Source organism: Palaemon carinicauda, chromosome 39 (assembly GCF_036898095.1).
Source record: "Palaemon carinicauda isolate YSFRI2023 chromosome 39, ASM3689809v2, whole genome shotgun sequence".
Taxonomy (NCBI): Eukaryota; Metazoa; Arthropoda; class Malacostraca; order Decapoda; family Palaemonidae; genus Palaemon; species Palaemon carinicauda.
In genome coordinates this window covers 53,081,675-53,153,763 of record NC_090763.1, presented here as the reverse complement: position 1 = coordinate 53,153,763, position 72,089 = coordinate 53,081,675, and the positions used below count along the sequence as shown (strand labels likewise).

The 72,089-nt window shown below is 39.5% G+C and overlaps 1 long non-coding RNA gene across 1 annotated transcript; it reads left to right on the top strand.

The window, feature by feature from the left end:
- Nucleotides 1-19,876: 19,876 nt before the first annotated feature.
- On the top strand, nt 19,877-35,652 carry LOC137630876 (uncharacterized). Its single transcript, XR_011041788.1, has 3 exons — nt 19,877-19,953; nt 29,133-29,269; nt 35,177-35,652. It is a non-coding gene; the product is annotated as an uncharacterized lncRNA (long non-coding RNA).
- The last annotated feature ends 36,437 nt before the right edge of the window (nt 35,653-72,089 follow it).

The following is a 72,089-nucleotide window of genomic DNA, read 5'->3' as shown; positions in this document are numbered from 1 at the left end:
ACCCGACATTTTTGTGCGTTCGTTTTTATTGTATTCGGGCTTTATTTACCCGACATTTTTGTGCGTTCGTTTTTATTGTATTCGGGCTTTATTTACCCGACATTTTTGTGCGTTCGTTTTTATTGTATTCGGGCTTTATTTACCCGACATTTTTGTGCGTTCGTTTTTATTGTATTCGGGCTTTATTTACCCGACATTTTTGTGCGTTCGTTTTTATTGTATTCGGGCTTTATTTACCCGACATTTTTGTGCGTTCGTTTTTATTGTATTCGGGCTTTATTCACCCGACATTTTTGTGCGTTCGTTTTTATTGTATTCGGGCTTTATTCACCCGACATTTTTGTGCGTTCGTTTTTATTGTATTCGGGCTTTATTCACCCGACATTTTTGTGCGTTCGTTTTTATTGTATTCGGGCTTTATTCACCCGACATTTTTGTGCGTTCGTTTTTATTGTATTCGGGATTTATTTACCCGACATTTTTGTGCGTTCGTTTTTATTGTATTCGGGATTTATTTACCCGACATTTTTGTGCGTTCGTTTTTATTGTATTCGGGATTTATTTACCCGACATTTTTGTGCGTTCGTTTTTATTGTATTCGGGATTTATTTACCCGACATTTTTGTGCGTTCGTTTTTATTGTATTCGGGATTTATTTACCCGACATTTTTGTGCGTTCGTTTTTATTGTATTCGGGATTTATTTACCCGACATTTTTGTGCGTTCGTTTTTATTGTATTCGGGATTTATTTACCCGACATTTTTGTGCGTTCGTTTTTATTGTATTCGGGATTTATTTACCCGACATTTTTGTGCGTTCGTTTTTATTGTATTCGGGATTTATTTACCCGACATTTTTGTGCGTTCGTTTTTATTGTATTCGGGATTTATTTACCCGACATTTTTGTGCGTTCGTTTTTATTGTATTCGGGATTTATTTACCCGACATTTTTTGCGTTCGTTTTTATTATATTCGGGATTTATTTACACAACAAAAAATATTTTCTAAAGGTTTGAACTTTTGAAGTTCTACCGATTCAACTATCCGATTAGGAAGATCATTCCTCAACTTGGTCACAGCTGTCTCTTCTGCTGCGTGTGCTGTCTCTTCTGCTGTCCATGACGTCTCTTCTGCTACCCATGACGTCTCTTGTGCTGCCCGTGATGTCTCTCCTGCTGCAAGTTTTTAATCTTTCACTTTTTTCTTTTATTTAACATTAGTTTTTTATCGGAACAAAAGACAAGTAATTTATGGTCATTCTATGTTCTTAGACAGTTTGTGATGTAGGCAGGCAAACTTTCATTGATTGATAATAGAACTTTATTCAGCAGTCTTCAATATTGGCAAAGTTTTTTCAACTTTATAGGGTATTTTGATTTCAGTCTTTAATTAATGAAAAGAAAACAGGTGACTGTACTGTCCAGAGTAGCCCTTCATGGAAGAAAAGTTAAATATATTGACAGAGTAGCCTAGTCCTCTGAGGAAGAAAATAGGCATAAGGACCCAAAGTAGACGGCGATATATGTAAAGAAAGTATTGATAGTGATAGTCAAAAATTAGTCCTCTATATAGAAAGGAAGCAACAGCCAAAGCAACGAATTAGATATACTGAGTTAGGTATCATTGCTAGATTATGAAGGTATGCTAATGATCAATTGCAGGAGACTTTAACCAAATCCTTTACTAACATTCTCTAAGAGTCTATATCACTTATTACTTTACTTCCCACTTTTTATCTCCTAAGGTCCGGGACAGTTAGGCTTAAAGGAAAGACTTGCAAAAGTATGCCGATTCCTAGCTGACCTCTGTGACCTAATGTGCTGATTCCTGGCTGAGCCTGTCTGGGCTCAGTGAGGTGTAAAGGCACATCATAGCGCTCATGCGCGATTCACGCTGATTCCTGGCTTACTTCTGTGACTCTGTCACGGGTTGGTTACAGTGTTAAAGGCGTGATGGTGTCCGGGTCAGTTAGGCTGAAAGGAAAGACTTGCAAAAGTATGCCGATTTCTAGCTGACCTGTGACCTAATGTGCTGATTCCTGGCTGAGCCTGTCTGGGCTCAGTGAGGTGTAAAGGCACATCATAGCGCTCATGCGCGATTCACGCTGATTCCTGGCTTACTTCTGTGACTCTGTCACGGGTTGGTTACAGTGTTAAAGGCGTGATGGTGTCCGGGTCAATTAGGCTGAAAGGAAAGACTTGCAAAAGTATGCCGATTCCTAGCTGACCTGTGACCTAATGTGCTGATTCCTGGCTGAGCCTGTCTGGGCTCAGTGAGGTGTAAAGGCACATCATAGCGCTTATGCGCGATTCACGCTGATTCCTGGCTTACTTCTGTGACTCTGTCACGGGTTGGTTACAGTGTTAAAGGCGTATTGGAACATCCGGTTTCTGGCGAAAGTCAGAAACCGGCTAGTAAACGGTTCCGTTACCTTATGGCGAGGGACTTAGAACCCCCCTCAAAATAAGGTTTCAGGATGTCGGGGTAGTCTCAATGTTGGGGTGATCACAAGCCTCTTGATTGTTACTACTTTGATCCGCTCTGGTTTGGGGTTCCAGAGACGCTCAAGTGTTGGTGACATGTGCTCCCAAAATGTGCTCGCAACACATGGAGGTGGGTGCATGGTACCGATCTTGTACAGTGGACGTCCCCCCTGTCTCGAAGGTCATGACCTCATCGTGGTGGGACAGTGGCAACATGCTTCATACATGGTGTGCTTCAATACACTACAAAATTTTATAAGCATGGCTAACTATGACCATAACACCATTGGTTTAAAGTCTCCTGCTTGTACTGAAAGGGAAAAGCACCTTTAGAACTTAATGATAATATTTCCTGCGGTTGAAATAGTTTCAACATATTACATTAGTATCAATAGCTCTAAAAAACGCAAAGGGGGATAATACAGGAATAGTGATACAGTAGATTAAGTGGTACTTTTTTTGTTGGTTATCTTTAGATGAAATACATTTTGCAATCTTAAGTCAAATCACTTTATAGAACTTTGGACTTGATGGTCTTTAGGTAGGTCTTATTGTGTCAGGTATTTTGGGGGTAAAAAACTTGATTGCATAGAAGTATATCTTAAGGTACAAATTGCTGTATAGTGGTTAGGTTCATAGCACATTTCTGTAAGGTAATTCTGAAAGCCTGGTTAAGGTAAGTTGTGAAATATCAAAGTTTTTATATAATTATCGAATGTGTAGTAGGTTTTAGGCGCGTATAAAAAAATAGGTTTGTTGTAAAGTGTTTGTGAATGTCTCCTGCCACCTATGTTTTTATAAAATAGTTTATTATTTTTCAGGTTTTTATAAAATTGTTTATTATTTTTCAGGTTTTTATAAAATAGTTTATTATTTTTCAGGTTTTTGTAAGTTTGTACCTATATAATAATCCAATTATGATCATTATTCTATTTTTAAATGCTATATAATCTATAAACTTCATACTATCTACCATAATATTTCTATGCAAATCTTCTAACAATTTATTCACCCGACATTTTTGTGCGTTCGTTTTTATTGTATTCGGGATTAATTACCCGACATTTTTGTGCGTTCGTTTTTATTGTATTCGGGATTTATTTACCCGACATTTTTGTGCGTTCGTTTTTATTGTATTCGGGATTTATTTACCCGACATTTTTGTGCGTTCGTTTTTATTGTATTCGGGATTTATTTACCCGACATTTTTGTGCGTTCGTTTTTATTGTATTCGGGATTTATTTACCCGACATTTTTGTGCGTTCGTTTTTATTGTATTCGGGCGTTATTTACCCGACATTTTTGTGCGTTCGTTTTTATTGTATTCGGGATTTATTTACCCGACATTTTTGTGCGTTCGTTTTTATTGTATTCGGGATTTATTTACCCGACATTTTTGTGCGTTCGTTTTTATTGTATTTGGGATTTATTTACCCGACATTTTTGTGCGTTCGTTTTTATTGTATTCGGGCTTTATTTACCCGACATTTTTGTGCGTTCGTTTTTATTGTATTCGGGCTTTATTTACCCGACATTTTTGTGCGTTCGTTTTTATTGTATTCGGGCTTTATTTACCCGACATTTTTGTGCGTTCGTTTTTATTGTATTCGGGCTTTATTTACCCGACATTTTTGTGCGTTCGTTTTTATTGTATTCGGGCTTTATTTACCCGACATTTTTGTGCGTTCGTTTTTATTATATTCGGGCTTTATTTACCCGACATTTTTGTGCGTTCGTTTTTATTGTATTCGGGCTTTATTTACCCGACATTTTTGTGCGGTCGTTTTTATTGTATTCGGGCTTTATTTACCCGACATTTTTGTGCGTTCGTTTTTATTGTATTCGGGATTTATTTACCCGACATTTTTGTGCGTTCGTTTTTATTGTATTTGGGATTTATTTACCCGACATTTTTGTGCGTTCGTTTTTATTGTATTCGGGATTTATTTACCCGACATTTTTGTGCGTTCGTTTTTATTGTATTCGGGATTTATTTACCCGACATTTTTGTGCGTTCGTTTTTATTGTATCCGGGATTTATTTACCCGACATTTTTGTGCGTTCGTTTTTATTGTATTTGGGATTTATTTACCCGACATTTTTGTGCGTTCGTTTTTATTGTATTCGGGATTTATTTACCCGACATTTTTGTGCGTTCGTTTTTATTGTATTCGGGATTTATTTACCCGACATTTTTTGCGTTCGTTTTTATTATATTCGGGATTTATTTACACAACAAAAAATATTTTCTAAAGGTTTGAACTTTTGAAGTTCTACCGATTCAACTATCCGATTTGGAAGATCATTCCTCAACTTGGTCACAGCTGTCTCTTCTGCTGCGTGTGCTGTCTCTTCTGCTGTCCATGACGTCTCTTCTGCTACCCATGACGTCTCTTGTGCTGCCCGTGATGTCTCTCCTGCTGCAAGTTTTTAATCTTTCACTTTTTTTTTTTATTTAACATTAGTTTTTTATCGGAACAAAAGACTAGTAATTTATGGTCATTCTATGTTCTTAGACAGTTTGTGATGTAGGCAGGCAAACTTTCATTGATTGATAATAGAACTTTATTCAGCAGTCTTCAATATTGGCAAAGTTTTTTCAACTTTATAGGGTATTTTGATTTCAGTCTTTAATTAATGAAAAGAAAACAGGTGACTGTACTGTCCAGAGTAGCCCTTCATGGAAGAAAAGTTAAATATATTGACAGAGTAGCCTAGTCCTCTGAGGAAGAAAATAGGCATAAGGACCCAAAGTAGACGGCGATATATGTAAAGAAAGTATTGATAGTGATAGTCAAAAATTAGTCCTCTATATAGAAAGGAAGCAACAGCCAAAGCAACGAATTAGATATACTGAGTTAGGTATCATTGCTAGATTATGAAGGTATGCTAATGATCAATTGCAGGAGACTTTAACCAAATCCTTTACTAACATTCTCTAAGAGTCTATATCACTTATTACTTTACTTCCCACTTTTTATCTCCAAGGTCCGGGTCAGTTAGGCTTAAAGGAAAGACTTGCAAAAGTATGCCGATTCCTAGCTGACCTCTGTGACCTAATGTGCTGATTCCTGGCTGAGCCTGTCTGGGCTCAGTGAGGTGTAAAGGCACATCATAGCGCTCATGCGCGATTCACGCTGATTCCTGGCTTACTTCTGTGACTCTGTCACGGGTTGGTTACAGTGTTAAAGGCGTGATGGTGTCCGGGTCAGTTAGGCTGAAAGGAAAGACTTGCAAAAGTATGCCGATTCCTAGCTGACCTGTGACCTAATGTGCTGATTCCTGGCTGAGCCTGTCTGGGCTCAGTGAGGTGTAAAGGCACATCATAGCGCTTATGCGCGATTCACGCTGATTCCTGGCTTACTTCTGTGACTCTGTCACGGGTTGGTTACAGTGTTAAAGGCGTATTGGAACATCCGGTTTCTGGCGAAAGTCAGAAACCGGCTAGTAAACGGTTCCGTTACCTTATGGCGAGGGACTTAGAACCCCCCTCAAAATAAGGTTTCAGGATGTCGGGGTAGTCTCAATGTTGGGGTGATCACAAGCCTCTTGATTGTTACTACTTTGATCCGCTCTGGTTTGGGGTTCCAGAGACGCTCAAGTGTTGGTGACATGTGCTCCCAAAATGTGCTCGCAACACATGGAGGTGGGTGCATGGTACCGATCTTGTACAGTGGACGTCCCCCCTGTCTCGAAGGTCATGACCTCATCGTGGTGAGACAGTGGCAACATGCTTCATACATGGTGTGCTTCAATACACTACAAAATTTTATAAGCATGGCTAACTATGACCATAACACCATTGGTTTAAAGTCTCCTGCTTGTACTGAAAGGGAAAAGCACCTTTAAAACTTAATGATAATATTTCCTGCGGTTGAAATAGTTTCAACATATTACATTAGTATCAATAGCTCTAAAAAAGGCAAAGGGGGATAATACAGGAATAGTGATACAGTAGATTAAGTGGTACTTTTTTTGTTGGTTATCTTTAGATGAAATACATTTTGCAATCTTAAGTCAAATCACTTTATAGAACTTTGGACTTGATGGTCTTTAGGTAGGTCTTATTGTGTCAGGTATTTTGGGGGTAAAAAACTTGATTGCATAGAAGTATATCTTAAGGTACAAATTGCTGTATAGTGGTTAGGTTCATAGCACATTTCTGTAAGGTAATTCTGAAAGCCTGGTTAAGGTAAGTTGTGAAATATCAAAGTTTTTATATAATTATCGAATGTGTAGTAGGTTTTAGGCGCGTATAAAAAAATAGGTTTGTTGTAAAGTGTTTGTGAATGTCTTCTGCCCCCTATGTTTTTATAAAATAGTTTATTATTTTTCAGGTTTTTATAAAATAGTTTATTATTTTTCAGGTTTTTGTAAGTTTGTACCTATATAATAATTCAATTATGATCATTATTCTATTTTTAAATGCTATATAATCTATAAACTTCATACTATCTACCATAATATTTCTATGCAAATCTTCTAACAATTTATTCACCCGACATTTTTGTGCGTTCGTTTTTATTGTATTCGGGATTTATTTACCCGACATTTTTGTGCGTTCGTTTTTATTGTATTCAGGATTTATTTACCCGACATTTTTGTGCGTTCGTTTTTATTGTATTCGGGATTTATTTACCCGACATTTTTGTGCGTTCGTTTTTATTGTATTCGGGATTTATTTACCCGACATTTTTGTGCGTTCGTTTTTATTGTATTCGGGCTTTATTTACCCGACATTTTTGTGCGTTCGTTTTTATTGTATTCGGGCTTTATTTACCCGACATTTTTGTGCGTTCATTTTTATTGTATTCGGGCTTTATTTACCCGACATTTTTGTGCGTTCGTTTTTATTGTATTCGGGCTTTATTTACCCGACATTTTTGTGCGTTCGTTTTTATTGTATTCGGGATTTATTTACCCGACATTTTTGTGCGTTCGTTTTTATTGTATTCGGGATTTATTTACCCGACTTTTTTGTGCGTTCGTTTTTATTATATTCGGGATTTATTTACCCGACATTTTTGTGCTTTCGTTTTTATTGTATTCGGGCTTTATTTACCCGACTTTTTTGTGCGTTCGTTTTTATTATATTCGGGATTTATTTACCCGACATTTTTGTGCGTTCGTTTTTATTGTATTCGGGATTTATTTACCCGACTTTTTTGTGCGTTCGTTTTTATTATATTCGGGATTTATTTACACAACAAAAAATATTTTCTAAAGGTTTGAACTTTTGAAGTTCTACCGATTCAACTATCCGATTAGGAAGATCATTCCTCAACTTGGTCACAGCTGTCTCTTCTGCTGCGTGTGCTGTCTCTTCTGCTGCCCATGACGTCTCTTCTGCTGCCCATGACGTCTCTTGTGCTGCCCGTGATGTCTCTCCTGCTGCAAGTTTTTAATCTTTCACTTTTCTTTTTTATTTAACATTAGTTTTTTATCGGAACAAAAGACTAGTAATTTATGGTCATTCTATGTTCTTAGACAGTTTGTGATGTAGGCAGGCAAACTTTCATTGATTGATAATAGAACTTTATTCAGCAGTCTTCAATATTGGCAAAGTTTTTTCAACTTTATAGGGTATTTTGATTTCAGTCTTTAATTAATGAAAAGAAAACAGGTGACTGTACTGTCCAGAGTAGCCCTTCATGGAAGAAAAGTTAAATATATTGACAGAGTAGCCTAGTCCTCTGAGGAAGAAAATAGGCATAAGGACCCAAAGTAGACGGCGATATATGTAAAGAAAGTATTGATAGTGATAGTCAAAAATTAGTCCTCTATATAGAAAGGAAGCAACAGCCAAAGCAACGAATTAGATATACTGAGTTAGGTATCATTGCTAGATTATGAAGGTATGCTAATGATCAATTGCAGGAGACTTTAACCAAATCCTTTACTAACATTCTCTAAGAGTCTATATCACTTATTACTTTACTTCCCACTTTTTATCTCCAAGGTCCGGGTCAGTTAGGCTTAAAGGAAAGACTTGCAAAAGTATGCCGATTCCTAGCTGACCTCTGTGACCTAATGTGCTGATTCCTGGCTGAGCCTGTCTGGGCTCAGTGAGGTGTAAAGGCACATCATAGCGCTCATGCGCGATTCACGCTGATTCCTGGCTTACTTCTGTGACTCTGTCACGGGTTGGTTACAGTGTTAAAGGCGTGATGGTGTCCGGGTCAGTTAGGCTGAAAGGAAAGACTTGCAAAAGTATGCCGATTCCTAGCTGACCTGTGACCTAATGTGCTGATTCCTGGCTGAGCCTGTCTGGGCTCAGTGAGGTGTAAAGGCACATCATAGCGCTTATGCGCGATTCACGCTGATTCCTGGCTTACTTCTGTGACTCTGTCACGGGTTGGTTACAGTGTTAAAGGCGTATTGGAACATCCGGTTTCTGGCGAAAGTCAGAAACCGGCTAGTAAACGGTTCCGTTACCTTATGGCGAGGGACTTAGAACCCCCCTCAAAATAAGGTTTCAGGATGTCGGGGTAGTCTCAATGTTGGGGTGATCACAAGCCTCTTGATTGTTACTACTTTGATCCGCTCTGGTTTGGGGTTCCAGAGACGCTCAAGTGTTGGTGACATGTGCTCCCAAAATGTGCTCGCAACACATGGAGGTGGGTGCATGGTACCGATCTTGTACAGTGGACGTCCCCCCTGTCTCGAAGGTCATGACCTCATCGTGGTGGGACAGTGGCAACATGCTTCATACATGGTGTGCTTCAATACACTACAAAATTTTATAAGCATGGCTAACTATGACCATAACACCATTGGTTTAAAGTCTCCTGCTTGTACTGAAAGGGAAAAGCACCTTTAGAACTTAATGATAATATTTCCTGCGGTTGAAATAGTTTCAACATATTACATTAGTATCAATAGCTCTAAAAAAGGCAAAGGGGGATAATACAGGAATAGTGATACAGTAGATTAAGTGGTACTTTTTTTGTTGGTTATCTTTAGATGAAATACATTTTGCAATCTTAAGTCAAATCACTTTATAGAACTTTGGACTTGATGGTCTTTAGGTAGGTCTTATTGTGTCAGGTATTTTGGGGGTAAAAAACTTGATTGCATAGAAGTATATCTTAAGGTACAAATTGCTGTATAGTGGTTAGGTTCATAGCACATTTCTGTAAGGTAATTCTGAAAGCCTGGTTAAGGTAAGTTGTGAAATATCAAAGTTTTTATATAATTATCGAATGTGTAGTAGGTTTTAGGCGCGTATAAAAAAATAGGTTTGTTGTAAAGTGTTTGTGAATGTCTCCTGCCACCTATGTTTTTATAAAATAGTTTATTATTTTTCAGGTTTTTATAAAATTGTTTATTATTTTTCAGGTTTTTATAAAATAGTTTATTATATTTCAGGTTTTTGTAAGTTTGTACCTATATAATAATTCAATTATGATCATTATTCTATTTTTAAATGCTATATAATCTATAAACTTCATACTATCTACCATAATATTTCTATGCAAATCTTCTAACAATTTATTCACCCGACATTTTTGTGCGTTCGTTTTTATTGTATTCGGGATTAATTACCCGACATTTTTGTGCGTTCGTTTTTATTGTATTCGGGATTTATTTACCCGACATTTTTGTGCGTTCGTTTTTATTGTATTCGGGATTTATTTACCCGACATTTTTGTGCGTTCGTTTTTATTGTATTCGGGATTTATTTACCCGACATTTTTGTGCGTTCGTTTTTATTGTATTCGGGATTTATTTACCCGACATTTTTGTGCGTTCGTTTTTATTGTATTCGGGATTTATTTACCCGACATTTTTGTGCGTTCGTTTTTATTGTATTCGGGCTTTATTTACCCGACATTTTTGTGCGTTCGTTTTTATTGTATTCGGGATTTATTTACCCGACATTTTTGTTCGTTCGTTTTTATTGTATTCGGGATTTATTTACCCGACATTTTTGTGCGTTCGTTTTTATTGTATTCGGGATTTATTTACCCGACATTTTTGTGCGTTCGTTTTTATTGTATTCGGGCGTTATTTACCCGACATTTTTGTGCGTTCGTTTTTATTGTATTCGGGATTTATTTACCCGACATTTTTGTGCGTTCGTTTTTATTGTATTCGGGATTTATTTACCCGACATTTTTGTGCGTTCGTTTTTATTGTATTCGGGCTTTATTTACCCGACATTTTTGTGCGTTCGTTTTTATTGTATTCGGGCTTTATTTACCCGACATTTTTGTGCGTTCGTTTTTATTGTATTATGGCTTTATTTACCCGACATTTTTGTGCGTTCGTTTTTATTGTATTCGGGCTTTATTTACCCGACATTTTTGTGCGTTCGTTTTTATTGTATTCGGGCTTTATTTACCCGACATTTTTGTGCGTTCGTTTTTATTGTATTCGGGCTTTATTTACCCGACATTTTTGTGCGTTCGTTTTTATTGTATTCGGGCTTTATTTACCCGACATTTTTGTGCGTTCGTTTTTATTGTATTCGGGATTTATTTACCCGACATTTTTGTGCGTTCGTTTTTATTGTATTCGGGATTTATTTACCCGACATTTTTGTGCGTTCGTTTTTATTGTATTCGGGATTTATTTACCCGACATTTTTGTGCGTTCGTTTTTATTGTATTCGGGCTTTATTTACCCGACATTTTTGTGCGTTCGTTTTTATTGTATTCGGGATTTATTTACCCGACATTTTTGTGCGTTCGTTTTTATTGTATTCGGGATTTATTTACCCGACATTTTTGTGCGTTCGTTTTTATTGTATTCGGGATTTATTTACCCAACATTTTTGTGCGTTCGTTTTTATTGTATTCGGGATTTATTTACCCGACATTTTTGTGCGTTCGTTTTTATTATATTCGGGATTTATTTACCCGACATTTTTGTGCGTTCGTTTTTATTGTATTCGGGATTTATTTACCCGACATTTTTTGCGTTCGTTTTTATTATATTCGGGATTTATTTACACAACAAAAAATATTTTCTAAAGGTTTGAACTTTTGAAGTTCTACCGATTCAACTAACCGATTAGGAAGATCATTCCTCAACTTGGTCACAGCTGTCTCTTCTGCTGCGTGTGCTGTCTCTTCTGCTGCCCATGACGTCTCTTCTGCTGCCCATGACGTCTCTTGTGCTGCCCGTGATGTCTCTCCTGCTGCAAGTTTTTAATCTTTCACTTTTTTTTTTTATTTAACATTAGTTTTTTATCGGAACAAAAGACTAGTAATTTATGGTCATTCTATGTTCTTAGACAGTTTGTGATGTAGGCAGGCAAACTTTCATTGATTGATAATAGAACTTTATTCAGCAGTCTTCAATATTGGCAAAGTTTTTTCAACTTTATAGGGTATTTTGATTTCAGTCTTTAATTAATGAAAAGAAAACAGGTGACTGTACTGTCCAGAGTAGCCCTTCATGGAAGAAAAGTTAAATATATTGACAGAGTAGCCTAGTCCTCTGAGGAAGAAAATAGGCATAAGGACCCAAAGTAGACGGCGATATATGTAAAGAAAGTATTGATAGTGATAGTCAAAAATTAGTCCTCTATATAGAAAGGAAGCAACAGCCAAAACAACGAATTAGATATACTGAGTTAGGTATCATTGCTAGATTATGAAGGTATGCTAATGATCAATTGCAGGAGACTTTAACCAAATCCTTTACTAACATTCTCTAAGAGTCTATATCACTTATTACTTTACTTCCCACTTTTTATCTCCAAGGTCCGGGTCAGTTAGGCTTAAAGGAAAGACTTGCAAAAGTATGCCGATTCCTAGCTGACCTCTGTGACCTAATGTGCTGATTCCTGGCTGAGCCTGTCTGGGCTCAGTGAGGTGTAAAGGCACATCATAGCGCTCATGCGCGATTCACGCTGATTCCTGGCTTACTTCTGTGACTCTGTCACGGGTTGGTTACAGTGTTAAAGGCGTGATGGTGTCCGGGTCAGTTAGGCTGAAAGGAAAGACTTGCAAAAGTATGCCGATTCCTAGCTGACCTGTGACCTAATGTGCTGATTCCTGGCTGAGCCTGTCTGGGCTCAGTGAGGTGTAAAGGCACATCATAGCGCTCATGCGCGATTCACGCTGATTCCTGGCTTACTTCTGTGACTCTGTCACGGGTTGGTTACAGTGTTAAAGGCGTGATGGTGTCCGGGTCAGTTAGGCTGAAAGGAAAGACTTGCAAAAGTATGCCGATTCCTAGCTGACCTGTGACCTAATGTGCTGATTCCTGGCTGAGCCTGTCTGGGCTCAGTGAGGTGTAAAGGCACATCATAGCGCTTATGCGCGATTCACGCTGATTCCTGGCTTACTTCTGTGACTCTGTCACGGGTTGGTTACAGTGTTAAAGGCGTATTGGAACATCCGGTTTCTGGCGAAAGTCAGAAACCGGCTAGTAAACGGTTCCGTTACCTTATGGCGAGGGACTTAGAACCCCCCTCAAAATAAGGTTTCAGGATGTCGGGGTAGTCTCAATGTTGGGGTGATCACAAGCCTCTTGATTGTTACTACTTTGATCCGCTCTGGTTTGGGGTTCCAGAGACGCTCAAGTGTTGGTGACATGTGCTCCCAAAATGTGCTCGCAACACATGGAGGTGGGTGCATGGTACCGATCTTGTACAGTGGACGTCCCCCCTGTCTCGAAGGTCATGACCTCATCGTGGTGAGACAGTGGCAACATGCTTCATACATGGTGTGCTTCAATACACTACAAAATTTTATAAGCATGGCTAACTATGACCATAACACCATTGGTTTAAAGTCTCCTGCTTGTACTGAAAGGGAAAAGCACCTTTAGAACTTAATGATAATATTTCCTGCGGTTGAAATAGTTTCAACATATTACATTAGTATCAATAGCTCTAAAAAATGCAAAGGGGGATAATACAGGAATAGTGATACAGTAGATTAAGTGGTACTTTTTTTGTTGGTTATCTTTAGATGAAATACATTTTGCAATCTTAAGTCAAATCACTTTATAGAACTTTGGACTTGATGGTCTTTAGGTAGGTCTTATTGTGTCAGGTATTTTGGGGGTAAAAAACTTGATTGCATAGAAGTATATCTTAAGGTACAAATTGCTGTATAGTGGTTAGGTTCATAGCACATTTCTGTAAGGTAATTCTGAAAGCCTGGTTAAGGTAAGTTGTGAAATATCAAAGTTTTTATATAATTATCGAATGTGTAGTAGGTTTTAGGCGCGTATAAAAAAATAGGTTTGTTGTAAAGTGTTTGTGAATGTCTTCTGCCCCCTATGTTTTTATAAAATAGTTTATTATTTTTCAGGTTTTTATAAAATAGTTTATTATTTTTCAGGTTTTTGTAAGTTTGTACCTATATAATAATTCAATTATGATCATTATTCTATTTTTAAATGCTATATAATCTATAAACTTCATACTATCTACCATAATATTTCTATGCAAATCTTCTAACAATTTATTCACCCGACATTTTTGTGCGTTCGTTTTTATTGTATTCGGGATTTATTTACCCGACATTTTTGTGCGTTCGTTTTTATTGTATTCAGGATTTATTTACCCGACATTTTTGTGCGTTCGTTTTTATTGTATTCGGGATTTATTTACCCGACATTTTTGTGCGTTCGTTTTTATTGTATTCGGGATTTATTTACCCGACATTTTTGTGCGTTCGTTTTTATTGTATTCGGGATTTATTTACCCGACTTTTTTGTGCGTTCGTTTTTATTATATTCGGGATTTATTTACCCGACATTTTTGTGCGTTCGTTTTTATTGTATTCGGGATTTATTTACCCGACTTTTTTGTGCGTTCGTTTTTATTATATTCGGGATTTATTTACCCGACATTTTTGTGCGTTCGTTTTTATTGTATTCGGGATTTATTTACCCGACTTTTTTGTGCGTTCGTTTTTATTATATTAGGGATTTATTTACACAACAAAAAATATTTTCTAAAGGTTTGAACTTTTGAAGTTCTACCGATTCAACTATCCGATTAGGAAGATCATTCCTCAACTTGGTCACAGCTGTCTCTTCTGCTGCGTGTGCTGTCTCTTCTGCTGCCCATGACGTCTCTTCTGCTGCCCATGACGTCTCTTGTGCTGCCCGTGATGTCTCTCCTGCTGCAAGTTTTTAATCTTTCACTTTTTTTTTTTATTTAACATTAGTTTTTTATCGGAACAAAAGACTAGTAATTTATGGTCATTCTATGTTCTTAGACAGTTTGTGATGTAGGCAGGCAAACTTTCATTGATTGATAATAGAACTTTATTCAGCAGTCTTCAATATTGGCAAAGTTTTTTCAACTTTATAGGGTATTTTGATTTCAGTCTTTAATTAATGAAAAGAAAACAGGTGACTGTACTGTCCAGAGTAGCCCTTCATGGAAGAAAAGTTAAATATATTGACAGAGTAGCCTAGTCCTCTGAGGAAGAAAATAGGCATAAGGACCCAAAGTAGACGGCGATATATGTAAAGAAAGTATTGATAGTGATAGTCAAAAATTAGTCCTCTATATAGAAAGGAAGCAACAGCCAAAACAACGAATTAGATATACTGAGTTAGGTATCATTGCTAGATTATGAAGGTATGCTAATGATCAATTGCAGGAGACTTTAACCAAATCCTTTACTAACATTCTCTAAGAGTCTATATCACTTATTACTTTACTTCCCACTTTTTATCTCCAAGGTCCGGGTCAGTTAGGCTTAAAGGAAAGACTTGCAAAAGTATGCCGATTCCTAGCTGACCTCTGTGACCTAATGTGCTGATTCCTGGCTGAGCCTGTCTGGGCTCAGTGAGGTGTAAAGGCACATCATAGCGCTCATGCGCGATTCACGCTGATTCCTGGCTTACTTCTGTGACTCTGTCACGGGTTGGTTACAGTGTTAAAGGCGTGATGGTGTCCGGGTCAGTTAGGCTGAAAGGAAAGACTTGCAAAAGTATGCCGATTCCTAGCTGACCTGTGACCTAATGTGCTGATTCCTGGCTGAGCCTGTCTGGGCTCAGTGAGGTGTAAAGGCACATCATAGCGCTCATGCGCGATTCACGCTGATTCCTGGCTTACTTCTGTGACTCTGTCACGGGTTGGTTACAGTGTTAAAGGCGTGATGGTGTCCGGGTCAGTTAGGCTGAAAGGAAAGACTTGCAAAAGTATGCCGATTCCTAGCTGACCTGTGACCTAATGTGCTGATTCCTGGCTGAGCCTGTCTGGGCTCAGTGAGGTGTAAAGGCACATCATAGCGCTTATGCGCGATTCACGCTGATTCCTGGCTTACTTCTGTGACTCTGTCACGGGTTGGTTACAGTGTTAAAGGCGTGTTTTGGAATATCCGGTTTCTGGCAAAAGTCGGAACCCGGCTAGTAAACGGTTCCGTTACCTTATGGCGAGGGACTTAGAACCCCCCTCAAAATAAGGTTTCAGGATGTCGGGGTAGTCTCAATGTTGGGGTGATCACAAGCCTCTTGATTGTTACTACTTTGATCCGCTCTGGTTTGGGGTTCCAGAGACGCTCAAGTGTTGGTGACATGTGCTCCCAAAATGTGCTCGCAACACATGGAGGTGGGTGCATGGTACCGATCTTGTACAGTGGACGTCCCCCCTGTCTCGAAGATCATGACCTCATCGTGGTGAGACAGTGGCAACATGCTTCATACATGGTGTGCTTCAATTCACTACAAAATTTTATAAGCATGGCTAACTATGACCATAACACCATTGGTTTAAAGTCTCCTGCTTGTACTGAAAGGGAAAAGCACCTTTAGAACTTAATGATAATATTTCCTGCGGTTGAAATAGTTTCAACATATTACATTAGTATCAATAGCTCTAAAAAATGCAAAGGGGGATAATACAGGAATAGTGATACAGTAGATTAAGTGGTACTTTTTTTGTTGGTTATCTTTAGATGAAATACATTTTGCAATCTTAAGTCAAATCACTTTATAGAACTTTGGACTTGATGGTCTTTAGGTAGGTCTTATTGTGTCAGGTATTTTGGGGGTAAAAAACTTGATTGCATAGAAGTATATCTTAAGGTACATATATATATATATATATATATATATATATATATATATATATATATATATATATATATATATATATATGTGTGTGTGTGTATGTGTGTGTGTGTGTGTATAATAGAGAATGAAAGTAAATACTTAAGCATTTGGACAATTTATTTGTTACCCATCATCGGAGTTAAAAAATTAACATAAAACATAAATCAATAGACATAATTACGATAAACCAATGAAATTCAGTTAAACAGGTCTGTTAAACAGAATTTCATAGATTTGACGTAATAATAATAATAATTCGATTCCAACTCTCCAAAATAGCATAAACCTTAAAAATCAAAGGTTTTGGGAGATTTCCATTATTCAAAGGTATATAATCAGAAAGATTTCATTTATTCTGATGCAATCTAAGTTTGAACCATTGCATATTTCCATTTCCTTAAGTGGTAACTTGGTTTTGTTAGCAAGGTCTAGATTTTTAGGCTGGGAATTCGTCTATTTTTTCTTTTTTTTTATTTACCAAACGAAATGAACAAAATTCCTTTTTAAGATTTTTAATTTTAGTCATTTTGAGCAATAATGACAGACAGTCTCAATTTTTATCATATTCAAAATAACCTTATAGTAACCTTCGTAAAAGATATGTTTCATATGAAATAATTTGCAAATTAAACAATAGGTTTGAATTTCTTAAGAGTAGGCCTACAAGCCAAAAATGATGAAATGAATACTGAGAAATGACTGAATAGAATCAACAGCCAATATTGAAAATAAATTTAGCGGAAGGCTATATATATATATATATATATATATATATATATATATATATATATATATATATATATATATATATATATATATATATATATATATATAAAAAAATATAATATAGTACAATGGGTTTTTATCTTATATTATTGTATTAATTGAGTTTTGTTTCCCTATTGGAAAATCGTGTGCCAGCTGGAACTATAAATTATATTACGTTTTAGGTCAAATATAGATATTTCCAGTACTGAATCTTCATTGTTGATTAATTATTTTCAATTTGAAAAGAAAACATTGTCTTTAAAACGACGTTTTAATGTTATATAAGTTTTAAAGAAGTGTTTTTTTTTTCAGTTATGTCTCTTGCTTTGTGTTCATATGTAATAATGAACACATAAAAGCATATGATCTTTAGGTAGTAGTTTGTTCAACCAAATTTTTATTCCATTGCAAATTTAAGATTTATTTATTTGGTACATTATAATTTCATTTTATGCCACGTGGCAGTTATGGAAACTGGTCTGCCACTTGTTTTACCAAACAAGAAAACAAAATACCTTTAAATTATCTAAGTTTGAAGGACAATATGGCATTAAAAGTATATAAACTGGATTTCAACTTTATATATCTAGTGATTTATTAGAGAATCTAAATTTAATACGACAATATTTTTAACATTAAACAATAGAGATATTTATGACTATCTAGAAAAGAGAAAAGTTGCCAGAAGTTTTTATAATTTTAGATTTTTACCAATTTCTATTTCAAGAATTCAATATATTAAGGTTGGGAATTAAAGAAAATATAATAATTATGATATACGTTTTAAATTTAATTGATTATAAGGAGCACATATTGCACAAAAATACCTTTGCATAATTCATAAAGCTATCTCGAATAGTTACTTTTACTGTCAGTAGGGGTCCTTACCATCGCAGTGCCCATGAATTTCTTGGGATTACAACCCTAATAGAATATATAAATACTGAAAAATCATTGAATAGAATAGACAGCCAATATCTTAAGAATTCAGTTTTAATGTTACAATAGGCAGTCAGATGATTTTGTAGTATTTTAATACTTTAGTTTGGTTTCCCTGTTAGAAAATCGCCTGCCAACAGAAAATCTAGATTTTATTATGTTTTGGGTTAAATATAGTTCTTTCCAGTGTTGAACATTCATTATTGGTTAATTTTATTCAATTTGAAAAGAATACATTGTCTGTAAAACGATGTGTTAATGTTAAATAAACTTATAAAGGAGGTCTTTCAGTTATGTCTCTTGCTTTGTGTTCATATGTAACAATGGACACGTAAAAACACACAATCTTTAGATAGTATTTTGTTCAACTAAATTTTCATTCCATTGCATCTTTAAGATTGATTTATTGTGTACATTATAATTTCCTTTTATGCCACGTGGCAGTTATGGAAACTGGTCTGCCACTTGTTTTACCAAACAAGAAAACAAAATATCTTTAAAACATCTGATTTTGAAGAAAATAAGGTATTAAAATGTATAAGGAATACATTTAAACTTCATTCATCTACTGATTTTTATGGAATATATATTTAATACGAAATTATTCAAATCATTAAACAATAGATATTTTCATGACTAATCTAGAAAAGGCAGAAGTTGCTAGCAGTTTTTTAAAAAATATATTTTTTTTCCAGTTTCTATCCCAGAAATCCAGTATATTACGAATGCCAATGAAAGTAGACACAATTTCTATGATATACGTCGCAAATTTCATTCATCATATTGAGCACGTCTTGCACAAAATACCTTTGCATAATTCACTAATTTGATCTTTATTATTAGCATAATTAGTTATGTTTTCTGTCAGTAGGTGTCCATACCATCGCAGTGTCCATGAATTTCTTAAATCAAAAGCCTTAAATGGAAAATAAACATCTATAAGTCATAAAAGGAAATAAACAGCTCATATTTCAAAATATTTAAAATTAGCGTTATATAAAACAAATGGATGAACTCTAGTTTTGTTTCCTTATTAGAAAATCGTATGCCAGCAGAAATCTAGATTTATTTAATGTTTTAAGTTATATGTATAACTTTTTAGTGTTGAATATTCATTATTTATTAATTATAATAAATTATAAGATAATGTAGTCCATTTATAGGACTAGAAAATCAGTCCTTAAACAGAATAAGGAAACGTTTGTCAGTCAACTTTCTTGTTACTATTCATAATTAAGTTATAAAATATAATTCCACGTTTACTGTACTGTCCATGGTTTATAAAAAAAAAAAGTAGTATTATTTTATAATTTACAGGAGCAAATCGTAGATACGAAACTATATCATATTTTTTCTCGAGATTCTCGAAGTCACCAAGTCAGTGTTGCCAGATACGGGAATTTATCCCTAGATTTGGGGATTTTCGATGTCTGGTGGAGATATTCTGTACCAATTTCTACGAAGAAACAAACATTTATATTGTTGCAATTGGTTATCTTGCACTTATATGCAGTATATTACTAAACCCTACGTGACCAGAAGAAAATATATTTGTGAAAATGGGGATTTTTTTTATCATGGGTTTTAGGAATTTTTACACTAACCCTACTGGCAAGTGGCAACACTGCACCAAGTGAGTTCCAATACGTCATTTGTTTCTCCATGTCAACAAGGAACGGCGATATATATTGAACTGTGCTGTGAATTTCTTCTGTTTCATTTACTGTGAAGGTAATGCTCAATAATTTCATGATATTCAATTTTACAGTTAATGTTTGTCTTTTATTCTTGGTGTGAGATTAGCCTGATAGAAGTGTATCTTAGCGTAGGCCTATATTTCTTTCAAGACCAAGCAACTTCATGCTAGATTAGGCCTACCCTTAGAGTATACTTAACGGTACAGATTTGCGTAGGGCGTATCTTTGGGTGTTTTTGAAATAGGATTTAATAAGGCAATAAAGCAAACCAAATTATCTTAATGCTCTGGAAACCATAGGATGCATAGTTCCTTGGTGAATTCAAGTCTTATGTCTCTTTCCTGTACCATCTCTCAGTTCAACCCAATTCTCATATCTTTACTTAACTTTTACTGGTTTATTTCTCGCCCTCCATCAAACACTAAAGGTCTGTTCAGGCGGGCCTTGGTGTGTGAAAAAAATAATTTCTTTCCAGTTAATATTTTGCTCTGTATCGTTATCAGTTATTTCGCTAGCATTTGTATTCAGGCTTAATAGTTTTCAGGTCACTATTATAACACTTTCTAAAAAGATAAGTCTTCAGGTTTTTCTTGAAAGCTGCCACATTATTGCTATTCTTGATATCGAGTGGAAGGTCGTTAAAGAGCTGCTGCCTTTATTATTGCTGCTGCCATTGATTCCCAAAATCCTTCTCAATGCTGTATTTTCAAAGGCAAGAAATTTTACATCAGTTGTTACAGTGCTGTACCACGACTGGTGCCCACAAGTTGATATCGATCTTACAAGTGAAATGTATATTAGGATTTTGATGCAATTTGTTATTCCATTTGACCTTCAAACTGTTTTAGCCTGGCCATTGCTTGCTCTGCCCTCTTTAATGTCTCCTTGAATTCTGTAACTAGTGATCCATTGCTGGTAATGATGGTTCCTTGGTAAAGTTGTATTGTATTACAGGGTGTGATTTCGAACAGAAAATATATGTATTCCTATAGTAAATAACGTGATTTAACCGAATTTGACCTTCATTTCAACTGCAAACAAACACATCAACCAATTCGACTAACTTTTAAGTTGCCGAATTGGTTGCTGTTATTACGGATGAAATGAGGGTGAAAAACGGTTAAATCACGTCATTTTCTACAGGAAAACATATATTTTCTGTTAAAATGGCTAAATATAACCTCTGTTGTCATGTGTGTTGTGTTAAAATATTTAAATATAAACACTTGTTCAACGGTGTTACTTCACTCACGAATGTACTGCGAACGATAACATTAGCAGCTTTACCAATGATACACAGTGTTATCAACGATGCCTGGGACTGTTACGGTAATATTACCAGTTACACAATATATAAAAATTACAAAAAGGGTACAGAACATAACAAACCCACCTAACCTAACCTAGGGGTTCCCAGGTCACAAAACTCTCGTATATACTAGGAATGTTAAAATAAGGAACGTTACCAATTATACACTGTTAACAACGTTACAAAGGCATTGCTAACAGTAGCAATGCTACGGTAATATTATCATGTGTATTTTAATGAATTGTTCCTATACACTTTACACTATATAAAAAGGTATAAAAAGGGTACAGAACCTAACCCACCCACCTAACCTAACCTAGAAGTTAACAGGTCACAAAACACATATAATGACTTTCGTTAAATGACTTACCTTTATGAAGGGGACGTCGAGACTTGCAGGACACGGGAGGGTGAGACTGACGGCTTAACTTTAAATAATATCTCCCATGGGGGTAGGCGACTTTTTCCTAAAAATGTACCTTTATAAGAAGTAACGGTATAATGACACCGACGTTTCTTTTTGGTTTTAGGTATCTTGGTTTCGGTATTACAATAAAACACGTAAGATAAGAGGAAACGGCACTTGGGACACTGTAAACGGTGAGGAATTACATCGTGTACTTCAAGGAAATTATCAACATTGGATGAAGAATCATAAAAATCACCATGGAATTTAGCAAATGCTTTTAGGTATGGAATACTGCAGCCGTTACAAGTTTATATAACTTCCTCCATGGCAAAATACGGAAAAATAAATCTCACTTGAAATGACGTACACCTTACAAGGACAAAGGTTTCCAGCGAAAAGGATTTGGTGGAAGGGGTATGAATAGACCATTTAAAGAGATAAAGGAAGGGGGTAGGGAAATATTAACTGACAACCCCCTTGTGTAAACTTTGAATACGTATAGGATCGTGATTGGTTAACGGGAAAACAACGGAGTCTAGTGGGTAAACATGAATGAACTGGATAGGGAAACTTGTATAGAGCAAGTATTTATGTGAAATCTGGGTTGTGACAAAGAAATAACAAAAGGAATAAAACCAATATAGGAAGATAATGTGCGATGTATGATAAATACAGTGAACCCTCGCTACTTCGCGGTTCGACAATCGCGGATTCACCACTTCGCGGGGTTTTCCCATAACCCATATATATATACATATCGCGGATTTTCCGGAAAATTCGAAAATACCGCGAAATCTGAAGACAACCAAATACGATATTTTGTTACCTGTAATTCCATTAATACTGTAATTAGTAATATCTGCTCTTACTGATTGTTCATTGCATTACATATGATATATAATTCAGCACAGAAAGAAATAAAACACGAAAAGAGAATGTGATCATACGATAATTCAGTACGTAGTAAAATTAAATCGAACATGAAACGCAAATCAGATGCAGTCATACCATATTAGAATGGTGTGTACTGTAATGGATGTGCTTCTTTTCCATGAATCTTTTGTATGTATACGTACGTAGTACAGTACTGCATCCAATAATATTCTTTGTTGCAAAAATCACATTTCGAATACTGTAAGCGTACGAGAGAGAGAGAGAGAGAGAGAGAGAGAGAGAGAGAGAGGCGTAAAATAGCGTACGTAAATTTTTATTATTATTGTTATTATTATTATTATTGTTGTTGTTGTTAATAAAATTATTATTGTTATTATTATTAATCATTATTATTATTATTATTACTGTACAGTATTATTATCATTATTTATTATTATTACGGTATTGTACTTAATCTACGTACGTTCAGTATGCGCGGGGGCATCTTCTATGAGTAACCAACGCGCCATAGTACTGTAAGACGGGTTGTGATTGGTTCAAGCGCTGATAGATGACGAATCAAAACTCAAGTTTTGTTATCTAGCCTGTGATTGGTGTTTTGCCCGCATCTTCTACCCGCAGCATCAAAGTTCTCGCGGGGCTGCATCGTTCACTTTCTCTTTCCGCGTATTGCTGAGTAGACGTTCTTAAGTTTGTGAAGTTTAATCTGTGCTGTGTGCGACTGTTTTAAGTTGAACTTTTTGTTGAACTTTCTGTTACAATGCCTCCCAAGCGTTCTGCTTCTAGTAAGGCTGGTAGTGAGCCTAAACGCCACCGAAGGATGATGACGATAGCTGAGAAGGTTACGCTTCTCGACATGTTAAAAGATGGTAGAAGTTACGCGGCCGCCGGCCGCCATTTTGGCATCAACGAATCCACCGTTCGCTACATCAAGAAGGACGAGGCGAACATTAGAAAGACTGCTGCAATCACCTTTAGCAGATCAGCGAAGCGAGTCGTTACAACGCGTAATAAAACGATCGTACGCATGGAAGGTGCTTTAGCTGTGTGGATTGCCGACTGCCGGAAGAAGAACATAGCGTTGGATACGAACACCATCCAAACAAAGGCTTTGAGCTTATATGAGAATTTTGCTGCAAAGGAACCTAAAGACGACGACGGCAACCATGCTGAAGATGATGATGATGCAGATGATCCTCAACCAGGGACATCCACTGATTCCCAGCCTCAGAAACGTTTTTCCGCAAGCAAAGGATGGTTCGTGAAGTTTCAGAAACGCTTCGCCCTGAAAAGCGTTTCCCTGCATGGGGAGTCTGCTTCCGCTGACACTGCCGCTGCTGAAACTTACGTGAACCAGACTTTCAAGAACATTATCGCTGAAGGTGGATACAAGCCGGAACAAGTCTTTAATATGGATGAAACCGGCTTGTTTTGGAAGAGAGTGCCGTCGCGAACTTTCCTGTTCAAAGAGGAAGCCAAAGCCTCTGGCTTTAAGGCATTCAAGGATCGCGTTACCCTCGTGATGTGTGGCAATGCTGCTGGATTTTTGTTAAAGCCGGGGCTTATTTATAAGTCGAAAAATCCTCGCGCTTTGAAAAATAAAAATAAGAATCTCCTTCCCGTGTACTGGATGCATAATCAAAAAGCATGGATTACGAAGATGCTGACCTCCAACTGGTTCCACCAGTGTTTCATCCCGCAAGTCCATGAATATCTCTTAGAGAAGGGCTTGCCATTCAAGATCCTTCTCCTTATGGATAACGCTGGTGGACACGCAACTGACCTGTCGCGTGAGGGCGTTCAGGTTGAGTTCCTGCCACCCAACACCACGTCATTAATTCAACCAATGGACCAGGGGGTTATCAGGGCGTTCAAGGCCCTCTACACGAAGAATACCTTGGCGGACCTCGTTGCGTGTGTGGATGCTGCCCAAGATGACGAGGATGAAGACTTCAACTTGAAGGCGTACTGGCGGCAGTACACCATAGCCACGTGCCTGCAGAATATTCAAAAGGCACTTCAAGAGATGAAACCTGCAACCGTAAATGCGAGCTGGAAGAAGCTGTGGCCCGATATTATTTACGACGACAAGGGATTTACTCCGTCGGAAATCCAACACTCTGCAATACGGAAATCTGTGCAGTTGGCTGCCATAATTGGAGGTGACGGGTTTGGCGACATGACGACTGAAGACGTCGACGAGTTGTTGGACTGCCATTCCCAGCCCCTAACTGACGCAGACCTCGAAGACCTGACGAAATCGGCAAGTGAGGAAGAGAGTGAGGGTACCCAGGAAGAGACCCAAGAAAATGTCGAAGAAACGGGCTTAACATTAGAACGGCTTGCCAAGTTCTGCAACCATATGAAGGAGGTGAAAGAAATGTTACAAGAGTCGGACGAGGATATGGTTCGCTCGATGCAATTCTCAAATAAGGTCGATGACATCACGACTCCCTACAGGATGCTCTTGGATCGAAAAAAGAAGCAGCGGCAACAACTTCCGATCACAATGTTCTTCCAGCCTCGCAAAAAAGAGCCAGTTCCTCCTGCTAGTACGCCTTCGGAAGAAATTGAAGAAGTTGAAGAGGTGTCCCAGGAAAAGACACCTCCGTCTGAAGAGACGTAAAATACTATCATTGACTGCACAGTAGAACACATCATCAGCTTCATCATCATCATTTCTACTGTGCAGCAAATTCATCGCCATCGTCATTCAAGTTTTTCTTGAACTTCTTTCGTGGTGAGTACAGTAACAATCTTTATTTTTTACTTTAACCTGTTTTATAGTTTAGTAATGTACGTATTGTATGCATTAAGTTAAAGGGAAGGTTTTAAAAGTCTACATGTTGTAACCTATCATATTTTTTTTGTTTAAAATTTACATTTACGTACGTAAAACAATCTCTCTCTCTCTCTCTCTCTCTCTCTCTCTCTCTCTCTCTCTCTCTCTCTCTCTCTCTCTCTCTCTCTCTCTCTCTCTCTCTCTCTCTCTCAAATTGTTTTCCTGCTTTGCTACGTACAAGTACTGTATAATTTATATTTGTAAGGTAACATATTTTGTAAATGCTTTTACTGTAAATACTGTATGTACTGTATCATTATTTATCACTATCATCATGCGCGTTAAATGCCTTGTTTGTTCTGAGCGTGGTTGTTTACTGAGCGTACACGCCGTCGTTTCAGGCGGCGTCATAAAGAAAAAGATTTCATTTGGAAGTCCTAAGAAAAATACGTAAACTAAAACGTTGGTAATAAAAAAATCAACATACAGTACTGTATAATCAATATAATCGATGCAAAAACTAACCTATACGTACATATATGTGTACACTAAATGAGTTTGTTTCTTCATTATGATCAGAGATGAACGTAAACAAAACATTGGTTGCCATTTTTTATCGTGCTTTTTAGGTGTTTAGGAAACACATGATATAAAATCGCCTTTAATATTTGTGCCTGTTTTAGTTTAGGGTGCTGTAGTACATGCATTAAGTGTTCTGTACATTAAAGGGTGGTTTGTTAACAGTACTACGTACAAGGGAAGGTTTTAAAAGTCCGAATATACATGTTAAATAAATAGGTAAATATGCTGTCACTACTTCGCGGATTTTCACCTATCGCGCCCGCGTCTGGAACCTATCTACCGCGATAAACGAGGGTTCACTGTAATATTGAATGGGAATACAAAATGAGTTGATTTTATAAGGTATAGGATAATAAAACGAGTAATTCTAGGGTCAAAAGTAATATGTATACGGGGGTATTACATAAGTAATCATGTAATAGACTTGAACAGAGCTGGTAGAGAGACGGAGAGTTACATTTCACGGTTAGGGAAGAAGAAATCCTATTAGTGGGGGAAAAGTTTCTACGTAGGGAGGCGGGGTTTTTGCGCAGAAGATCGAAAACTGGTATGTACGAACGTACGTACGTGAGTGTGCTAATGTTAGCATGGAATGCTAACATTTGTTCTACATCAGGCATTGGCAGCACTGGTTACTGTATTTTTTCATGAGGAATAGTCTTTGCAACGACGCCCCAAAGTTTATACGGTTATACTGTTTTGTCTTTTCCTCCGGTTATTATAAATCCAAGAAGGTAATGTATAGAGAAGAAAATGCTTGTTTTACAGCTATACATCATTTCCCCAGTATGTTTTCCCCACCCAAAACCCCGAGTTCCCACTGGGGGTCCCCCATTACTGTAGGATATAGATATATATATATATTTCTGAAACTATTCATTTGCGACGAGAACGAGTGTCATTTTCGAAGAGAGCGTAATATTTTCTATAAGAAAAAGTAGTTTTGTTACTGTTACATTGCCCTGTAATATGCATGATCTCTCTCTCTCTCGAGTTGATCACCAATCCAATCTTTCTCCCCTCCATTACTAACCTATCAATCATTTCCTGTATTTCAACCATTGTAGAAACAATTAGAACTATATCATCTGCGTATTCAAGATCACATAATCTCTGATCCCCTTTCCAGTGAATGCCATTATTCATTCCTTACATTACCTTGTTCATAACATAATCAATCACTATGATAAACAACAGATGGGATAGTATTCCACCCTGTAGTACTCCAGTCTTGACCTCAAATGTATCTGTAAGACTACCATTAAGTTCCACTTATGCATAACCATTATCAGGTTTACACTTTTCTGGTATCCCATAGTGCCTCATATATTTTTTAGCATACTACGTGAAATGCTATCAAATGCTTTCTCAAAATCCACTGAGCATAATTACGAAAATAAAATTACAAAATACTCTCTCTTGTTTATGTTGTAGTTACCTAACCTCACTTTGCCTGCCCCTATCATACCCATTCTTACCTTACATACCCTTTTCTTAACTACCTTACCTTGCTTAACCTCACTTTACCTAACCTTACTTTACTTAACCTCACTTTACCTACCCTTACTTTATCTAACCTCACTTTATCTAACCTCACTTTACCTTACCTATCCTTACCTTATCTTATCCTACCTTACCTCATCCTACCTTACCTCATCTAACCTTAATGACTCTCACATTACCTACCCTTACCTTTCATACCTATAATTTATCTAATCTTACCTTTCCTAACCATACTTTACCTACACATAATTTACATATACAGTACATACTTTGCCTGTCCTGACCTTACCTACTCTTACCTTGCCTGCCTTCACCTTACCTACTCTCTTACCTACTCATACTTTACCTGCTCTTAGCTTACCCTTACCCTACCAAACTTAACCTTACCCTACCCTTGCTTACCCTACCCTTGCTTACCCTACCCTTACCTTACCCTACCCTTACCTTACCCTACCTTACACCCTTACCTTAGCTATCCTATCCTTACCGTACCTCACCTAACCTTAACTTAGCTAACCCACCCTTACCCTACCCTAGCCTACCTTACCCTACCCTAGCCTACCTTACCCTACCCTTCACTAACCTTACCCTACCCTTCACTAACCTTACCCTACCCTACCCTACCCTTACATTACCTTACCCTACCCTTACATTACCTTACCCTACCCTACCCTACCCCACCGTACCCTACCCTACCCCACCGTACCCTACCCTACCCCACCGTACCCTACCCTACCTTACCTTACCTTACCTTTACTTAATTAACTCTTACTATACCTCATACCTGTGCTTACCTACTCTTACCATACCTATCCTTACTATACCTACCTTTAGTTACCCTTATCTATGCTACCCTACCCTACCCTTCCCTACCCTTCCCTACCCTACCCTACCCTACCCTAACAACATAACATAAACCTTACCTTAGCTTACCTTGCCTACCCTACCCTACCCTACCCTACATTGTCATATTTGAGCTTTTACTTAGTGCAGTAAATATAGAATAGAAGGGTAAATATATGATACTTTAATTTATAGCCAAATACATGAACCAAATATTTTTCCTACTTGCTATCTAAGCGCCTTTTCTTGTGGCTGCCATTAGCATTTCAGTGAATAAATCAAAGGTTGGGAGTAAAAATATAATTGAGGAAGACCCTTGTCTGGTGTGTAGATGTATGGTGGCATTGAGCAGGAGACCAAATACTTCTTAATGATCCCACATGGGGATTTAATTTATTCATTTTATTAAGCTGGAGTGGGTAATTGGTTATGATTAGATATGGTGGGAGATATGTTCTCTGTTTAGGAGTAAAAGAGTCATGTTTTAATCCCCTCTATATATGTTTATTCACCAGGTAAAAAGTATCTTTAATGTCAATTTTATACCATTTTTTTTTTTATATTTGACTGTTACATTTATACAAATATATTAACCCTTTTTGGAAATTTCCAACCCTTAACCCCCAGGGGGTTATTTTTTCCCCAGCACATTTTGCAGTATATTTTTTTTAAATTGCTCTAACAGCCTTAATTTTTGTCATAGAGAGGTCAGGTTGGTCTCATTCTCTTGGAAAATGCCTGAATTTTCTCAATAAATTATCAAAAATATGAAAAAAAAAATTTTATAGCATTTTTTTGCAAGGACGTACCGGTACGTCCATGGGGGTGAAGGGATGAGTTTTGTGAAACATACCAGTACGTCCTTTGGGGGTAAAAGGGTTAATTCAACAGAACAAGAAGCACGGGCAGCTCCGCAACTTCATGCTGGAACCAACTGCATTATACCTTCACCTAATAGTAGAAAATGGACTCCAATAAATAGTCCCGTAGCTACTGAAAGACATCAGGCTTCGACCTGTTAATTTTTGGTAAGGAGAAATTGCTATTTGTTACATGGGCCAATGTTTTTATTATAAGTTTGCATGTGAAACAGTTTTAGGATCAGACAGGCTATTCCAGGCATTTGAAACCCATTGGTAAGTAAAGAGAAAGACTTGAGTCATAGCATAGGTAATGTGTGTGTGTGGTTATGTTTGCTAAAGTCCCTGTGTTCCACCTAATACACTCTTTTGATCTTTACTATGGATATAATACTTTGGGCAAAGCTGAAACTAGTATAAGTCTGCCGCTAATTAGCAGGATGTAGCGGGTTATATGATGTCACTTTTACTTTTGGCTCTGTAGAGTGAAGACGTGCTGCATGTCTCTCCCCTTGTCAGCTCTTTACATAAAATTGTCTGTTTACATCAATGGTTATTTACTTTTTCAGGGTGTAGTCAGTCATCCTTCCAGTGAGAGCAGTTCAGTAGATGACGGGAGAAGTACTCCCAACTTCTTACTTCGGTGTCTCATTCCCTCCGCGTTTTCTCTGCTTGTTAGTTCTCTTCCGATGGACGAATGGGTAAGAGTGGTGATCGACTGAACCCTGGACAACTCTTAGGTGCAGAAACTGTCACTTCCCCTATACTGGGGAACTCTCTCTCGTTGCCGCATGCGCAACTCTCCTTCTTTATGGCTTTTGGGTCTCCCCTTTAAGGAACAGCCTTTGGAGATGCTACAAGGGAACAGTCGGAGGGCACAGCTGCCTTCCCAGGGGTTATTCATGGTCTTCCCATCCAAGATTCTGGGTGACCCTCCAGAGCTTCTTGTGAACTTAGTTTCAGCACCCTTCATATCTGCTCTTCCATTCGTTCATGCAGATCCAATGCATAAACATGAGCAGTTGCAGACTACCAGTCACTACCAGTCAGGTGATCCTTTCGATATGACCCAGAAGCTGACCACTGTCAGACTTCTATGCTTGCTGATTACGTGGCGCACCCTCAACCTGAGTTCACTCAATGCGTTGAGGTCTTGCAGCATAAGAAGCATCAGCTTCTCCACCCAGTGTTGTGCACCTTTCTTGTTCACGAGCAAGGCCCTCCTCACCTGTGTGGTCAGCCCTCATCGGGGTTTTGGAAACAAATGCTTGATTCATCAATGTCTCTTTCCAGCTCTTATTGAGGTTCTGACAAACGCTACTTCGGTTTATGTATATGTGCTCACCTTTATGAGCCAGATCTCGCTACAACAAGGCTCATGAGACATAATCCTTCGAGGTTATTGCCACAGATGGAGATACCTTCAGATTTCTTGTGGCTGCCGCCTCTCACCATCAACTCACCAGTGCACAACAAGTCTCATGAGACATAACCTTGCTGGGTTATTGTCACAGATCTCCACTCCTTACTGGATATTGAGCTCTTTGAAGCACCCTCATGTTAATGCCTGCGGACTGGTTACATTAACTGCCTCTCACCATCATTCTCCTGGTTTACGACCATTCTTGAGACATAATTCTTGGGATTTATTGCCTCAGACATCATCTCCCTATGGGATAGAGAGCTCTTTGGAGCACACACATGGTCTTGGCGTCTGACCCCTTTCTGCCTCAGCCCACCATGCCTCAGGGTACAACGAGTCTCATGAAATATAACCGTTTGTGGTTATTGGCCCAAGTCTCTACTCTTAACGGGATAGAATCAGCTTGCTCTTACGTTCACAAGCAATGGCAGATGAGTGTTTGCTTACAGGTGAGCTTCAACACACTCTCTTTCCCAGCTGCATGAGCTTCTCGTGGGTGCATGCATGCTTGCGAACATGTTCATGATGCTACTGCTCGTGAACGATCAACTCCTTTTGAGCAATTATGTTGCACATTGACAAACACAAATGCGTTCACGATGCTCAAGCTAATGTACGATCACTTACCCTAAGGCAGGGCATTTGTGATTTGACACATTCACATGTGAGCTGGTGAGCTACTACTGCCAACGAAGGCTGTTCGTTTCACCAGTTGCATGTGCTAGCCATGTGGGCACATGGATGTACGCTCGTGAAGAGTAGCAAGGGCAAGTTACCATCATGCAGAACCTGCTGACATTCCTTTGTATGTAAAGGACAATCTTGGGTTAAGCCAATTGATGCCTGGATCCAGACAAATTAGAATCTTGTTCCAATGCATCATTAGCTCTCTCTATCAGCCAATGTTGTATCTCCTAAGAAAAGTCAGGTTCTACAAGAACCACTGCCTTTCCATGAACCCCAGACATAGGAAGTCTGCTCTCAAATGGGCTCCTCCTCCATCCCAGTCAAGCCCTCCCTAATATCTATGGATCATACATGTAAGTATCAAAAGTACTTAGACTTCAAAACTATACAAAGCGAGTCTGTTCCCTTGAGAGGGAACAATCGGAGCTTATTCCAGTTAATTCAATCGGGAAGCATCTACCTCTTTTCTTAGCTATACCTATCACCAGGAAGGAGGAGGTCTCATTTACAATTATTTATCGATGTCAACTGATGGAGTTCGGGTGCAACAAACCATCCAGGTTGCTCCCCAGTTTTTGGCCTGCCCGAGGGTACCTAAAACATGGGATTCCTGCCATAAGATTGAGGGGAACATATACCTTCTATAGAGAAAATTTTTCTGTGTGTTTATTGGTCAGTAACCTGACTTATGCACACAGTCTCAATCTTGTCTTTTGGAAATAGTGGCTTGCAACCGATCGTTTGCTTGACAGCTATCAGCCTGGAATGTTTTCTGTAATGCTTTTATCCTCTAGAGATCGCTGGTTACTCTAGTGTTTACCGGTCCAAGGACAGACATGTACGACCAACTCCCATCCTAGCTAGGGCAGTTAGAGGGCAAGGTTTCATCCTGATTTTACAGAAGCAGTTGCTTGCAACCAATCTTATGACGACAGTGATCCTCTTGAAATGTTCCATTGTTAAGCGACCTCTTGGGCACTCGCACTCGCATGGGAGTTGCCCTTTTGCTTGATAGTCAAATGATCCTTGTTCCTCTCAATTGAACCAACCATAGTGGTAGGAATATAAGTCTACAAGGATAGGTAAGATCAACTAGCCCTTATTTTTCTTCCCTTTGCTTGTAGTGACGAAGACACTCCTTCATTTGATGGATCTGACACAAGACGGCGGAAGCCACATGATCGAGAAACTTTTCTTAACAAATAAATTTTGTTTATTAGTACCTCCTCCATTCTCCCAGACAAAGGGAAGGAATTCACTGCCCACATGTAAGCAAACCCATTTCTCATAAATGAACACACATTCAGACAACATATCTTCCAAGCAGATACAGGTTCTTTCTTGTCTGCCTACCATTCCCTGGTAGTGACCAAGCTTAAAGGACAAAGGTTTATTAAATTCTTGTAAGAACAAATCATAAATTTTTAGGGTAATTTTTATTTTTTTCTAACTACCTGTTTACAAACGAGTTCTTTAAGCTACATTTCCTACCTCAAAAACCCCGCAAGGCCTAAATTTAGGGTCAAAGTGGGAGCTCAGTGGTCTATTGGGTGGGCGGGCCTTACACGCCACCCTCAACTGCCACCGCCTCATTAAGTTTTATTCAGCCGTATCCAGCTTTGCTGAAAGCATAAACCTATAAAGGACCCAAGTTTTTATAGTTAAGAAAAATACAAATTACTTTTGAACTATGGGATACAGTTTTAATGCTGCAATTTCCCATAAAGAAAAATACAAATTACTTTTGAATTATGGTATACAGTTTTAATGGCGCAATTTCCCATAAAGCTACTGTACTCTTAAATCCAAATTTTTCACTCGTATAACATTATGAATTTATTGTGGGTTTAACAGGTTTGCTATTCAATGATATTTAAAGTTTTAGTCTAACTTAACAGCTGTGTTTGTACTAGTTGGTGCACTAAACAATATGGTCCTCATTCCATCATCTAATCTATATTAGTCTTTGATGTACTGAGTAACAAAATTACCAAAGAATTTATAGGAAAATTAGGGTATATAATCCTCATAAACCATTTGTTATGGTCATCTAAGTGTAGGTCATCCCATGCTTTTTTTTAAGGAATGTGGTTCAATTTGAGTGACGGAACTTATTTAACAAAGGGGTCACCCAATGATTTTATAGGAAATGTGGTTCGATTTGAGCGACAGAACCTATCTCTAAAATTGATGAGTACATAGGTTTTGCATTACATTTTAATTTGTTTATAAATGTTCAAATTGGTATCCTATGAGTAGTTCATCCGATCTACATTCTGCCTGTCTTAACGGTGATAACGTTGGTCCGTCAGTCAAGAAAAGGGACTGATCTGGTCTCGTTAGGTTACTTATGTATGGTCTCGGAACTCTCCCTGGATCCCTCCCCCCGTCCCTGGGGCCTTCCCCCCGTCCCTGGGGCCTTCCCCCCGTCCCTGGGGCCCTAACCCCGTCCCTGGGGCCCTCCCCCCGTCCCTGGGGCCCTCCCCCCATCCCTGGGGCCCTCCCCCCGTCCCTGGGGCCTTCCCCCCGTCCCTGGGGCCCTAACCCCGTCCCTGGGGCCCTCCCCCCGTCACTGGGGCCCTCCCCCCGTCCCTGGGGCCCTCCCCCCATCCCTGGGGCCCTCCCCCCGTCACTGGGGCCCTCCCCCCGTCACTGGGGCCCTCCCCCCATCCCTGGGGCCCTCCCCCCGTCCCTGGATCTTTGAATTTTGACAAAGACTATTGAAATTGCTATCGTATTTTTCTAAACATTTTGATATTTTGCAAAGAATTAAGAAAACCTTGAAAATTTAGGGTTGATAACTGAAAAAATTGAATTCTTGGTGTCTGCAACAACAGATTGAGTGTTGGAGATAACATATTTTGGCCGTATTGAGTGTAGTTTTATTACTGAAAAGGTAGGTTCATTAACATATGAATTCAGCATTTTCAAGTGGTTGCTGCTATATAATAATAGTTAAACAGCCCAGTGTTATGCAGGCAGGGAAACATGGGTTTATGTATATGAGATATTTTCCTTAGAAATTGTGTTGATATTTGGTGATACTTTCTGTACTATTCGTGTTTATATATTCTTTATGCTTTTAAGAGCCGTCAAGATGACGATATTTTGAATTACTCAATCATCACACTAATTAGAAAACAAACCATTGATAGTTGGTATTTGAAAAGCTGTACATTATTAGAGTTCAAATTAAAATTACAAATTGTTTCAAAGTTCTGTAGTTCAAAGAAGCTAGTCTCTGTATACCAAACTCCTGAATGATGTAAAACCAAAACTGCCTGTATTTACCCTTTGATTAATAGACTTGTTTCTATATAGATAATAGATTTACAATCTTTGCCAACTTCATGCCTGGTACCTTGCAGAAAGCAGTATCACGATACAGGGATATATAATTATATCTAATTAACTATCTGTATAATTGTGAGAATTTAATCTATTCACTTCTTAATACTGCAAATGCAATATTATCAATGCAATAACGATACTGGAAACCTTACTAGGAATAGTACTCATAAAACTATTGTTGAAAGAATAAGGATCTTATCAAAGCACCAATCTTCATATACATGACTGCTACTTTAGTTTTGGATAATTTTGTTATTGTTTTTTTCATGGACTTTAGTTGTTGTTATTATTATTATTATTATTATTATTATTATTATTATTATTATTATTATTATTATTATTATTGTTATTAGACAAGCTACAACCCTAGTTGGAAAAGCAGGATGCTATAAGTATAGCACTGTTCTTCCTTCAGCTGTTTTTGTCAATAACTGCATGGTCAAGTTCAAGGTTCAAAATTGTTATCTTGATCTCTAAAGATAAAATGAAATATACCATTTTTTCTGATGAATGCTACTAAAAAGAATCTTATGTATCACATTGATTATCAAGAGCCAGGCTATGATTCGAAAGTGAAGACCATATGGAGTAAAGATATTTTTCTTTTCTTTCAGAAGCGTTTGTTTACCTGCATATTTGAAATCCAGAAGCCGAAGTCAGTAAACAAAAAACTCTCTAGTCGGCAACCTGATTCCCCTAATAATATGGGAAGGAGACGGAAGCTAAAGGAACGCTTGGCGACCCAATTCCCCTAATAATATGGGAAAGACATGGTAACTAAAGGAACACTGATGGCACAAGATGAAATTATTCATATATAAATTAAAGCTGATAACAAGGATGGGGACTATAACATTTCACTGACATGAGTTTAAAGATAAGTTAAAATTTTCATTATTTTCATTATTTTTCAGAATTTTACACCTTCGTTATGTTACAGAGTAGGTAGTGAATATCTATGGAAGGTGGATTATAGAGATGGGCATTTGCTATTTGAAAAAGTCCAGTATTGCATAACTTCTCTTGAAGTGAGATTGTTCTCAAATTATTTTTTCGTGAGATTATCATAGATTTTTTCATTACTATACTTCATTAATTTGTTTCTGTATACAGTACTACCACGTCATGCTAAAAATACAAATATTTCTCAAAACTTCTATTCTCAAAAGGTCTTATCAGTGATGCAGTAGCTAATGTAAGATTATATAGTATACTTTCATGGATTATAGATTTTAGACACTGCCTTAGGATCATAGAAAGCCATATTTCTTAAACCTGTAGTATGATACTTGTAGAATAATTATTCATTGTAATAATATTCCAGCAAAGAAGTAAAATTAATAACATATACTGTAGGCCTATAGATCCTTTTTAAGTCTAGTATTTCACTTCCCATGCCCAGATAACTTGAAATCATTCATTCATTCATTCATTTACTTCCCATACTCCCAAAAGTTATTCACAAACTGATTTCACCCGAGACCCCTTACTAGATGTTTGAGGCGAGTCCAGCTGCCTGATTATTAAAACAGGATATATTTGATTAATATCACAACTTTCCTTCCAGCACTGAAGTATAACTATTTCTAGCAATAGACTTAAACTTTTAGGTTCAATTAAGATAGCATAAACCAATTAACCCTTTTACCCCCAAAGGACGTACTGGTACGTTTCACAAAACTCATCCCTTTACCCCCATGGACGTACCGGTACGTCCTTGCAAAAAAATGCTATAAAAATTTTTTTTTCATATTTTTGAATTTTTTTTTTTAGAAAATTTAGGCATTTTCCAAGAGAATGAGACCAACCTGACCTCTCTATGACGAAAATTAAGGCTGTTAGAGCAATTTAAAAAAATATATACTGCAAAATGTGCTGGGGGGAAAAATAACCCCTTGGGTGTTAAGGGTTGGATATTTCCAAAGAGCCTGGGGGTGAAAGGGTTAATTCACCAAATTATCTTTATGCAATTTTCTTATATAAACGTTATAATTTTACCCAACACCGAATGCTAGCAAGTTGTAGTATATACTGTAGTCTCTAGTTAAGGTTTTAAATGTAAATATTTATTTTATCTTTAGTATATGAATTATGAGGGAAGTTTACTGTGTTCCATACCTCCATTATACGTGGATTTTATTCTTGCAGAAAGAAAATAATTTAAATCTTCAGGATAGAATTAACTTCTACTTCATGTTGTATTCATATAAATGGTATCTTATTAAAGACTTTGGAGGCACCATGCAAAGTGTTACAAATATGGTAGTAGGATAACTTTTAACTGAGGGATTTTCCCTACTTCTTTTTCTGATAAAAAGGTATAACTAATTCTCAATCATCACAAGAAGTTTCTTTTAGCAAAGTCATTTTCTCACAGTCAGGTACTTATCCTTCCCCTTAGTGGATTAGACAGGGTAAAGTCTATTCTCAGTCAGGTACTTATCCTTCCCCTTAGTGGATTAGACAGGGTAAAGTCTATTCTCAGTCAGGTACATATCCTTCCCCTTAGTGGATTAGACAGGGTAAAGTCTATTCTCAGTCAGGTACTTATCCTTCCCCTTAGTGGATTAGACAGGGTAAAGTCTATTGGGGGTGCAGATATCTCTGGTTATCTTCGGATAAGTCCTTGATTATACACGATATCTTCGGATAGTCGTTCCGGGGGTTAGAACCCCGTGATACCTGACAGTGATTCTCTGGTAATATCACTCGCAAAAATATTATAGAGTAGGAAGCTGCCATGCTGGACGACATAGCCATCTCACCCAAAATTAGATTTTTCCTATGTCAAAATCTGTTTTAATCTGGAGTCAGTCATCGTTATATTTATGTCTTGTTTTCAGGAGAGGAGAAGGATATATCAAATAGAATTAGTAGTTGAGTTAGGTTGCTACATTTTTCTAAAATAGTCTCAATGATAGGTGTTTATCAAAAAAGTACTTCATAAGACTGGTCTCTATAGCTTATATTGAGGGGAAGATGTTTAAAAGTTAAAGTTGCGGGTTTTAGGTGTTCACTGAGACGATTTACATCGTTCTCCTCGGGCGACCATTAGCCAGCAGGGACTATCACTAGTCCCCTCTAACCTCCCTCATGACGCCACCCTGGGAGTACTCCCTGGTAGGTCGTCTCACGGTATTCGCGTCCCTGGCGGGGACCGAACTCGGGACCTCTGTAATAGAAATCCGCGACGCTACCAACCTTGCTATCCGGATGAAGTCTGATTACTAGAGCTTTGTGAGTAGATAGTTGCCATGTAAATTTACATGAAATTATTATGGTAAACATTAAAATGCACTGTAAATTAAATTTTACACGGACTCTTCCCGTTCATTAACTGGTATTATATTTCCATATAAAATGTAAAGGTCAGAAAATGATTTTCCTAGGTTTGTCTATAAACAGTAATCATGGTACCTATTTGTAAGTATGAGTTCTAGTTCAGTTTTACTGATAAGACTGTGCTAAGCTTGTAATTCTAAAGTAAGTAAATCAAAACATCCTTAATGGTACAAATTCTTTATTTTTTATTAAATCTCTTTTATAGATATATTTGGGGGTTCCCTTGCTGAATATTGTGAAGATTTGTTCATAAGCATGGCTAGGATATCACTTACAGAATTACTTGATAATCTCTGAAAATTAGTCGAAAGTGGAATTTTTTATTTTTAGAGAGAGAGTGCCAATGGCATCCACCCTGCTTAAATGAGTCATTGATTCTAGCAGACTTAGGGGAGATTCTTCTTCAATACTGAGTCAATCTTCCGGGTTCTGCCTCGGTTGGGGATTGGCAAAAACAGCTAGAATTCATCCCCACAACTTTCATGAAAACTGGCATATCTAGAAAGGTAAATGACCTCAAAAGAGGCAAAGTCGTTTGTCCAATCAGGAAAAAGACCCGGGGAAGCGGCAGGTTCCTTCCTCAAACAAGACTTCTTACTGGTGCAGTGACATCTGCGCTCGTTGGTGTTACTGATTTTCTGGGAACGTCTGGTTCCTGGTGAATGTCGTATCTTTAGTCCCCTCTAGTGGCAACTGAAAACCTTTCGGTATTAGTACGGATTCTCCAGACTTGAGTCCTGTAGGATCAGAGCAAAAAAGAGACTTGAGTTAGGAGGTAGAGATTACCATCCTTAGCTTAAACTGCTTCCAGTCTATCCATCTGAATACTCGGAGCCCAGAATTGGACTCCATGTTCTAGATGGGGTCTTAATAGTGATGTGTACAGCTGTAGTACAGTGTCTTTGTTTCTGTATTTGAATTGTGTCTTTATGATTACCTATTAGTTTTTGTGCTTTCTTTTCAGCTTTTATGCTCTGTTTGATGAACTTCAAACCCTTGCTGATAATATTACCTAGCTCAGTCGAGGCTATGATAAACTACTGTACTGCTTTGAGGTTAGTCTTTAGAATAAACAAGGTTTTCATTTACTCCTCGACAGAATTGTGTCCCTTCATACAACTTGTTGAGCTTATTTGTTCTCAATCGGAAGTTAAACCACCTCCTCGGGGCATAGTTTCTGTACCATGCTTTCGGAAAGGATGACTTTCTTACCACTTGTCAATCGTCAGATCATGGCTTGACTCTTAAGTCTGTTCTTTCTTGTTTGGGTCTCTATTAGGAAAGTCTGCAAGGGACATGGTCTCTTCCTCGACATAGCCCAGCCAAGTTAATGGGGGACAAATTACACTCAAGTGTGTCTCTGAGTGCGCAGCCAAGACTCAGAATCCTGGTGCGGACCGTAATTTTGGGTCTCTCCGAAGGGGGAGTCTCCTTCATGTAACCGCTGACCTCCCTTGTCAATGATTCGAGAGCATTGAGGCATGATTTCAGAGAAAGCTCAGGCAGGGTCAAGAGGAGAATCTCTAAAAGATGTTCTCAACAAGGATTCCACAATTCATGGCTGTGCCTGGCAGGAACGAATACGCAGAGCTCCCTTTGTTAGGGACTAAGCACTGCCCTAACATTCAAATAAGACTTCTCTGTTGCGCAGGTCATTCTGGCATCACCAGAGTACCTTTGCAACCTATTACCTGCAAACCATAACTCGCAGAAACCTGGATATCTTCTCCACAGATGCTGTGGTGGCAACACAAAAAGCGGTGTAAGTTGCCTCGGCTCCCTTACTGAACAAGTTGCAGTTAGTCGTTACCCAGCGTTAGTCTGGGATGAATGGTCTTTCCTTCCTTCATCTTCCCCTCTCTTGGGGTGTACAACCCCGAGCTCTTTACTCATACTTGGCCCGCCATCACCTGTCCCCCTAGAAAGTCGTCCTAGCAATCTAAAGTAATACTAGATGAGTGTGTGAGCGGGGCGACTGATCTAACCCCGCCAACTAGCAGCGTATTGTTTACCTCTTAGTTTATAGTTAGTTTCCAGCTATGCCGGAACAATATATCCATTGTAGAGAGTTCAGGTTTATATGGTTATGAAAAATAGAAATTATTTCCAAATTTGCATATTTGTATAAAATCTAAATTATTCATTAATATCACATTTTAAAACATTTCTATTTATAAACTAAATCAATTAAACGCATATGCGCTAGTTATGAAAATAGAAAAGATTTTTTTTTTCTCTAGTCTCAAACAATAGCACCTTTTATGTGATTTTATTATATGTTTCAGTTTGCCAATCAAGGCTTCTAATTTGTCCTAAATTGTAAGAGGAGTAATTCATTATATATTTTTTCAGGATATAATTGGTCATTTGCTTGAAATTGACCTGACAAACGGCAGATGTAATGGGGACGTCCATTAATCACAAGACTACGGGCTGCATTATTGCAAGAGCCCGTGCTTGGCCGTAAGGGCCAGGCAATTAACAACAAAATAATCACAAGAAATTTTCTGTTCTGCTGTTCAAATGGAAATTCGAATCTGTGACTTCATAAAAAAAAATATACTTGCCCTGGATTTAGGTGTGGGGAAAATTAGTAATTTTCAAAATTAGTCACGAGAAAATTTTGTTCTACTGCTCAAATGGAAATTAGAATCTGTGATTTCATGAAAAAAAAAACATACTTGCCCTGGATTTAGGTGTGGGGAGAATTAGTAATTTTCAAAATTAGTCACAAGAAAACTTTTGTTCTACTGCTCAAATGGAAATTAGAATCTGTGATTTCATGAAAAAAAATATACTTGCCCTGGATTTAGGTGTGGGGAAAATTAGTAATTTTCAAAATTAGTCACAAGAAAACTTTTGTTCTACTGCTCAAATGGAAATTAGAATCTGTGATTTCATGAAAAAAAACATACTTGCCCTGGATTCAGGTGTGGGGAAAATTAGTAATTTTCAAAATTAGTCACAAGAAAACTTTTGTTCTACTGCTCAAATGGAAATTAGAATCTGTGATTTCATGAAAAAAAATATACTTGCCCTGGATTTAGGTGTGGGGAAAATTAGTAATTTTCAAAATTAGTCACAAGAAAACTTTTGTTCTACTGCTCAAATGGAAATTAGAATCTGTGATTTCATAAAAAAAAAAAATATACATACCATGGATTTAGGTGTGGGGAAAATTAGTAATTTTCAAAATTAGTCACAAGAAAACTTTTGTTCTACTGTTCAAATGGAAATTAGAATCTGTGACTTCATAAAAAAATATACATGCCATGGATTTAGGTGTGGGGAGAACTAGTAATTTTCATAATTAGTCACAAGAAAACTTTTGTTCTACTGTTAAAATGGAAATTAGAATCTGTGATTTCATGAAAAAAAAGTATAGGCTACATACCATGGATTTAGGTGTGGGGAAAATTAGTAATTTTCAAAATTAGTCACAAGAAAACTTTTGTTCTACTGCTCAAATGGAAATTAGAATCTGTGATTTCATGAAAAAAAATATACTTGCCCTGGATTTAGGTGTGGGGAAAATTAGTAATTTTCAAAATTAGTCACAAGAAAACTTTTGTTCTACTGCTCAAATGGAAATTAGAATCTGTGATTTCATAAAAAAAAAAAATATACATACCATGGATTTAGGTGTGGGGAAAATTAGTAATTTTCAAAATTAGTCACAAGAAAACTTTTGTTCTACTGCTCAAATGGAAATTAGAATCTGTGATTTCATGAAAAAAAATATACTTGCCCTGGATTTAGGTGTGGGGAAAATTAGTAATTTTCAAAATTAGTCACAAGAAAACTTTTGTTCTACTGCTCAAATGGAAATTAGAATCTGTGATTTCATAAAAAAAAAAAATATACATACCATGGATTTAGGTGTGGGGAGAATTAGTAATTTTCATAATTAGTCACAAGAAAACTTTTGTTCTACTGCTCAAATGGAAATTAGAATCTGTGATTTCATAAAAAAAAAATATACATACCATGGATTTAGGTGTGGGGAAAATTAGTAATTTTCAAAATTAGTCACAAGAAAACTTTTGTTCTACTGTTCAAATGGAAATTAGAATCTGTGACTTCATAAAAAAATATACATGCCATGGATTTAGGTGTGGGGAGAACTAGTAATTTTCATAATTAGTCACAAGAAAACTTTTGTTCTACTGTTAAAATGGAAATTAGAATCTGTGATTTCATGAAAAAAAAGTATAGGCTACATACCATGGATTTAGGTGTGGGGAAAATTAGTAATTTTCAAAATTAGTCACAAGAAAACTTTTGTTCTACTGCTCAAATGGAAATTAGAATCTGTGATTTCATGAAAAAAAAGTATACATACCATGGATTTAGGTGTGGGGAGAATTAGTAATTTTCAAAATTAGTCACGAGAAAACTTTTGTTCTACTGCTCAAATGGAAATTAGAATCTGTGATTTCATGAAAAAAAAGTATACATACCATGGATTTAGGTGTGGGGAAAATTAGTAATTTTCAAAATTAGTCACAAGAAAACTTTTGTTCTACTGCTCAAATGGAAATTAGAATCTGTGATTTCATGAAAAAAAAGTATACATACCATGGATTTAGGTGTGGGGAGAATTAGTAATTTTCAAAATTAGTCACAAGAAAATGTTTGTTCTACTGCTCAAATGGAAATTAGAATCTGTGATTTCATGAAAAAAGAGTATACATACCATGGATTTAGGTGTGGGGAAAATTAGTAATTTTCAAAATTAGTCACAAGAAAACTTTTGTTCTACTGCTCAAATGGAAATTAGAATCTGTGATTTCATGAAAAAAAATATACTTGCCCTGGATTTAGGTGTGGGGAAAATTAGTAATTTTCAAAATTAGTCACAAGAAAACTTTTGTTCTACTGCTCAAATGGAAATTAGAATCTGTGATTTCATGAAAAAAGAGTATACATACCATGGATTTAGGTGTGGGGAAAATTAGTAATTTTCAAAATTAGTCACAAGAAAACATTTGTTCTACTGCTCAAATGGAAATTAGAATCTGTGATTTCATGAAAAAAAATATACTTGCCCTGGATTTAGGTGTGGGGAAAATTAGTAATTTTCAAAATTAGTCACAAGAAAACTTTTGTTCTACTGCTCAAATGGAAATTAGAATCTGTGATTTCGTGAAAAAAAATATACTTGCCCTGGATTTAGGTGTGGGGAAAATTAGTAATTTTCAAAATTAGTCACAAGAAAATGTTTGTTCTACTGCTCAAATGGAAATTAGAATCTGTGATTTCATGAAAAAAGAGTATACATACCATGGATTTAGGTGTGGGGAGAATTAGTAATTTTCAAAATTAGTCACAAGAAAATGTTTGTTGTACTGCTCAAATGGAAATTAGAATCTGTGATTTCATGAAAAAGGAGTATACATACCATGGATTTAGGTGTGGGGAGAATTAGTAATTTTCAAAATTATTCACAAGAAAACATTTGTTCTACTGCTCAAATGGAAATTAGAATCTGTGATTTCATGAAAAAAAAGTATGCATACCATGGATTTAGGTGTGGGGAAAATTAGTAATTTTCAAAATTAGTCACGAGAAAACGTTTGTTCTACTGCTCAAATGGAAATTAGAATCTGTGATTTCATGAAAAAAAAGTATACATACCATGGATTTAGGTGTGGGGAAAATTAGTAATTTTCAAAATTAGTCACAAGAAAATGTTTGTTCTACTGCTCAAATGGAAATTAGAATCTGTGATTTCATGAAAAAAAAGTATACATACCATGGATTTAGGTGTGAGGAAAATTAGTAATTTTCAAAATTAGTCACAAGAAAATGTTTGTTCTACTGCTCAAATGGAAATTAGAATCTGTGATTTCATGAAAAAAAAGTATACATACCATGGATTTAGGTGTGGGGAAAATTAGTAATTTTCAAAATTAGTCACAAGAAAATGTTTGTTCTACTGCTCAAATGGAAATTAGAATCTGTGATTTCATGAAAAAAGAGTATACATACCATGGATTTAGGTGTGGGGAGAATTAGTAATTTTCAAAATTAGTCACAAGAAAACTTTTGTTCTACTGCTCAAATGGAAATTAGAATCTGTGATTTTATGAAAAAAAAGTATACATACCATGGATTTAGGTGTGGGGAAAATTAGTAATTTTCAAAATTAGTCACAAGAAAACGTTTGTTCTACTGCTCAAATGGAAATTAGAATCTGTGATTTCATGAAAAAAAAGTATACATACCATGGATTTAGGTGTGAGGAGAATTAGTCATTTTCAAAATTAGTCACAAGAAAACTTTTTTTCTACTGCTCAAATGGAAATTAGAATCTGTGATTTAATGAAAAAAAAACATACTTGCCCTGGATTTAGGTGTGGGGAGAATTAGTAATTTTCAAAATTAGTCACAAGAAAACTTTTGTTCTACTGCTCAAATGGAAATTAGAATCTGTGATTTCATGAAAAAAAAGTATACATACCATGTATTTAGGTGTGGGGAAAATTAGTAATTTTCAATATTAACCCTGGATAGGTACGATGGGTCGTTCGCGACCCCGAGCGTCAAAAAAAAACAGGTTTTTCTCACGTGACTCACCCCCGTGACTGAATTTGTGGGTGATCGACCTGTAGGAGGTGTCTCCCCTACACGCTCTAGTAGTGTCTAGATGTGCATTGCTGTAGCTGTACTCCTTCCCCGATTTCTGAGACGCGTCGGGGTCAAGCGCGACCGAGTTTACCCTTCTAAGGTAGTTTGCCTAATTATCAAAGTTATTACGTATTATGAAATTGTCGTAGAATGGTGCAACTTGTATAGGTTATCAGTTGTGGAAAGTCTTTGTGGATTGTTTGGCTACCATGTGCATGATTTTTTTTTTAGTTAAAATATCGTTCATCACCACGAGGACTATTTTACCGCGAGTGCCCCTTTTTCATTTTTTTTCATTTTTTTGCCAAGTCATTTTTCCGTAAGATATTGCCAAATAGTGTCGTAAAACTTTTGCTTGTTTAGTGTTGGAAAGTGTGTCTAGATGATCTGGCTACCCATGCGTGACTTTGTTTTTGTCAGATACGACGTAGTTATTGGTATATTGGGTATTTAACTGCGGTTACCAATTTCTGTTTTTTTTCAATATTTGTAAAAATTACTACGTAGTAAGGAATTGCCGTATATTATTCATTTTTTTTTTTCATGTTTATGTGTTAGAAAGTGTGCCTTGATGGTTGGGCTAACACGTGCATGTCTTTTTTTTTATCTGAGATGCCGTATATTAGAATGTCGGGCATTTTACCGCGAGTGCCCCTTTTTCATTTTTTTTCATTTTTTTGCCAAGTCATTTTTCCGTATGATATTGCCAAATAGTGTCGTAAAACTTTTGCTTTTTTAGTGTTGGAAAGTGTGTCTAGATGATCTGGCTACCCATGCGTGATTTTGTTTTTGTCAGATACGACGTAGTTATTGGTATATTGGGTATTTAACTGCGGTTGCCAATTTCTGTTTTTTTTTCAATATTTGTAAAAATTTACTACGTAGTAAGGAATTGCCGTATATTATTGATTTTTTTTTCATGTTTATGTGTTAGAAAGTGTGCCTTGATGGCTGGGCTAACACGTGCATGTCTTTTTTTTTTTCTGAGATGCAGTATATTAGAATGTTGGGCATTTTTCCGCGAGTGCCCCTTTTTATTTGTTTTGCATTTTTTTGCTTAGTCATGTTACCGTAAGGAATTGGCAAGTAGTGTCGCAAAACTTATATTTTTATAGTGTTGGAAAGTGTTTCTAGATGATCTGGCTACCCATGCCTATTTTTTTTTTAGCCAGATATGGCGTATATATAAGTATGTGTTCGATTTTCCTGTGATTGCCATTTTTTCGTTTTTTCCCATTTCTTTCAAAATTACTATGTACTAAGGAATTATCACAGAGTAATGATTCATTTATATGCTTATTTGTCGGAAAATGTGCCTTGATGGTTTGCCTAGCACGTGGCTGAAATTTTTTTTTCTGAAATGCCGTATATTAGAATGGCCATTTTTCCACGAGTGCCCCTTTTTATTTGTTTTGCATTTTTTTGCTTAGTCATGTTACCGTAAGGAATTGGCAAGTAGTGTCGCAAAACTTATAATTTTATAGTGTTGGAAAGTGTTTCTAGATGATCTGGCTACCCATGCCTATCTTTTTTTTTTTTTAGCCAGATATGGCGTATATATAGGTATGAGTTCGATTTTCCTGTGATTGCCATTTTTTCGTTTTTTCCCATTTCTTTCAAAATTACTACGTACTAAGGAACTATCACAGAGTAATGATTCATTTAGATGTTTATTTGTCGGAAAATGTGCCTTGATGGTTTGCCTAGCACGTGGCTGAATTTTTTTTTTTTCTGAAATGCCGTATATTAGAATGTTAGCCATTTTTCCGCGAGTGCCCCTTTTTATTTGTTTTGCATTTTTTTGCTTAGTCATGTTACCGTAAGGAATTGGCAAGTAGTGTCGCAAAACTTATATTTTTATAGTGTTGGAAAGTGTTTCTAGATGATCAGGCTACCCATGCCTATCTTTTTTTTAGCCAGATATGGCGTATATATAGGTATGTGTTCGATTTTCCGGTGATTGCCATTTTTTCGTTTTTTCCCAATTCTTTCAAAATTACTACGTACTAAGGAACTATCACAGAGTAATGATTCCTCTAGATGTTTATTTGTCGGAAAATTTTGTTTACTTCTTTTTTGATTGAATATCATCAAATTTTTTAGCTAAAATATTATATTGTTTTACATTTTTTTTTTTTTTCGATTTTATTTCCCTTCAAAAAAATTTTTTTGGGTCAGAATTTTAATTTTATAGTCGTAAAATAATCGACAATTATCCAGCAACCCACCATACAATTTTTATGCATATCCAATAATAATTAGATTAGTAAATAACACCTTGAAATTGACATACCCTTCCTACATTTCAAGTGGCAGATTAGGGAGTCTGAGTCAGTGTGGTTGGCGGCCATTTTGTGGACATATCCGAAGCGTAAGCTGCCCTATCTATATATATTCTTGTTCCCTATAGAATTTGTGATATTTTGGTATATTTTTACCTGCATAAATATCATAATATATATTAAATATATGTATTTTTTTACGAAATTTCTAAGTACTCAAAAAATTACCTTTAGATATGGCCCCTGATATAAATGTAATTTACAAAATAATGAAGATTTTTTTACATATTTCTATTTTAGGATAACATATGTTTATTCCCTAAAAAAATTAGCCACTTCCTATTTCATTTGGGTACCCAAAAAAATTCATGAAATTTGGACAAATTTTTTTGGCCAAAAAAAGTTACCCTTTTTTTCTCATTTCAGATCTTCACCTCCATGGGTCTGACTTCATCCAAAATACATCAAGATGTGTCCTAAACATTCAAGAATCAATTCCTAAAAGGATTTGTGTATATATGTATAAACTTTTTTTTTATGAATTTTTATGTCAGGTCTTTTTTTTTCTACTTAATTTTTTAAAATATTTATAATAAATAGTTTTTCTGCAGATGAGTAGTATTTATCTTTACAGTTGTTTTAAGCATTCATTGAAGTTTTTTTTGGCAAAAGAAAAAAGGAGGTTACTGCAAAAACTGATTTTTCAAGAATTTTTTTTGGCGTCGGGGTCGTTCGCGTCCGAGTATACCCTTAAAGGGGTGTCCGAGGAGCGTACCTATCCAGGGTTAAACTTACCCGGTGATCATATAGCTGTCAGCTCTGCTGCCCGACAGAAAAACCTAAGGACGAAATACGCCAGCGATCGCTATACAGGTGGGGGTGTACATCAACAGCGCCATCTGTCGAGCAGGTACTCAAGTACTCCATGTCAACACAGAATCAATTTTCTCTCTGTCGTGCCACCGGCAAGACCTACTAAATACGCTGTTGTTTTCTGGATTGATTTTCACGTTATTTGGTGAAGTATTCATTTCTGGTTATTAGCTATCGCTGTGCAGAAGTTATCTTCAATACTTCCTTGCATTCTTTTATTGGATTTTGGATTATTTGTTGACGACTTGGATAGATTTTGAATTCCCCCCTTTGACTAATTCAAGATGTCTGACCCTTCTCAAGTCCCCAAGTACAGGAAGTGTAGCGCTAGGGACTGTTCAAGGCGTCTTCCGAAGGCCTCTATCGATCCGCACACCGTTTGTTCCAATTGTAGGGGTAAAGCCTGTCAATTGGAAGATCGATGTGAGGAATGCGTTGGGCTTTCGGAATTCGATTTTCAAGAATTCCTGAAATATGCACGTAGGCTAGAGAAGGATAGGATCAGGAGGAGTTCGTCTCGCTCAATTGATTTTTCCTCTCCCCATGCCCCACAACCTATTCCTTCCCCTGTAGTGGTTGCACCCGACCCCCCTGCTAGCTCTCATCAACCTTCGATGGCAGATATGATGCGTGCCATCCAAGCTCTAGGTGAGAGAGTCGAGTCATTGGCGAATGACCGCAATCAACTCATGGCTGACGTCAGGGAGTTGAAAGGTAAAAGTGCAGTGGGAAGTGAAGTGAGTGTTAGTGCAGTGAAAAGTGTCAGTGTTACGCATGAGGGTGCGTCTGTTCGTGCCTGTCGTCCTCCCAGTCCGGGACCTCTTGCAAGCTCCCAAGCCCAGGGGAGAAGCAATGTCGTACGACCAAAGGGTTCGACAGGCTTTAATCAGCGGACAGACGTTCCCTCCGTGGTTTCGGACGTATCTTGCCTAGATCGTCCCACCCACAAGAAGACGAGTGAGCCCGTTCATTCCTCGTCTGCGGAAGAGGTTTCACGCCAGAAACGATGGACCAAGGTCTCACGGCCTCTTAAACGTAAGGTCCCTTCCGAGCAAGTCCAACGGCCCAGGTGTAGCCACTGGGTCAGTTCGGACTCGCTGCAGTCCTCCGACGACTGCACACCACCTAAGAGAGGCAAAGTGGTACCGCAACAGGCAGTAACTCCGTCTGTTGCCGCACCAGCTTTTGTAGACCCTAAGTGGTCTTTGCTGCAGTCTATGCAGACTCAGTTAGCTGCTGTTATGCAGGAGTATCGTGCGGAGAAGGTTGACGCTGCACCCGTTAGCCTACAACCTACCACGGTTGTGCGCCCAGCAGACGCTGAGGCTGCTTGCTCCCACACTCCAGCTGTGAGAGCTCCTCCACCCATGCACAGTCGACCCTGCCAGACGCATGCTGACGTTCACAGACGCACGGAACCCTCCGTTGACGTTCGTGTGCTACCACAACAACAGGAGGGTGGAGTTAAGCTGCCGTGTTTTGACGCGGTGCGTCAGCCTCCGCAACCCACGGTGGTCTCCGCTATCCGTCCACAGTCGGGAGTAGACGCTTTGCGCACCCACTCAGCTATGGTTGTTGCCAGTTCTCAGACTGACCAACAGTGGCATGACGTTGGGTCCAGTGCAGCCACGCATGCACCCGTGCTGCCGGACTCAGCCGTCCAGCTTTTACCTACTCCGTTGCCTCTTCCTCCTCAACATTCAGACGATGGACTCTCTGATGATGACGAAGCTGCACATCTTGACGACCAACACTCTGACATCGACGAACCCAAGACCACGCCTCCCTCCTTAGACTTTAGGAAAGTGCTTGCGCTGTTCAAGGATTTATATCCGGATCAGTTTGTGTCTGCAGCACCACGCTCGCCTCCCTCTGAGTTCGCTTTAGGCATGCAGTCAGCAGCACCTGCCTTTACGAAGCTCGTACTCGCTCGCTCGTCCAAGAGAGCTTTAAGGGTACTGGGAGAGTGGTTGCAGTCCAAAAAGCAACTTGGGAAGACATCCTTCATGTTTCCCCCGGCCAAGCTTGCTTCCAGATCTAGCGTCTGGTATGCCACGGGAGAAGTTCTCGGCTTGGGAGTTCCTGCCTCTGCCCAGGGCGACTTCTCAAGTCTGGTAGACTCTCCCCGCAGGCTGGCTATGAGACGCTCCAAGATTTGCTGGACTCCTTCGGATATGGACCATCTTATGAAGGGAGTTTTCCGTGCATTCGAAGTCTTTAACTTCTTGGACTGGTGTTTGGGAGCGTTGAGCAGGAAGACCTCCCCTTCTGATAAGGAAACTTCCATGCTCATTATGTCCTGCATGGACAAAGCCATACGGGATGGTTCTAGTGAGCTTGCGGCTTCTTTCGTGTCCGGGGTCCTCAAGAAGCGGGATCACCTTTGCTCCTTCTTGTCAGCTGGAGTCACCCCATGTCAAAAGTCGGAGCTTATGTTTGCTCCGCTCTCGAAGTGTCTCTTCCCTGAAGAGTTGATCAAGGAGATTGCCGCCTCCTTGATCCAGAAAGACACTCATGACCTGGTGGCGTCATCCGCACGCAAAGCCACCCCTTTGCCCTCCGTGCCTAGACCCAGGATGGACACTCCAGCGTCAAGGTTCATTCCGCCCTTTCGTGGCAGAGCCTCCAGCAGAGGAGGTGCTCGTGCCGGAAGTCAACGTGGGAGCAAGAAGAAGGGTTCCAAGTCCTCTAGAGGCAGAGTCTGACTGCCACCTTCTTCAGACAGCAGTGGGAGCCAGGCTCAAGAACTACTGGCAGGCCTGGGAGAACAGGGGCGCAGACGCACAGTCTGTGAAGTTACTCAGGGAGGGGTACAGGATTCCATTCTTGCGCAAGCCCCCTCTAGCAACAACTCCCATCGACCTCTCTCCCAGGTACAGAGAGGAGGACAAGAGACTAGCTTTACAGCAAGAGGTGTCTCTCTTACTACAAAAGGGAGCGGTAGTCATAGTCCGGGACCATCAATCCCCGGGCTTCTACAACCGCCTCTTCTTAGTGGCGAAGAAGACAGGAGGGTGGAGACCGGTGCTAGACGTCAGTGCTCTGAATGTCTTTGTCACAAAGCAGACGTTCACCATGGAGACGACAAAGTCGGTTCTAGCATCGGTCAGGAAGGAAGACTGGATGGTCTCGTTAGACCTAAAGGACGCTTACTTTCACGTCCCCATCCACCCAGATTCCCAACCTTTTCTAAGGTTCGTTTTCGGGAAGGTTGTATACCAGTTCCAAGCCCTGTGCTTTGGCCTAAGCACGGCACCTCTAGTTTTTACCAAACTGATGAGGAATATTGCCAAATTCCTGCATTTAGCAAACATCAGAGCCTCCCTCTATTTGGACGACTGGCTTTTAAGAGCTGCGTCAAGTCGTCGCTGTCTGGAGAATCTACAGTGGACTCTGGATCTGACCAAGGAATTGGGTCTCCTGGTCAATATGGAAAAGTCCCAACTCGTCCCATCCCAAACTATAGTATACCTAGGAATGGAGATTCAGAGTCAAGCTTTTCGGGCTTTTCCGTCGGCCCCCAGAATCAGTCAAGCCCAAGAATGCATCCAGTCCATGCTGAAGAAGGACCGATGTTCAGTCAGACAGTGGATGAGTCTGATAGGGACGCTTTCATCACTGGACCAGTTCATCGCGTTAGGACTCCACCTCCGCCCCCTTCAATTTCACTTAGCTGCTCACTGGAGAAAGGACAAGACGCTAGAAGCGGTCTCGGTTCCTATTTCCGAGAAGATGAAGTCTTCACTGACTTGGTGGAAGAACATTCTCCTCAGGGAGGGTCTGCCACTGGCTGTTCAGACCCCCGACCACCTTCTCTTCTCGGACGCATCGGACACGGGCTGGGGTGCGACATTGGACGGTCGGGAATGCTCGGGCACGTGGAATGCGGATCAAAGAACGTTGCACATCAACTGCAAGGAGCTACTGGCAGTTCATCTGGCCTTGAGAAGCTTCAAGTCCCTCCTTCTAGGCAAGGTGGTGGAGGTGAACTCCGACAACACCACAGCCTTGGCGTACATCTCCAAGCAAGGAGGGACTCATTCGATGACGTTGTACGAGATCGCAAGGGACCTCCTCACCTGGTCAAGAGATCGAAACGTATCCCTAGTAACGAGGTTCATTCAAGGCGACATGAATGTCATGGCAGACCGCCTCAGCCGGAAGGGTCAAATCATCCCAACAGAGTGGATCCTTCACAAGAATGTTTGCAACAGACTATGGGCCTTATGGGGTCAGCCTACCATAGATCTGTTCGCAACCTCGATGACCAAGAGGCTCCCAATTTATTGCTCACCGATTCCGGACCCAGCAGCAGTTCACATAGATGCCTTTCTTCTGGATTGGTCCCATCTAGACCTTTATGCGTTCCCCCCGTTCAAGATTGTCAACAGAGTACTGCAGAAGTTCGCCTCTCACGAAGGGACAAGGTTGACATTGGTTGCTCCCCTCTGGCCCGCGAGAGAATGGTTCACCGAGGTACTGCAATGGCTAGTAGACGTTCCCAGAACACTTCCTCTAAGAGTGGACCTTCTGCGTCAGCCGCATATAAAGAAGGTACACCCAAGCCTCCACGCTCTTCGTCTGACTGCCTTCAGACTATCGAAAGACTCTCGAGAGCTAGAGGCTTTTCGAAGGAGGCAGCCAGAGCGATTGCTAGAGCAAGGAGGACATCCACTCTCAAAGTCTACCAGTCGAAGTGGGAAGTCTTCCGAAGCTGGTGCAAGTCGAAATCAGTATCCTCAACCAGTACCTCTGTAACTCAGATAGCTGACTTCCTTTTATACCTAAGGAAGGAAAGATCCCTTTCAGCTCCCACGATCAAAGGTTACAGAAGCATGTTGGCAGCAGTCTTCCGTCACAGAGGCTTAGATCTTTCCAACAACAAAGATCTACAGGACCTCCTTAAGTCTTTTGAGACCTCGAAGGAGCGTCGGTTGGCCACACCAGGTTGGAACTTAGACGTGGTACTAAGGTTCCTTATGTCAGCAAGGTTCGAACCACTTCAATCAGCCTCTTTTAAAGATCTCACTTTGAAGACTCTTTTCCTCGTCTGCTTAGCAACAGCTAAAAGAGTCAGTGAAATACACGCTTTCAGCAGGAACATTGGATTTACATCTGAAACGGCTACATGTTCCTTACAGCTTGGTTTTTTAGCCAAAAACGAACTTCCTTCTCGTCCTTGGCCCAAATCGTTCGATATTCCAAGCCTTGCTAATTTGGTTGGAAATGAACAAGAAAGAGTACTATGCCCTGTAAGAGCTCTTAAGTACTATTTGAGGCGTACTAAACCATTACGTGGACAGTCAGAAGCTTTATGGTGCGCCATTAAGAAACCTTCTTTACCTATGTCGAAGAATGCAGTTTCTTATTATATCAGACTTTTGATTCGAGAAGCTCATTCCCATCTGAATGAGGAGGACCATGCTTTGCTGAAGGTAAGGACACATGAAGTTAGAGCTGTCGCGACTTCAGTGGCCTTCAAACAAAACAGATCTCTGCAGAGTGTAATGGATGCAACCTATTGGAGAAGCAAGTCAGTGTTCGCATCATTTTACCTTAAAGATGTCCAGTCTCTTTACGAGAACTGCTACACCCTGGGACCATTCGTAGCAGCGAGTGCAGTAGTGGGTGAGGGCTCAACCACTACATTCCCCTAATCCCATAACCTTTTTAATCTTTCTCTTGAAATGTTTTTTATTGTTGTTTTTGGGTTGTCCGGAAGGCTAAGAAGCCTTTCGCATCCTGGTTGATTTGGCGGGTGGTCAAATTCTTTCTTGAGAAGCGCCTAGATTAGAGGTTTTGATGAGGTCCTTTAGTATGGGTTGCAACCCTTCATACTTCAGCTCCTATGAGTCGCTCAGCATCCTATGAGGATCGCGAGGCTCAGTAAGGAAGACGTACTTAAAAAGGCAGAGTAATTGTTCAAGTCGACTTCCTTACCAGGTACTTATTAATTTTATGTTTGTTATTTTGAATAACTGCTAAAATGAAATACGAAATACTTAGCTCTTAATGTTAACATATATGCTGGTCTCTACCCACCCCCCCTGGGTGTGAATCAGCTATATGATCACCGGGTAAGTTTAATATTGAAAAATGTTATTTTCATTAGTAAAATAAATTTTTGAATATACTTACCCGGTGATCATAAATTAAAGGACCCACCCTTCCTCCCCAATAGAGACCCAGTGGGCCGAGGAGAAAATTGGTTCTGTGTTGACATGGAGTACTTGAGTACCTGCTCGACAGATGGCGCTGTTGATGTACACCCCCACCTGTATAGCGATCGCTGGCGTATTTCGTCCTTAGGTTTTTCTGTCGGGCAGCAGAGCTGACAGCTATATGATCACCGGGTAAGTATATTCAAAAATTTATTTTACTAATGAAAATAACATTTTTCAGAATTAGTCACAAGAAAACTTTTGTTCTACTGCTCAAATGGAAATTAGAATCTGTGATTTCATAAAAAAAAAGTATACATACCATGGATTTAGGTGTGGGGAGAATTAGTAATTTTCAAAATTAGTCACAAGAAAACTTTTGTTCTACTGCTCTAATGGAAATTAGAATCTGTGATTTCATGAAAAAAAAAAAAAGTATACTTACCATGGATTTAGGTGTGGGGAGAATTAGTAATTTTCAAAATTAGTCACAAGAAAACTTTTGTTCTACTGCTCAAATGGAAATTAGAATCTGATTTCATGAAAAAAAACATACTTGCCATGGATTTAGGTGTGGGGAAAATTAGTAATTTTCAAAATTAGTCACAAGAAAACTTTTGTTCTACTGCTCAAATGGAAATTAGAATCTGTGATTTCATGAAAAAAATATACATACCATGGATTTAGGTGTGGGGAGAATTAGTAATTTTCAAAATTAGTCACAAGAAAACTTTTGTTCTACTGTTCAAGTGGAAATTAGAATCTGTGACTTCATGAAAAAAAATATACTTGCCCTGGATTTAGGTGTGGGGAAAATTAGTAATTTTCAAAATTATTATGTAGATCTATATACAGTGAGGCTCTAAGTACCTTGATATTACCTATTCTGTTAAAGTTAACTGTTAGAATTCAACTGCTAAACTAATATTTTTTTTTTCTATAGATCCTAAAATGTTGTTGTCTTTGCCATTATACAGATTAGCCTAAGTCTTAACAATCATAAATGCTGGTGTCAATTTTTATATGACATTTTATTTTTTTTACAAAGAACAAAGCGTAAAGTTAAGTTATAATTTATTTGCAACTTAAAATATTACTGAATCACAACTTCAATAGACCAACCTCTCTGTCTCTTGCTAACTTGTGTCATATTAAATTTACTTGAAGCCTCACATCTTCAATCACTTTGATCAACATTTCAGTCTTGTGTCATACTAAATTTATTAGAAGCCTCAGTATTAGATTTCATTCTTTGTCACCAATTGAAAATTTTTTTCGTATTTATACGAGGTATAAGAATGTTGTTATCTTTTTTATTGGGACTATAGAAAAATGTTATATGATTTTCAGTTGTGTGTCACTTAATATCAAATTTGATTTGACCACAGTGCTTGCAAGTTTGCCATTCTTCGAAGCATATTTGGGAATATGTTTTCATGCTACTTGAATTTGTATTTCCGGATAATTTATAACTATAATTTCTATTTAGCATTTGAAGTGATACAAATACTTGATCATAGTACTATTATCAATCAGAAAACATATTTAGCTAAAACTGTTGGTACTAATGTTAAATGGCTAGTGTTTTACAAACAATCATTTTAGCATCTATAGGTCTTCAACCTGATTATATGGTATAATGTATGTTTTTAAAACGATGTATCGAGTCCAGATATTTAATCTTAAATTCACTTAATATACTATTGTGTCTTGAAGTTCAACTCAATCAGGTGAAGTGCCCCTAGGGGAAAGACCTTTTATACAGTGATTTTTATTGTTTATCTTTTTATACAGTGATTTCTATTGTTCATTGTTTCATACTGTGACTTATTTTGTTCATTGTTTTTATATAGTGATCTTTATTCATTGTTTTTATACAGTGATTGCTATTCATTGTTTTTATTCTTTGTTTTTATACAGTGATTTCTATTCATTGCTTTTATACAGTGATTTGTATTCTTCATTGTTTTCATACAGTGATTTATATAGTTCATTGTTTTTAAACTGTGATTTCTATTCATTGTTTCTATGCAGTGGTTTCTATTCATTGTTTTATACTGTGATTTCTATTGTTCATTGTTTTTATACAGTGTATTTCTATTCATTTTCGTTTTATACAGTGATTTCTATTATTCATTGTTTTCATACAGTGATTTCTATTCATTGTTTTTAAATATAAAACTTACCCGCTGGTTATATAAGAATGGCTAACGTCCCTGACGCCTCGGTAGGAAATTCAAAATCTCGCGCGGCTATCGCAGATATGCCAGGTGTACACTAGTGCCCTCACGGTACAACAGGTAGAACTATACCCAACCTCTTCAGATTTTCCATGCCGCTATGGCGGTCGGTTCTATTGGATATTCTCTCTCGTTTTTTACTCTGTTTGGACGTTATTTGATGATGTATTAACGTTTTTTGAGTTTAGGCTTTCGGTTTTTTGTTTTATTTGAACTGTGATCACGTATTTATAACTTAAAAGGTAAGATTAAAAGGTTTTTCGATCTATTTGAAACCTCACGAAAGCATAGGACGAAAGGTAAACATGTCGTCCATTGATGACGTCACAGCCTTATGTCGTAGGCTATAAGTCCGACTTGCTTTTTACAAAGAATTATAAGTGGATACTTTCTTTTGAAATATTAAGTTATAAATTTAATTAAAGGATTATTAATCTAAGAAAATTTTATCCTTTTAATAGTCTTCTTGAGGTAATCTTCAATCTGTTTGCAAAGATTAACTAGCGTTCAGTTGTTACGCAGTTATCAGTATTGTTACAATATTACAATATTTCATAGAGATTTTATGAATAGTACATTATTCTTACTTCTCAAGTTTTTCAGTTTTACTATATAAAAGGAATATTTTATTTTGAAATTAATTTATCCTGTTAGTATTTTTCCTTAGAGATTAAAGGAAGTTAAATTTCACTTAATGTTTATACGAATCGATGTAGTGCACGATTCTATGTATCGTTGTTTCCTTAGTGGAATACTAAGATTGTTCGTATATTAAGTGTAAATGTTCCAATGAGTACGAGTGATGATTCATCTCTTTTTTGGAATTCCTTAATTTAAAGGTTTTATTTTATTTTATAAATATACCTATTAAGGTAATATTTAATGTTTAATATTTAATTTTTAAATATTTAACTTAGCCGGTGAATATATAGCTGCAACTCTGTTGCTCGACAGACAACTCTACGGAAAAACTCGCCAGCGATCGCTACACAGGTTGCGGGTGTGCCCAACAGCGCCATCTGTCGACCAGATACCCAGCTCTTATGTAAACAAAGACTCAATTTTCTCTCTGTCGACGTGTCGACAAGACGTACTTTACTCGCTGTTGCTAAACTGGAGTTTTTCACATCTAATTGGTGAAGTACTATATTCTAGTTTTGAGCTTTCGCTGTGCAGGGTTTTTCTTCACACAAATCCTTGAACTCTTTTTTTATTTCGGATTCTTTGTTGATGACTTATTGATCGTTTTTTGGAATTTTCCCTTGACCAATTCAAAATGGCTGACCCTTCACAAGTTCCCAAATTTAGGAAATGCAATGCTAGGGACTGTTCTAGGCGTCTTCCGAAGGCTTCTATCGACCCTCACACTGTTTGTTCCAATTGTCGGGGTAAAACCTGTCAATTGGAAGATCGGTGTGAGGAGTGCGTTGGCCTTTCGGAATTCGATTTTATCGAATTTCAAAAGTACACACGTAGGCTAGAGAGAGATAGAGTTAGGAGAAGTTCTTCTCGATCTATTGATGTATCCTCTCCTCATGCCCCACAACCTATTCCTTCCCCTGTAGTGGTTGCTCCTAACCCCCCTCCTGGCACTCAGGAACCATCGATGGCTGACATGATGCGTGCCATCCAGGCTCTGGGTGAGAGAGTTGAGTCCCTTGCTAGTGACCGTAATCAGCTCATGGCGGAGGTTAAGGAGCTTAAGTGCCAAAGTGCAGTGGGAAGTGTTAAAGTGCCAAGTGATAGTGTTGTGGACAGTGTTGCGCTTGAGGGTTCGTCTGTTCGTGCCTGTCGTCCTCCTAGTCCGGGACCTCTTGCAAGCTCCCAAGTCCAGGGGAGAAGCAATGTCGTACGATGCATGGGTTCGAGAGGCTTTAATCAGCGAACAGACGTTCCCTCCGTGGTATCGGGCGTATCTCCCCAAGATCGCTCCTACCTACCTAAGACGAGAGAGCCCATTTATACCTCGTCGTCTGAAGGTGTTTCTCGCAAGAAACTTTGGACCAAGGTCTCGCGACCGTTAAAACGTAAATCGGTCCCTTCAGCACAAGCCCAATGGCCCGGTTGTAGCCACTGGGTCAGTTCCGACTCGTTGCCGTCATCCGATGACTGCTCACCGCCTAAGAGAGGCAAAGCGGTACCGCTTCAGACACTAACACCGTCTGTCGCCGCACCTGCTCCCATAGACCCTAAGTGGTCTTTACTGCAAGACATGCAGTCTAAGCTTACGTCTCTGATGCAGGACTTTCATGCGGAGAAGGTTGCTGCCGCTCCAGCTAGTGCAGTACCTAGCCTACAACCCTCCAAGCGATCGGTTGTGCGTCCTGTGGACGCTGAGGTAACCTTCTCATGCACACCAGTTGAGAGAGTTCCTCCACCCATGCGTTCCAGTGTGGTCTGCCAGCCGCATGTTGACGTTAAGCGACGCTCGGAGGTTGCCTTTGACGTTCTGGATGTTCAACAACCTTCAGAGTTGCCTTGTTTTGACGCGGTGCGTCAACCTCCGCAACCCAGTGTGGTTTCCACTGCGCAACCCAGTCAGTGTAGACAGTCTGGGGTAGACACTGTGCGTCCTCGCGCTACCATGGTTGTTGCCAGCTCACAGACTGGGCAGCAGGTCCATGACGTTGCGTCCGGCTCAGTCACGCATGCACCAGTGCGACCGGACTCAGCGAACCAGCCGTTACCCACTCTGTTGCCGTTTCCTCATCAGTTGTCGGATGAGGAACTTTCTGATGATGATGTTGCTGCGCATCAAGATGAACAACAATCTGAATTGGACGAGCCTAAGTCTACTCAACCCTCTTTGGACTTTAGAAAAGTTTTGGCTATTTTCAAAGAGCTGTTTCCTGACCAGTTTGTTTCTGTGGCTCCTCGTTCTCCACCTTCAGAGTTTGTTTTAGCCATGCCTTCTACCGCACCTGCCTTTACTAGACTCGTCCTCGCACGCTCGTCCAAGAGAGCTTTGCGGGTGATAGGAGACTGGTTACAGTCCAAGAAGAGTTTAGGGAAGACAGCATTTGCTTTTCCCCCTGCTAGACTCTCTTCTAGATCGAGCGTCTGGTATGCCACGGGAGAAGTTCTCGGCTTGGGAGTTCCTGCCTCTGCCCAGGGCGACTTCTCAAGTCTTGTAGACTCTCCCCGCCGCCTTGCCATGAGACGCTCAAAAATTTGTTGGTCATCTTCGGACCTGGACCACCTTTTGAAAGGAATCTTTAGGGCCTTTGAAGTTTTTAACTTCTTAGACTGGTGCCTAGGAGCCCTAAGCAGGAAGATCTCTTCGACAGATAAAGAGACTTCCTTGCTCATTATGTCCTGCATGGACAAGGCCGTCCGTGATGGGTCTAATGAGCTTGCTGCATCATTTGTGTCCGGAGTCCTAAAAAAGCGAGAATCTCTCTGCTCATTCCTTTCTGCTGGAGTTACACCGTGCCAGAGATCTGAGCTTCTCTTTGCTCCTCTTTCCAAGTGCCTTTTTCCAGAAGTCCTGATAAAGGAAATAGCCGCTTCGTTAGTGCAGAAGGACACTCACGATCTTGTTGCGTCCTCAGCTCGCAAAGCTCCCCCTTTGCCTACCTTGTCAGCTAGACCAAGGATGGACACTCCAGCGTCTCGCTTTATTCCGCCCTTTCGTGGCAGAGCCTCCAGCAGAGGAGGTGCTCGTGCCGAAGGGAAGCGAGGGAAGAAGAAAGGATCCAAGTCCTTTAAGGGCAGAGTCTGACTGCCCGCAACTTCAGACAGCAGTGGGAGCCAGACTCAAGAACTTCTGGCAGGCCTGGGAGAAGAGAGGCGCAGATGCACAATCTGTGAAGTTGCTCAGAGAGGGGTACAAGATCCCTTTTGTACGGAAACCCCCTCTAGCAACGTCTCCCATCGATCTCTCTCCCAGGTACAGAGAGGAAGAAAAGAGACGAGCCTTGAAACGGGAAGTGTCTCTTTTGCTAGAGAAGGGAGCGATGGTCAAAGTCTCGGACCTTCAATCTCCGGGATTCTACAACCGCCTCTTCTTGGTTTCAAAGAAGACAGGAGGGTGGAGGCCGGTGCTAGACGTCAGTGCTCTGAATGTCTTTGTCACAAAGACGACGTTCTCCATGGAGACCACAAAGTCAGTCTTAGCAGCGGTCAGAAGGGAAGACTGGATGGTCTCTTTAGACCTAAGGGACGCCTACTTCCACGTCCCCATCCACCCAGACTCCCAACCTTTTCTGAGATTCGTTTTCGAAAAGGTGGTCTACCAGTTTCGGGCCCTGTGCTTTGGCCTAAGCACAGCTCCTCTTGTGTTTACGAGGCTGATGAGGAATGTAGCCAAATTCCTCCATTTATCGGATATCCGAGCCTCCCTTTATTTGGACGACTGGCTTCTCAGAGCCTCTTCCAGTCGTCGCTGTCTGAAGGATCTAAAGTGGACTCTAGATCTGACCAAGGAATTGGGTCTCCTTGTCAATATGGAAAAGTCGCAACTGGTCCCATCCCAAACTATTGTGTATTTAGGGATGGAGATTCACAGTCTAGCTTTTCGGGCTTTTCCGTCGGCCCCCAGAATAAGTCAAGCCCTGTTATGCATCCAGAACATGCTGAAGAAGGAACGCTGCTCAGTCAGGCTGTGGATGAGTCTGGTAGGGACGCTATCATCCCTGGAACAATTTGTGTCATTAGGAAGACTACACCTCCGTCCGCTTCAATACCATCTAGCTTTTCACTGGAAAAAGGACAAGACGCTAGAAGCGGTCTCGATCCCCATTTCCGAAAAGATGAAGTCTTGTCTGACTTGGTGGAAGGACAGTATCAACTTAAGAGAGGGTCTTCCCCTGGCTGTTCAGACTCCCAACCACGTTCTCTTCTCGGACGCATCGGACGTGGGCTGGGGCGCGACATTAGACGGTCGGGAATGTTCAGGACTGTGGAACTCGAGTCAGAGGATCATGCATATCAACTGCAAGGAGCTGCTGGCAGTACATCTGGCCTTGAAATGCTTCAGGTCTCTCCTTCGAGGCAAAGTGGTGGAAGTGAACTCGGACAACACCACTGCCTTGGCGTACATCTCCAAGCAAGGAGATGTACCCACTCACTGACGTTGTACGAGATCGCAAGGGACCTGCTCATCTGGTCAAAAGGTCAAGACATCTCACTAGTAACGAGGTTCATCCAAGGCAACTTGAATGTCATGGCAGATTGTCTCAGTCGGAAAGGGCAAGTAATTCCAACAGAATGGACCCTCCACAAGGATGTATGCAAGAGACTTTGGGCCACTTGGGGCCAACCAACCATAGATCTCTTTGCAACCTCGCTGACCAAGAGGCTCCCAATCTATTGCTCACCAGTCCCGGACCCAGCAGCAATACATATAGATGCCTTTCTCCTAGATTGGTCACATCTAGATCTCTACGCATTCCCACCGTTCAAGATTGTCAACAAGGTACTGCAGAAGTTCGCCTCTCACGAAGGGACAAGGTTGACGCTAGTTGCTCCCCTCTGGCCCGCGAGAGAATGGTTCACCGAGGTACTTCGATGGCTAGTAGACGTTCCCAGAAGTCTTCCTCTAAGGGTGGACCTTCTACGTCAGCCACACGTAAAGAAGGTACACCAAAGCCTCCTCGCTCTTCGTCTGACTGCCTTCAGACTATCGAAAGACTCTCGAGAGCTAGAGGCTTTTCGAAGGAGGCAGCCAGTGCGATTGCTAGAGCAAGGAGAGCATCCACCCTTAGAGTCTACCAATCGAAGTGGGAAGTCTTCCGAGACTGGTGTAAGTCAGTCTCTGTATCCTTGACCAGTACCTCTGTAGCTCAAATAGCTGACTTTCTCTTATACCTGAGAAAAGGACGATCCCTTTCAGCTCCCACTATCAAGGGCTACAGAAGCATGTTGGCATCGGTCTTCCGGCATAGAGGCTTAGATCTTTCCAACAATAAAGATCTTCAGGACCTCCTTAAGTCTTTTGAGACCACTAAGGAGCGTCGTTTGGTTACACCTGGTTGGAATTTAGACGTGGTACTAAGATTCCTCATGTCAGACAGGTTTGAGCCGCTTCAATCAGCCTCCCTGAAAGATCTCACTTTAAAGACACTTTTCCTGGTATGCTTAGCCTCAGCTAAAAGAGTCAGTGAGATTCATGCCTTCAGCAAGAACATCGGATTTTCGTCAGAAAAAGCCACATGTTCGCTACAACTTGGTTTTCTAGCCAAAAATGAGCTGCCTTCTCGACCTTGGCCTAAATCGTTCGATATTCCCAGCTTATCGAAGATTGTAGGCAATGAACTAGAAAGAGTCTTATGCCCTGTGAGAGCTCTTAAGTTCTATTTAAAGCGCACTAAACCTTTACGAGGCCAATCTGAAGCTTTATGGTGTTCAGTTAAGAAACCATCTTTGCCTATGTCAAAGAATGCTTTATCCTTCTTTATCAGACTGTTAATACGAGAAGCTCATTCACATCTGAGTGAGGAAGACCAAGCTTTGCTTAAAGTGAGGACACACGAAGTTAGAGCTGTCGCAACTTCCGTGGCCTTTAAGCAAAATAGATCTCTGCGAAGTATAATGGACGCAACCTATTGGAGAAGCAAGTCAGTGTTCGCGTCTTTTTATCTAAAGGATGTCCAGTCTCTTTACGAGGACTGCTACACACTGGGACCATTCGTAGCAGCGAGTGCAGTAGTGGGTGAGGGCTCAACCACTACAATTCCCTAATTCCATACCCTTTTAATCTTTCTCTTGAAATGTTTTTTAATGTTGTTTTTTGGGTTGTCCGGAAGGCTAAGAAGCCTTTCGCATCCTGGTTGATTTGGCGGGTGGTCAAAGTCATTTCTTGAGAGCGCCTAGATTAGGGGTTTGATGAGGTCCTGTTGTATGGGTTGCAACCCTTGATACTTCAGCTCCTAGGGGTCGATCAGCATCCTAAGAGGATCGCGAGGCTCCGTAAGGAAGACGTACTTAAAAGGCAGAGTAATTGTTCAAGTCGACTTCCTTACCAGGTACCTATTTATTTTGTTTTTGTTATTTTGATAACTTCTAAAATGAAATGAAAAACTCTTAGCTCATAAAATGTAAACATATATTACTGGTCTCTACCCACCATCTTGGGTGTGAATCAGCTATATATTCACCGGCTAAGTTAAATATTTAAAAATGATATTTTGATTATAAAATAAATTTTTGAATATACTTACCCGGTGAATATAAATTAAATGACCTCCCTTCCTCCCCAATAGAGACGCAGTGGGACGAGGAGAAAATTGAGTCTTTGTTTACATAAGAGCTGGGTATCTGGTCGACAGATGGCGCTGTTGGGCACACATGCAACCTGTGTAGCGATCGCTGGCGAGTTTTTCCGTAGAGTTGTCTGTCGAGCAACAGAGTTGCAGCTATATATTCACCGGGTAAGTATATTCAAAAATTTATTTTATAATCAAAATATCATTTTTCGATGCATTTATATGGGATTCAGTGAATTTTCATTCCCATTCGAACGATGGAGAGAATTGTAAGTCTCTCTTAAAGAGTTCATTTCGTTTGAGAGAACGTATATTTTGGTTTTCAAATGATTATGAAACTTTCTTTTAACAAAGAATAGAATGAAATTTCTAGTGTTAAATTACGCAGTGAATTTTATTCAGTAATGAGTGCTTCTGTTCGGACCTGTCGTTATCTTAGTCTTAGACCTCTGTCAAGCTCCCCTTCTGGGGAGAAGTTAAGTCGAACGACAAAAGGAATTGAGAGGGTAGCCGGGCGCTACAGTCTTTTAAGACCGAACAGAAGTACTCTTGAGCTTTTTCTGTCATTCCACAGATCGCTTATCGTTATAGATAAAGCGAGGATTAGTGTTGTCAAATATTATATGCGCTTTTCAGGGGCTAAACTGAAAACAAAATTAAATTTGTTCTGCGTATTTACGTTTCAAACAACAGCTCTCGTCGATGAGGCAGTCTTATTGACCGGCTGTTGGCAATGAGGCTGGGCGTTAGTCTTTGGTTATAGACCCGTTGTCGCACAGGCGGCCTGTTGTCTCTGAGACTAACATGATATCGCACAGGCGGTCTCCAGTTTCAGACTAACATGATATCGCACAGGCGGTCTCCAGTTTCACTGTTCAGCTGCGGGTCGAGGTAGATTTGTCTCTGCAGAGCTCTGTTTCACAGCAGTTATTAAAAGAGAATCCAGCTGATTGTCAGTCTAAGCGTGATGACGTTCGCCAAATGGCGGAGCGAGCCGCGGAGCGGCAGGATCGGAACAGGTGAAAGGCGCAAGTGGAGCTTGAGCAGAAGCGTGACGAGGCTCAGAAGCTAATTACTGAAGGCGCTGAGCGTCTGCGACAACTCCAGACAGGTGCCAAGTGCCAGCGTGGCGACCCACGCCAGTCGAGTCATGAATGGGCAGAACACCAACGCGACCAGCGAGCGGTAGCACGAGAATCGCGTGAGCGCGACTCGCCAGGACGCAGCGGAGCGCCAGCCCCAGCTAGATTCATCCCATTATAAAATCAATTGTGACAGCAAACGCAAGGCGAGTGGCTGTCAATTGGATGTGGATATGGAACAACGCAAGCGCGCCCATATCGCCACTGATGTGCCTGTACAGCTCCAATCTCTAATTTGTTAGAAGAAGATCTGGATGAAGTTCTCTCTCACGAGGAACAATTGGAGGATATCTCGGAGGGAGAGGAGGAGAAGCCACCTCTATATTAGGTGGACTTCAAAAAAACCTAAGGCTTGTCTTCTCGGAATCATTTCCAGACTATTTTTACATCAGTTGCTCCGCTATCTCCCCCTTCTAAGTTTGCCTTAAGGCAAGGAACTAAGACTTCCTTTTATACAAAAATGGTGTTTTCCCGCTGTTTTAAGAGAGCATTGAAATTAATGGGAGCATGAATGGATTCAAGAACAGCTCTGGGCAAGGCATGCTTCGCTTTCCCACTAGCCAAGTTAACTTCTAAGTCGAACGTTTGGTATGAGACGGGGGAGGTCTTGGGTTTGGGAGTTCCGGCGTCTGCGTAGGGAGACATCTCAAACCTTGTGGACTCTTCCCGTCGCCTGTCCATGAGAAAAACTAGAGGGTGGTGGTCAATGTCGGAGTTTGACCATCCCTTGAAAGGATTGTTCAGAGCGTTTGAAGTATTTAATTTACTTGACTGGTCACTGGGAGCCTTAAGCAGAAGAGTAACCGAGATGAAGGACACGGACACAAGTAGTCTTATCCAACTTATGTCTTGTATGGACAGGGCAGTCAGGGATGGTTCTAACAAGCTGGCTGCTTTCTTTACTGCAGGGGTTATAAAGAAAAGAGCTACTTTATGTTCCTTCCTCTCTGCGGGGGTCATTCCATGTCAGAGATCGGGGTTGCCTTTTGCACCCATGTCTTTGGCTCTTTGTCCGCAGGATTTAGTTAACGAAGTGGCTGCAAATTTGACTCAGAAGGCTACTCAGGATTTGGTTACCAAAACAACCAGTAAGGTTTTGCCTACGTCCTTCTCTTCTCGTAGAACTAAGGAAGGGACATCATATTCTCATTCTGCTTAGCCCTGTCGAGGTAAACCTACAGGGAGAAGTAATTTCAAACCAGAGGCAAGGCGCAAAGGAAAGAGGAGTCGAGCCCAGTCGAGGCAGGGTCTGACTGCTCGCCCCTTCAAGCAGCGGTGACTGCCAGGCTAAACAGCTTTTGGCAGGCCTGGGAAAAGAAGGGAGCAGACCCTTGGTCCGTACATCTTCTATTTTATCAGAGCACAGCTTCAATCGGATGACGTTCGACGTTTTTCCTGTCTACTAGACTAGGAAGTTAATCGTCATGTAGGAACGCGAACAGATCTTACTCTCACAGCACGTGTGTTGCGATTGTTAAATGAGAAGCAATCGAGTGTGTTTTTACTTCCACGAGAGGAGGCGAAGTCAGAAGAATCACATATAATCCTGGCTCCTCCTATGAAACCTGAAGCACAGTCAGGGAAGAAAGAGTTTGTCCTCTTAGAATGACGCAAATCCTAGACTTGGTCGTCAACAATCAATACGTCCGAGACATTTCAGGAGTCGTACGTTTTCTAGTAACTTATCCCTCAGTTACTGATGTTCGGCGGAAGTTTTTTCTTTTGGAAAAAGGCGACGTGCCAGCGCCAATATCGAGTAAGACACACAATTCTTCGAGAGAAGAGGTGCTCAGTCTGCTTCTGTTTACACTTCTTCTCCGCCCCCAGTTTAAGAAAATGTTTAGTACTTTCTTCTGGGGTCGAGCGACTACTGTTAACGGTTTCTCATAGCATGGGATACGTTCAGGTCACGCACAAGGCGCGCTGGAAATGTCATGGGGACTCTCCCAGGTTGCTCACGGGGCTGCGGTTGATGATCTCTTCTAGCCTTCGCTCACGCTTGAGTTGGCGCACAAGCTGCCCCGCAAGTGTAGGGTTGGTCTGAGCTAAAAGAGGTCAATTTCATTTCTTTTTAGCATTTACGATTCTTGGGAGGGGGGGAAATGTTTTCTCCTGAAAGAGTAAGGACTACCATAGATCAGAGGGATGGTTTTCCGTTAGTATCAGACAGCATAGTTCTCCGATGCTCAGCAACGTCGTCTCCTCGCAAAGATAGGCTCTTGTTGCGGGAGGCGGTAGAGCATACGCTTGTAGTGGCACAGACATGCACGCGGTCACAGACGCTGACAGTCAAAGTTGATCCTTTCAACTAGCTGTTCCATCCTCGCGATCTGCGGGATACTCGTCTCCACTCATGCGGACGCATGCTACACGCAAGCATCTCTTGACAAACATGTCAACCTGAAATCCTAAGCAACCTAGGCGCATGTGCCAGCCTGGACATATACTGGATAAGGTCAGTCAGGCTTTTCCGCATCAGGATAGACTAACAGTTGTTCTTTTGTGCCTATGACCGGACTCGATGCTGTTGCCTACTTGCAGCACGCTGTAGATTTACAGCAGGCGAGACATACACAGAGCGCTGTATCCACTCGACAAGGTGAACACATATAGCACGCTAGCACTTTACGGGGATGCAAGCACATGCGACATTATAGTCGCATATTAGACGTATACAGTCTAGTCTTTGGCTCACAGCAGTATGGACAGACTGTTGTGTTTTCTTCGCATCGCTCTCACCGTACAGCTAACGCTTTCTCGTGTCAAACTTTGACTTTTAGTGTGTTGAACATTTGTTGCTACACACGATCAGGTCTTAACTTCACAGCATGAGGTTCATGTTGTTGATGCTTCTTTTCAGCAGGCCTGGCTTCAGTATCGGTTTCTTGCGACTGATATGGATGCGTGTTGGGAGAAGGTCTAGATCTTGTGTCTCTCTTTCACGACTTGCTGAGCATATACAGCAGGCTGGAACCTTACTGGACCCATGCTGGGATCATGCTGGGTGTTTGCTGCAAGCATGTCATCAGTCCGTGTTTTCCTGTGTCAGGATCATGAATGCTTTATTTTAAACCATCAAGCTTTGGGTCTAGCTGCCTCCAGTATTTTGGAAAACCCCTATGATCAAGAGGTTGTTCGAAGAGACAGCTGAGACTATCGCTTGTATAAGGGACCTTTGCCTCAAGGTTTTACAACCCAAATAGGGTTTTTTATGGAGTAGTGTAGAGCTAAAGGGCTCTTCATTTAGTTACTTTAAGACAAGCGGCCTGTTTCTTCTTAGACCTTGGAAGGAAAACACATTTTTTCCTCCTCGACCATCAAGGATTACAGGAGTATGCGGACAGGTGTCTGCAGATGCAGAAGTTTGCATCTATCAAATAAAGACCTTATAGATCTTCTCAGGTCATTTGAGATGACTTGGAAGGGTCAGCAAGATGCGCCAGCTTAGAATTTAGGGGTCGTTTTTGGAATTTCACGGTAGTGACAGATCCGAGCCTTTACTCTTGGTTTCTTTTCAAGGCCTAACTTGGAGACTTTTTAAGTAATTCTGCTATAGGTGAGAGCCAGTGAAGTTCAATCGTTTAGCAAGGACATGGACTTCACAAAGGTTAAGTCATAGGCGCCTTGCAACCTGGATTCTGGATCATTAACAAACGTCCTTCTCATCCATGGCCTAAATCTTTCGGGATCTTTTTATCCTCTTGAATTTGGTCTGTGAAGGGTATTTTACCCGATTAAAATGATGGAGTTTTATCGGGGCAAGACCAAAGAGGTTAAGAGTCTATTCATGACTCTTTGGTGCACGGTCAAGAAGGTGACGGGACAGTTTGACACCGGACATTTCGATACCGGACATTTCGCTACTGGAAATTTTGTGACTAGGATTTTTTGTTACCGGTCATTTCGATACCACTATATATATGTGTACGCGAATATATTGGAGTTTATTTTAAGTGACATACTGTTCTTGCAAGTGGTTGTTTAAATGATTGCCATACTGTTTTTGTAATTGGTTGTTTAAATAATTGCCACACTGTCTTGTAATTGGTTGTCTAAATATTCTTTTTAACTAGATAAACATTGGTCGAAACCTGAAAATGTATGTATATATCACTCTCAGTCTACTACTAACGCTTGGCTGTCAACTACGGCTGCTGCATTTGCGGATACACATATATATATATTTTATTGTATCACCCATGCCTCGTCTAATTGCTTCAACTGAAAATGGAAAGAAATTAGTGGATGATATAAACTATATATATGATAAACACAAAACTAATAAGGATGGTTCCGAGCAATATTGGCAGTGCGAAAATACGTTGTGTAAAGCCCGTGTACACACCTATGTTGGTGGGTGGTGACAACAAAATCGTTAAGAGTGTAGGTGAGCATAATGTCGAACCAGCCACTGTGATGATGGATTTTGAAAAGGCGGCCATCAATAGTTTATTAGATATATTTCTTAGTTCAGATGTTACCTGTTGCCTATTTCACCTCTCACAAAATGTTTACAAACAAGTTGTAACAATAGGTTTTAAACAGCAATATCACCAAGATGATGATTTTAGTTTAAAAGTGAGATGTTTATCCGCACTTGCTTCTTTCCTTCCCATTGACGATGTTATTGATGGCTTCGAGGAATAAACTGATGTCGACGATTTTCCCCAAGAGCTTGTTTCACATTTTGAAACATATTTCTGTACAGTGATACCTCGGTACTCGACCATAATCCGTTCGGGATCAGTGTTCGACCTCCGATTTGTTCGAGTACCGAAACCTTTTTTCCCATAAGAAATAATGGTATTTATTTTTATACGTTCCTACGCACTCCAATATGCCCAAAATATTAATAAAACGTGTACCTAAACAACAATAATTATTTAAATGTGTACGAAATTGGTCGGAAAACTATATAAAACAATTTTAAACCATTTACTGTACAGTACATACCTTTGAGCAGCGGTTCGATGGCATACAGGAATGGATGTGGAGAGGATGGAAGGGGGAGGTTACTGCTTGGAAGGAGAGTCCCCTTCCATGATGTGGCTGGGTAGTTCTCCTTCAGGGGTTTTTTCTCTTCTGTTTCTCTTCTTTGGAGGGGAATTAGGCTGGGATGTAGCAGCTCTCTTTTCTTTTGTGAAAAACATGTCAATTGTCAGCTGCTTCTTTCTTTTCTGCACTATTCTTCTAAAGTGAGACATAACATTATCATTAAAGATGTTCACTGCCCGGTTTGCTACTGCTGTTTCTGGGTGATATTTTTCCACAAAAGCCTGCAACTCTCCCCACTTCGAACACATGTCATTTATCACTGAACTCGGAACCTCCTCTCTTACATCCTCATCTTCTGAGGATTCCAGCTCCCCAATCAAATCCTGCTGCTGTTGTTGTTGCAGGTGCAACAATTCTTTAACGGTCAACTCAGTAGAGTGGCTATTAACAAGTTCATCAATGTCTTCCCTGTTGACCTCAAGCCCCATACTCCTGCCCATGCCAACAATTTCATCAACGACAATAGTGTCCTCAGAAATAACTGTAGCAGTGCTTGAACCCGCCTCTGATTGGAAACCCTCAAATTCCCTCTCTGTTACACATGATGGCCACAGCTTTCGCCAGGCAGAGTTCAATGTCCTATAGGTTACACCACGCCAAGCTTGGTCAATCATGTTCACACAGTTGAGGATGCTGAAGTGATCCTTCCAGAATTCCTTTAAGGTCAACTGTGTATCACTAGTCACTTCAAAACACTTTCGGAAAAGGGCCTTGGTATACAGTTTTTTAAAGTTTAAAATGACCTGTTGGTCCATGGGCTGGAGTATGTGAGTAGTATTGGGGGGCAGGAATTTAATCTTGATAAAACTGTACTCTTCTTTTAAGTCTTCCTCTAGACCTGGAGGGTGTGCAGGAGCATTGTCCATCACTAGAAGACAGTTCAATGGAAAGTTCTTTTCAGTCAGGTATGCCTTATCCTGGGGGGCAAACGCTTCGTTGATCCACTCACTAAAGAATTGTCTTGTGACCCAAGATTTAGTGTTGGTGCGCCACATAACTGATAGTGCACTTTTCAAGATATTGTTTCTTTTGAAGACCCGGGGGTTGTCCGAGTGATACACTAACAAAGGTTTAATCTTGCAATCGCCACTAGCATTGGCGCACAGCAGCAACGTCAGTCTATCTTTCATTGGCTTGTGACCTGGCATCTTCGTCTCGTCCTTGGTAATGTAGGTATTGGCCGGCATTTTCTTCCAAAATAACCCGGTCTCATCGCAATTGAAGACTTGCTGCGGGATCAAATTTTGTTCCTTAATGTATCGGTCGAAGTCGCCAACGTATTTTTCAGCTGCCGCCTGATCCGAACTGGCTGCCTTCCCATGCCTAGTCACACGGTGAATACCAGTTCTGTTCCGGAATTTCTCGAACCAGCCCCTGCTTGCTTTAAAAGTAAATGACGAATCACTTTCACTAGTATTGGCACTTTTCTTCACCAATTCTTCATAAATATGAAGAGCTTTCTCGCAAATGAAAGCTTCACTTATACTTTCCCCGGCCAACTGCTTTTCTTTAATAAATATAAGGAGCAACTTTTCCATTTCCTCAATTACTTGTGGCCTTTGCTTACTAATTGCTGTCACTCCCTTTGCAACATTAGCTTTCTTTATCACTTCCTTATTTTTCAAAAAGGTCGAAATGGTCGACTTCGCCATGCCATACTGTAAGGCTAGATCAGACACTCGTACACCATTCTCGTATTTCGCAATAATTTCCTTCTTCAACTTGATCATTGTTCTCACTGTTTTCCTCTTATCCTTCCCCTTATCACTAACTTTTTTGGGGCCCATTATTATCGGCAAAAGAAGACAATAAAATGCACTAAATCACAATAAATTCTCAACACGTGTTGTCGGACTGACGCTCTCTCTTGAAATGATGCTACCCGACCAACCGAGAGTAGCCGAGATGGCCGCTCATCTCACTCGGCCACGCGTTCGGCTGTTCGGGTTCCGATTTTTTGTTCGAACACCGCAGCAAAAATTACTGGAATTTTTTGGTCGAACTCCGATTTGTTCGAATTTAGAGTCGTTCGACTACCGAGGTATCTCTGAGTGAAAGGTCGTGGCCAACGAAGGCAAAGAGTCGAGCCAGTCTTCCTTATTCGTTTATGGAATGTTCATGAACCCACTGAAAATGGTATGCCACGCACCAATAACTATGTTGAAGGATTCCATAATGCGCTAAGAACCTCCGTGACAAATGTGCATCCTAATATTTGGTCCCTTATAACTGCTTTAAAACATGAAGAGGCTCTCAGTGCAACAAGAATTGCACCTCTCAATCGTGGAGACAGCGTAACCTCCAAAAAAAAATACAGGGACGCCAATCAGCGTATAAGAAAATTGCTAGAACAGTATGACCCTGCAAATAAAATCCAATATGTTCATGGCATTGCTCATAATATTAAACATATTTAACTAGATAATATTGTTGCTTGTCTCATTTTTTATTTATACTTGTATCTTTTTTACAAAATAAATCCTTTTAGTCTTTATAGTTTTTTTATTTGTACTTTTAACTCTATACTTATAGTTGTAATTTGGTTTCATGCCTTATATATATATAGGTATCGAAATGACTAGTAACAAAAAATCCTA